The following is a 72089-nucleotide window of genomic DNA, read 5'->3' as shown; positions in this document are numbered from 1 at the left end:
ACCCATGTAAAAACGTTGAAACAACAATTCTCAAATAAATGAATACCTTAAATTTCTTGTTATACTCCTCGTTTTCTTCAACACATTTATAATGCTTAAATCTAATGAACATGAAAACCATATAAATGTGCAAAAAATACATGTGTTACAATCAATATAAAACTATTAAACGTTTGAAACACTTGTAGTACTTGTTCCCCAATGACTCAGAGAAAATCTAAAGACACATCAGGTATTCCATTGTGTAACTTTGCGTTTAACAACAACAAAATTAAAAGTGGGTAATTTATAATACACGTCGGCCAAATTTTAGATTAATCAGTAAAACTGAAACTGTAGCAGTCGATGTTACGTTTGTAGAAACGAGAACGTTAAGTTTGTTTGTTTGAGTGGTGATTACCAGCTGTCTTCCCTCTGGTTTTGCATCGCTGATTGCTTTTGTGCTAAATTTGTTTGTTTGTTTTGAATTTCACGCAAAGCTACCCCGGGGCTATCTGCGCTAGCCGTCCCTAATTTAGCAGTGTATTAATGTTTCTTTAGCTGTATGTCTACTTATTTCGATATTATACACCTATTTTAAAATTGACACTAATTTAGGAGTCTGCTTCCTCTTATCAGGCACAAATACAATAAATAAAGAACACGAAATAAAATATAAAATATGGGATTATACTTCCTTTGGTAAAGGTAAGCTTGTCGTAAGCCTAAAGTCTATTAGGGTCGTCCCTAAGACACGTGCCCGGCAATGGACAGTTGCAAACTCTCTCTTTGTTAACTTGAAGATGACCTCGAAAGGTCGAAACGTTGTTCTCTGCTTATCAGTGAAAGTGTTAATGCCCATACCAGCCGTTCTGAGATAAAAGGTTTTGTTTGTTAAAAGTTATACACAATGGTCTATCTTTGATCTGCTGCCCACGAGTATCGAAACCCGATTTCTTGCGTTGTAAATCCGCAAACATTCCGCTGTGCCATTGGAGAACCGTCACACTAAAGAAAACATAACTTCTTTTTTCATTAATATATGATGTTTAAACTTTTGTTTTTTACCTAGAACTGTAGAAATAAAAATTTTATATTCATGATTAATTTCAAGCTGTCCTAAATTTAAAATTTGGCTAGAAATGTTTTGTCATGTTTAATAAAAATATAATAGAAATACATATGTTAAAAATCTTGAAAGAATGATTTCGAAACTTGTGATTTCCGCGGATAGAGAGAAAGTTGTTAAACGGCCCCAATATCTTGGCCAAGCTTCACAATGAAGCTTAAAGAACTCATTTTAGTTTATTATATACGTAAGTTTATTATTAGCTTTTAATCAATTTACTTTTCGGAACATCGAGTAACAAAGTTATCGCGAACTCAGAGATCTAGCGATTTTTGCAGTCCTTAGTATGTTGCATCTACTATGTTCTATTTTTGAAATTAATTAATGTTTTTCAACTATTAAAATTTATTAATGAAATGCAAAATATGACCAAGTTATTTTGATTCAACAGAATTATTTTAATTATTATACTATAATAATGCATGCAGTTACTAATATGACTATCCCTTATTAAAAATGTTGTTGGACGATTTTATTCTCTCTCAATGGTGAACCCTTTGTAGGGGAAAGCATTACTGTAAAAATTCAATAACACTTTCTTAGTTTGCAACCTGATTGCTCCTAATTTCGTTTCGTAAGTGATGGTTTGGTTTGGTTTTTGGAATTTCGCACAAAGCTACTCGAGGGCTATCTGTGCTAGCCGTCCCTAATTTAGCAGTGTAAGACTAGAGAGAAGGCAGCTAGTCATCACCACCAACCGCCAACTCTTGGGCTACTCTTTTACCAACGAATAGTGGGATTGACCGCAACATTATAACGCCTCCACGGCTGGGAGGGCGAGCATGTTTGGTGCGAATCGGGCGCGAACCCGCGACCCTCAGATTACGAAGCGCACGCCTTAACGCGCTAGGCCATGCCAGGCCCCCGTAAGTGATTAAAATTCAGCAATCTTACTTGACAAATAATTATTTTATTTTTATTTTTAAATCAAAGACCCTCTGTGGTTCAGCGTTAAACCTGAAGGCTTGTAACGCTAAAAATCGGGTCGTCAACAGAACTCAGTTCACTCATTCGGTTGCTTTGAATTTTGAAAACAATCCATTTTTATCACGAATGGCGGCTTTAGTGGTTATATTTTCATAAGTCAAAGTCGGGTGTAAAATGGCGTAGAAATCTATGAAGAAGAGGGCGTTGAATCATTTTTAACTGAACAATCTTCACCATTGCCCTAGGGTAAGAGTAACCCTGAAAGCAGGTACAAATTCATAATGTATACTTTTAAACTCTCTGTCTCTCGGTATGATATGTTCGTACTCTGGAAGGTCAGGTTCTATTTGACCTCTTCCTCCTCCCCGTGCTTATGTGGTTTTGCAGTATTTGATATTGATAGTTACTTCATTTTTGGGTCACATTAAACTGAATATTTCTCCGACCCTTTTCAGGGCAATGTCCATGTATTGTGTATTGTGATACATATATGGGTATTATTTTGCCCTATCAGAAAGATGTCAGGTTTGTTGGTGGCACTTTTTATAAAGTCATTATATATATATATACATTTTTTATTATATATGTATTTTTTTATGTTTAAAATACAAATTGACTGGGGAGAGATGTTTAGGATTAACTTCATCATGTATGAGGTACCTATCTAGTTCGCATAGTAATTCGTTTTTCGTCCAATTCTTATCAAAGTACGTGATTGTACTATGTAGGAGTCTATCTGGTATGGTTGGTATGTTCGAATATTTATGTATGAATTTTGATGATGTAGTTCTTGGAACTCTGTACGCTGTTGTAAGGAGTGTGTTTTGGATTGTTTGTAGTTTAGTTTTAATGATTTTATTGCTTACAGTTATCCATGCTGGAGCTACATAATCTATTACTAGTCTGATATATGCTTTGTAGATTTTTAGTATGTTGTCTGTATATGCTCCACTGTTCTTGCCAGTTAGACTCCTAGCATAGTTGGTTCTTCGCCAGACTTTGTTTTTAATTTCGTTTACATGGTTAATCCAAGTTAATTTTGAATCATAGGTTACGCCTAAAATATTTTGCCGATGTGGCAGTCTGAAGTAACGTGCCATTCATATATAATTCTGGCTGTAGTTTTTTTTGTGTTTTGTCAATTTCATAAAGACTACGAGTTGTGTCTTTACTGTGTTTATTTTCATTATATATTTTTGACGATATTCACTTATTCTATTTAGTTGTGGTTGGATGTTTGTGGCTGCTATTGTTGGTGTTGCGGCATTTTTTCAGACTGCCACATCATCAGCGAACTGGCTAAGAAGTGGTTTGGTTTGTTTTGAATTTCACGCAAAGCTACACGAGGATTATCTGCGCTAGCCGTCCCTAACTTATCAATGCAAGACTAGAGGAAAGGCAGTTAGTCATCACCACCCACCGCCAACTCTTGGGCTACACTTTTACCAACGAATAGTTGGATTGACCGTAACATTATAATGCCCCCACGGCTGAAAGGGCGAGCATGTTTGGTGCGACAGGGATTCAAACCCGCGACCCTCGGATTACGAGTCGAGTGCCTTAACCACCTGGCCATGTCAGGCGACTAAGAAGTGTCCCTCAAACAAATTGTTCAGCGTGTCGTTTTGTAGTGTAGGTGTTATAAAGGGCAATCTTCCTGAAGATAGCATAATTTCAAAACTAGCTTTTACCCTTTGACTTGTGAATGTCACTAGATAAAATGTTTAAACCAATCTCATTAACCTTGAAGTAAATAGACTGTCATCTACAAAGTTTATAGAGTATTGAAATAATTATGATGACAAAATCCTATGTTAAACTTGTAATAAAGTTTTCTGTGTAAACATTTCAAGCCATATTCGAACTTAATTGTCTGGAAGTTGGTTGGTCTTGTCAAACTGAAGATGTAAGCAAATGCGTGGATTATTTTCGTCTGTGAGCAAGTGAACGTGGCTATTCTGACTATATCATTAAAAATAGCATGAACTATTCTAATATTATTTGATGGGAAGTTCAAAAGGAGAACACGAATGGAAGATGGAATCAAGTTAACCATGAAGGTAGGTATCTTGAGGGCAAGTAGAAGCGAGAAAGGATGTGATAAATCGGTTGGACAGCAACTTCCATAATGGAATATGTTTATGACTGACTCAGTCTAATTAACCAGGTAGGATACTAATGTTTTCCAAGGCAAATGATAAAATAATAGCGTATTTAATTTAATGCAGTCACTGCGAGTAGTGCAGTGTACTCGAAGAAAACAATGCGTAACGACATGTAACCTGTTATATTATTCTTTGAACCTTTCTGGAAAGTAAAGATAAGAAAATATTCCTTAACATGAAAAACTGTGAGATGTGTATATATATCGATTATTTATGTTAAGAATAACACTTTAATAGCAGTGAAATGGTTTGAAAAACAGTGGTTGAGGTCAGGTATTTTCTTTAATGTATTTTCACTTTTTCTTCTTGAATTCTCACAGAATTATTTTATTCTAATTATTAAATAAGTTGTACATAACTAGTAAGGAACTTACATGCTGAATTCAGTTGTGAAAATATATCATCATTATCTTTACATTTATACGGAAAACGTATCATGAAAATTTTTTTAGAATCCCATTCTCATGTAGAGGCGACCATAAATTGTAATGATCAATCTTATGGTTAACAGCCTATATATATGACCTAACACCAGTCACTAATTAGTTAATTTTCTTTTATATTACTATGTACCAAGAAGTTTATGTTCACATTTTGATTGCTAATCGACTGTCGCTTTCATGAATTTCTCAGAAGTAACTGTTTACGGGCGTGAACTCTATCCTGAGTCTTTTGGATAGAAAGACCGCTCATCTAGGATCTGCCCAGTTAGAACTGGAATCAACAACTTTCTTGAATGTTTCAGGTGGACATTCGAGTTTTCCTTGCTTACTTGTGAAGGTGAATGGATATGTTATCAGTATGGCCAAGTGGATTAAGCCATTCGACTCTTAATCTGAGGGTTGAGGGTTCGAATTTCCGTCGCGCCAAACAAGTTCGCCCTTTCAGCCGTGGGGGCGTTATAATGGTACGATCAATCCCACTATTGGTTGGTAAAAGAGTAGCTTAAGAGTTGGCGGTGGGTGATGATGACTAGCTGCCTTCCCTCTAGTCTTACACTGCTAAATTAGAGACGGCTAGCGCAGATAGCCCGTGTGTAGCTTTGTGCGAAATTCAAAAACAAACAAAACAATGGATGTAGAGTGTTTTTCTTTTTATCATGAGTGGTTCATATCCCATTATGTTATTTATTATTTTTCCAGTTCATTGTGTGGTCTTTTTCTTTGGCATTATGATATATTTCAGATAGGCGTGGGCGCCTGCAAGAAGGACAAGAGGGGGCATTTACTCCCTTACATTTCTCACGTGTTATGATGTAAACTTAACGTTGTAGTTAAACTAAATATTTTTAGTAATTTTTATTAAAACTTTAAATTTGTATTTGCATTTAAGCAAAATATTTTCATAGGTGTCCGTGCAGATAGGCCATAACTGGTGTCCGTGCAGATAGGCCATAACTATAGTCTTGTTTGGCACTTTTTCTACCGAATTCTAATTTGTGTTGATTTTTATTTCTTCGATGTATTAGAATCCGTATTAACAAGTAATGTTTGCACTGTGTTTTTGCTTTCCATTGGATTTTTAGGGTAGCTGCGATACTTACCAACTACGATCCAGTTACCATGCAAAAAAAATTACGGTAATGGTCAGCTAACTGTGGTAGGGCCCGGCATGGCCTAGCGCGTAAGGCGTGCGACTCGTAATCCGAGGGTCGCGGGTTCGCGCCCGCGTCGCGCTAAACATGCTCGCCCTCCCAGCCGTGGGGGTGTTATAATGTGACGGTCAATCCCACTATTCGTTGGTAAAGAGTAGCCCAAGAGTTGGCGGTGGGTGGTGATGACTAGCTGCCTTCCCTCTAGTCTTACACTGCTAAATTAGGGACGGCTAGCACAGATAGCCCTCGAGTAGCTTTGTGCGAAATTTCCAAACAAACAAACAAACAAACAAACAAAAAGCTAACTGTGGTTCATGGAACTTAAAGTCTATAAAACCGTGGTAATATCAGGATATTTTTTTTTTAATTTCTTTTTCCTAAAACAAAACAACCCTTGTAGACCGTCGGACGATTTTCAATTACCATACCACAACTTACTGTAATCGAACCAGAAAATATTGGGAGACGGATTCTGTACAAAACAACCCTTGTAGACCGTCGGACAATTTTCAGTTACCATACCACAACTTACTGTAATCAAACCAGAAAATTTTGGGAGACGGATTCTGTACAAAGACACATATAAATGGATTATTTGTTTTTAATAAATTGATGTACGTGCGAACTTTTGTGAGGTTCGCGTACTAGGAATGCATATTTCTACAGCATTTCTGTATTTGTAACAGAACTCTGAATATTAATAAATGTAATTAAAATATGTTTTCACCAATTTCTGAATATGTATTGTTAACAGCTATGTATTTTAATTTGTATATTAATTAGAGGGAGCTTGTCGTTAAGATCAAGTAAGTTAAGATATTTGTTCATTTGAGACAAAAGCCACATTAGGCTGTCTACTGTGTTCCCTGCGGGAAATCAAACCAAGGATTTTAGCGTTAAAATCCATAAAATTACCGCTGTCCTATCAGAGAACGAGTTTGTGGTCGTAGTCGTGAAATATTCTAGAGTTGGGCGTCAAATTTCTAATAAATTCGAGGGTTGATTATAAATGTTAGATAGTTGAGAACATTGTAGATTCATTTCAAGATGATAGAGTCGTTTGTTGTTGCTGTTATTTCAAGTATGAAGTTGTAGAACAAGTGTATTATTTACGATAGTGTAGTGCGTTGCCAAGTGGATCAACGGTAAGTTTATGCGTTTAGAACGCTGAAATCTGTAAGTTTGATTAGCCGCTGTAATAGTGTAAATAATCCATTGCGTTACTTTGTACTGAGAAAACAACACATTAATGTAGTCCAGTTAAAGCCATTTATAAACGTGACATACAAATTCCACAGTATTCAACTTTGTAAAAATGTAAAGGAAAAATCAGGTTACTTTTGAATTATTTTCACCAGAAAGTTTAAAGCAACTCGCACGTGAAATGTTAATAAGTATAACTTATTACATACTCTCAAACACATATTTCTTTGAGAAGTCAAAAATAAGAAATGTGTCTTTTAACTAGCTATACTCATAAACAGAATAATTTTTAGTTTAGTTCTACGTAGATAGTTTTCTCTGATCGGAAGTTAATATAAAAATTGTATCGACAAAGCTGATTATTCCTGGTAAAATATTAAATATGTTGCACCGTAGAGTCAAAATGCTTATTCACAATAAGTAAAAAATTTATGTAGATACTGGTAACGATTTGTTTTAATCATTTTCTAAATAGCCAATACACACAGACACACAGAAAATTTTCTTTTTTTGAAATTTGCACAAAGCTACACAAGGGCTATCTGCGCTAGCCGTCCCTAATTTAGCAGTGTAAGACTAGAGGGAAGGCAGCTAATCATCACCACCCACTCTTGGGTTACTCTTTTGCCAACGAATAGTGGGGATTGACCGTAACATTATAATGCCCCCATCGCTAAAAGGGCGAGTATGTTTGGTGCGACGGGATTTAAACCCGCGACCCTCAGATTACGAGTCGAACGCCTTAACCCACCTGGCCATGCCGGGGCCTAGAGAGAAAAAAAAAAGAGAACAAATTAAAAAAAAAGAAGTCATATCTAAACTTTGGTATGGCAGAGAACTGTATGTCCTTCCATAATTTTATTGTCACTTTATATAAATATGTCCTTAAAAATTACAGGATGCGTTTATACTTTGTATATTGAAACACTGATAGGATTTTAAATATAATTTGTTTAACTTTTTATGATAATCCACCTTACGATAAACACATAAACTAGCTGTAGATATTTTTGTATTTTTTGCGTAATGTGTGTGTGTTTTCTTACAGCAAAGCCACCTGGGGCTATCTGCTGAGTCTACCGAGGGGAATCGAACCCCCTGATTTTAGCGGTGGAAGTCCGTAGACTTACCGCTGTACCAGCGGGGAACTGTTGCATGATAAAATAATTAGTATACAAATTTGACAATTGTTTAGTGCAAAGCTTCACAACAGGATATCTGTGTCCTGTTCACCGTAAGAAATATATCATTAATTCATACTGCTGGCCAATCCAGAAACAACTGTTTATCAAAAATAATATACTTTTAACCTTTTCTGTTTTCTATCACAAAATAATACTTGAAATTCTAATAGCGTTTAAGATAACTTTTTAACAACATATTTTGTCCTATGTTATAGTGTAGGAATTTAAAATAAATGTAAATAATAATAATTATTATATGTGTCCTTACTACGTTTTTATCACAAACATTTATCTTTGTAAACACTATACCATAGTAACATATTTCATTCCTTGGGAGTTCTTTCCCTTTCTCGCTTTCTCTGCAATCTATCAGTTCAAAATTAGGATGGCTGGCGTAGAAAACCTTTAAGTCGCTTTGTACGAATATTCGAAAAGTGGTTTGATAAACAATTACTTAATAATTTACATTTAATTAAATAAGTAATCAATCAATTAATAATAGTCTGATGTAATTATATTTTAATATACTAAAGTACTTGTAGTTTCATATTTATTTGTGTATAACTGGATGAATAATATAATGTCTAGAAGCAGTAATGATGCTATACATATTGTGCCAAGTTTGACGAGAATAAATTAATTCTAATATCATACACTGCATCCAACAATATCTTTTGTGGTGTCGCTTCTCTACACGAAAGTAGGGAAGGCGGTACATTTCATTGTGCTGATAACAGTTGATTTGGTTTGAATTTTGCGTATAGCTACACAAGGGTATTTATCCTAGCTGCCCTTAATTTAACAGTTAAAAGACTAGAGGGAAGGCAGTTATTCATCACTACCCACCGTCAACTCTTGGACTACTCTTTTATCAATGAATACTGAAAAGGCGAGCATGTTTGGTAGGATGGAGCTTCGAACCCGCAACCCTCAGATTAGGAGTCAACAAGTTATGGACAACTGCCAAAAAACACCCAAAAACAGATTATATATATCAATAACTCAGACCAGTTGTTTTAGTTTTATTTTCTTTTTAAGGGGTTCATTGATACACCTTAGTTTTTGTTTTAAAGTAAAGAAACTAAAATAATAAACTGTAAGACGATTTGCGAATACTATAAACACAGTGTTCATGGGTCATTTATCGTAGAATGGTTTATTTCTTATTAGACAGCTGTTTATTAATTTTTTCGTGTTTTCTGAAAATCAGACAAACATTTTCAGTAAATGTTAAGCGGTACTTTTAAGTCGACATGGTCTAACTGCTTACTACTATAAATCACGAACATGGCGTAAATGCGATAAATCAATTATACTTCTCACCTCGTTTGGTCTTTTGCACATTAAAATATCGTTATTCGGAAAATAAGGTATTTTTAACCGTTTTAGTGATGCTAGTAAATAATATATATTTTGAAAATCTTTTTGATTACTATTTACTATTAATGTTTATTTTAAACGTATGTTTACTGATTGTGTCATAATTTTTTTAATGTTAACCTAGTGCCTGTAAAAGAAGGCACCATTTCAAACCACAATATGTTTGTTTCTTTTTGAATTTTGCACAAAACTACACGAGGACTATCTACGTTAGCCATCCATAAATTAGCAGTGTAAGACTAGAGGGAAGGTAGCTAATCATCACCACCCTCCGCCAACTCTTGGGTTATTCTTTTGCCAACGAATAGTAGGATTGCATGTAATATTATAACGCTCCCATGGCTGAAAGGGCGAGCATGTTTGGTGTGACAGGGATTTGAACTCGTGACCTTCAGATTACGTGTCGAGTGCCTTAACCATCTGGCCATACCAAGCCATCTACCCTCGTCCTGAGATACATAGATACTAAACATTCCAAATGTTTATTATATGTATATATTATATTACCTGGACTGCAGCTCGTGTATATCTAAGAGTGTATAATATGTATGTATATTTATATAATTGATAAACGATTATAATAATTATATTTTAAAGCATGTCCTTAATATTATCATACAATAACTAACACTCGGTAATTTTGTAAATACGTCAATATTAGTGTTGTTTTTTTTAGAAATGTTTCTTTCCAAGAAACGCCATGCGGCTAGATTTTTACATGATATCTCTACCGTTAATGCACACAATATTTGTATCTATTGGCATCAATTAATGTACAATACAACAAACAATGATATTAGCTATGGTCTGACATGTTTATATTTCAATATACCAATAAGGATAAACTTTAATCACTTGTAAATTTGTAAATAAATGTCATATACTAGTGTTTATTTGTTTTTTTACTTATTGCAACTTTCCTATCGAAATAAGATAGTAACTACGACAAAGTTTTTTACGCACAAATTTATTTTCGTAAAATATGATACAAATCAAAACGACTAGCACCAATAATGGGATAAATATAACGCTATGGTCTCAAATATCAAACCCTTACTGTAAGTTATTGTGGTTTTGGAGAGTCCTCAGTTCTGCACTGCTACTTATCGAAGAATATCTCTAATCAATGTCTGGCCTTCCAACATGTAAAGAAAATTAGAATATTCAATGTAGTAAGTTTAGTTAGAAAGCTGAATACCTTTAAGTTCTCTTGTGGAATAAAAGAAAAAAAGTTTGTGTGTTTATTTAAACACTATACCAAAACACAAACCCTGTTATGACTTAATATTTCAAAGGAAATGTAAGAATGCTGTATGTTAAGAATGTCGAGAACATAACTTTCAGACGAACATTTGAAATACTTTTGTGAGTTGGATGGTATTCAATAAAATGTATTGTAAAATATTTGATATGCTATTCCTTAACCTTAATATACGTGAATTATGTTAAAAATAAACTTTCCACTAGAACGATCCTAAATTGTAACTACATAGATTTATATAATGAAAATATCTTTAGAACGTTGATTGAACTGCTAAGTAGCTGCTCGCCAGGACAACGTTCATTTGTCGAAAATAATCTTCGTATGAGTATGCATAGTAGTCCATAAACAGTGCTGTTAAAAATTGTTTAATCCATCAGTAGAATAATGTATTGTCATTTAAATTAATGATTCCAAAGAAAATATAGTATTAGAATTATACATTGTTGTATTTCAATAGTTATTTTCAATTAAGTTACAGAATGGGCTATCTGTGCTCTGCCCACCACGGGTATCGAAACCCGGTTTTTAGCGCTGTAGGTCCGCAGACATACCGCTGAGCTACTGGGAGCTGTATTTTAATAGTATATTGAATAATAATAATAATGTTGTGTTTGGCAAAGTAGAGTTACAGAAAAAAGTTTTATTTATATATATTGTCGCATATAAGTAAAACAAGTTTTTATACTTTCAATAGTATTATAAATAAATATCAAGATAAAATGACATTTTTTGGTCTGTAAACTTTACCTTTTGCTGATATGTTGAATATGAAAGTTTGTATTAAAATGTTGTAATTTATACACATATTAGTTAAAAAGTATCCAAGCTGAATATCTAAGGGAAGTAGTTGAAAACTGAAGTTAATTGATTCCTGGACTTTCAAAGACCCTGAAAGCAACTACAATACGCTGCAGCAAAAGATGGCATAACCCGAGGAGTTATCTGATTTTGAGTCATCTGTTAAAATGGGAACAAAGGGAAGGTTGAAGAGTCTTCAGTAAAGGGAAGTCTCGGGAGTATCCGACTTCTTCAGGTGACTCAAAGAAGGAACACAAGTGTAGATGATAACAAGCTAAGAGGGGATGTCCTGATCAATGGATTCACTAATATTTTTTGTTGGTATCACACATTTCAGTTAACTTAATTTCGATAAGAAAGCTATAGATTGTGATAAAAGGTCATTACCATTTATTTGCGAATAGCAGAGCCCACAAGGCATACAAACACACTATCAGGTGAGATTACCATGGCAGTGAATAGAGCTTTGAGCATATTGCAAAGAAAGTTCCAAGCACTGGAGATTAAATTGAAGTTCATGATACTTTGTATACAAACTCCGGACTGGAGAAGAGTGGTGATTCACTATGATGCAGGGTGTCCAACATCTTCAGTGCATGGACCCATAGTACAGCTTTGTTGAATGAAGTCGCAATAAATTTTGAGCAAAGAACATCCATTAGCTGCCCGAGACATAGATATGATGTACAGGATATTAATTACCTTCTTACACTTGGTTTTAAGTTGCTTGATATGAAGAATGAAATTCGGTTTATTCACAAATAAAAGTCCAAATAACTTTGTTTCAGCTACCATAGGGATTCTTGTATCTTTCACGTGATACACATATCGGAGTGTAATCCTCTCGATGTAGACGATTTTAGGTGATGGAAAGTTAAAAGTGTTTACAGTGGTTAACTTGTATAATTTATTAAGAATAGTTTGGAAGTGTCATTCAGTATGCCTCACATTCATTGTCCAACAGCAAACTTGCACATCATCGACTTTTAGGCTGTGTACAACCATGCAGAAGAAAGTTGTTGAGTGATGATATCAGTTTTAGAGTTTGGCAAACAAGCAAAGTAATTAGAATAAAGGTTGGTTTCTCTATTGAACAGCCCATGGAAAAAGATAAAGTCCTTTGGGGTAAATAATGTAGGTATTTCTAATCCAATTAATGTAGGAGAACATATAGCAGAAACGACTGTACTTCAAAAGTGCTTCATTTTTTCACTTTGGACAAGGCCTGAAATAAGAAGGATGAATGTTTTGACAATTTAAAGAGCAAGGCTCATATGTAAATACAGTGTTATCATTGTTATTGTCACACACGTGTACATACAGAATAACCCAATATAAGAGGTCTTTCAATGACAAAATCGCTGATAGGTAACATTTATGAATAGACTTGTGATATATGACTGCACAAAACAATTAAAATATTAATTTTCGTGTTGACAGGGAGGCAAAGAGAAGAAAACATAAAAATAAAAAGCCTGATGAATTGATATTTCCCATTATTAAAATAAAAATCTATCTTAAAAAAAATGGCCATGAAAATCACCCTCGTGAAAAACTTCACTGTGTTCTAAGGAATCTGGGTATGAACCTTTTCCAGGAATTTTGTGTTACAAAATCACTGCCTTTTGATCTAGATGTTTCAACAAGAATATCCACCATCAAAGATTTGTAACACATTGAGGGTAACCAGCAAGCCCATCTAGCCTTTTTTTTGCAAATAAAAGATGACATTTTACACAAACTACAGCCATATAATGAATAAATGATGAAAAAAATGACGTATAGATGAAGCAAAAATCGCCAATAAAATTACCATTTTAGTGATTATGTGTGAAATTAGATATAAAATAAAAATTGGTGTCATTTCTCCCCACCCACAACGTATTCTTAGAATTGTGGGAGAGTGCAAGAAGCTCGACATGTTGAGGACAGTGCAGCAGCAACTCTAGGACTTAATATACATTATAACCGAGCTCCAGCACAAGATAAACTTTCCATAATCCTTTTTGAAGATGTCTGACACTACACTCAGTGATCATTTCTACAACTGACCAACCAAGTGACCCTGCGCGTGCCACACTAAGGCTTCCTATCTACAGGAATTTAATGTCAAAATGGCGTGTGATGTAGAGATCATGATCACACGACAAACATGTACATGGACATTTGTAATCCTGAGAAGGTAATTTGTACAGGCAGAATCTCCCTTGCAGGTTTTCTTGTCACATACAGGAATTCCCCTTGAGTGGGAACTTGAATAAGACTTCACAGGTAAAGTTTCTAGATATTTCATAACCGACCTTGCAACTTAAATTGACACAAGTTTTTGTTTTTTTTTTCAATTTCGCACAAAGCTACTCAAGGTCTATCTTCGCTAGCCGTTCCTAATTTAGGAGTATAAGACAAGAGGGAAGGCAGTTAGTCATCACCACCCACCGCCAACTCTTGGGCTACTCATTTACCAACGAATAATGGGATTGACCGTTGCATTATAACGCCCACGCGGCTGAAAGAGCGAGCATGTTTGGCGTGACAGGGATTCGAACGCCTTAACTCATCTGGCCATGCCGGACCGTTGACACAAATAATATCATGACTACTTACTTATATGGAGTTGTCTGTAAATGAAACCATTGTGTACAAAAACAGTAGCTTAAAACGTTTTCAAAGGTTGTAACTAATTTATGTAAACGTTACGAGACCATAAACGTGGTCGACACTCTTTACGCAAATTTGCAGAAGTTTCTATTAATCCAAACCAACAGATGGCGCAACATAAATATTAAATACTGGAATAAACATGGAAAATTCAGAGTTTGGTAATAATAATAATAAACAATAAAAATTTTGTTGTTATGTTTTAATTATTTATCTAGTATGCCTTTAAATAATCTGAGTTTAATAAATTTGCCGTAGTTGTTTAATATATTGTAATAAAAGCCTTTAACTGAAGAGAAAAGCGTTTAAAATGAAATAAATATATATGTTTAACATAAGTTATATGTATTAATGAATTTGTTTCATAAAATAATACTTTATTTCGGTCTTTAGTATAACTTATGTGAAGTTTTTTTTCAGAACCCTTTGTTCCTAAGTGTATAGGCCCGGCATGGCCTGGTGGGTTAAGGCGTTCGACTGGTAATCTGAGGGTCGCAGGTTCGAATCCCCGTCAGGCCAAAATGCTCACCCTTTCAGCCGTGAGAGCGTTATAATGTGACGGTTAATCCCACTATTTGTTGGTAAAAGAGTAGCCAAAGAGTTGGCGGTGGATGATGATGACCAGCTGCCTTCCCTCTAGTCTTATGCTGCTAAATTAGGACCGGCTAATGCATATAGCCCTCAAGTAGCTTAGCGCGAAATTCAAAAACAAACAAAGTGTATATGTGACACAATTATGATGTATCCTGTCTTCTATAGTCATTGCATGAATGCTGATTGAACACGACAGTAAAAAAATGTTAGTACTGTGATGACTGTGGTTTGTATCAAGTCTGAATGAATGCATGCCTTTTATACCATTTCATTATAATTAGATGAGGCCTTTGATTAACAGGATTACTACGAGACTGTGAATTTTGTGTGAAAAGAAAGATTAATGATGTCTTATTTTATGTGAATATGGTATTGTAAGCTAAAAAAAAGACATTTCAGATCAGATATATTCATCTACTTCTTTCAAACTTCCACACTTTTATTGTTCTATTAATTGCTAAGGATGTTAATCTACTAACGTTAACTCATACTGGACTTTATTTCACACCAATAAAATTTTCCCACTTTGCTTGTTGAAGATTACATATTTCGTTTTTTAACTTGAATGAATTACAATGAGATCGTTTCAGTTTGTAGTGTCCAGAAAAATCAAGAAGGTTGGTAGTGACGTCATTACATATACGTGCATGCATTATCTGCTCGCGCCACAAATTCAATTATATTAATTATCGTTCACTGTTTCCATCAATAATTATATAGCTACAATTTTAAATAGCTCTGAAAGCTATTCTGGCCAGATAGAATACCATAACTATTTCGTATAACCAACCACACTACATAACCAGATATTACAAGACTCTGTACGTTCAAATTAAATATATTTTGTAAATAATGGATTCTTTTACGTGAATATCTAGAAAACTATTTTCGATACAATTCATAACAAGCCTAATTCATATATGCTAAAAGAATTGGTAATATCTTGCCAATTGCCAAATTAGGATTAAAATTATCCCAGTTTATTGAAAATAAATTATTTACGATAAAATTTCTTTGCAATAATTTTCAACACAATATAGGTAATTAGTTAAAGAAACAGCTTATTTCGGTCCACTTGTCGAGAAATTCCAGTAAATTTCTGATCATTTAGTAAAATGTTATCCAGTAGAAAGAGCTCTCTTGTCATGACCAATGCCATTATATACACAGTGAAATAATATCTCATAGAGATTACAATCGTGAACAGTGACTCGAGAGCTCGTAGAACAGGATGTATGCATTAGCAGATACCACGCGTTTGGAAGACACCTTGGAAACCCTGTAATAAAAAGAAACATGCATGTCACTGAAAGCAGTTTACTAATTACTGATTTCTAGAGAAACGATTTATGGCACAATGCTTGAGAAAAATGACAAATACCACTAACTAATAAACAGCAATTATATCACACTGTTTGAGTTTTTGTTATAATATATTCTCATTGTGTTATACGTTATTACTTTAGTAGGACTGTCTCCACTTGTTTCTAAGTTATAAAAAAATCCTGGAAGAGTTTGTTATGTTCTTATGCATTATTTGGTTTGTAAACATACAAAAAAGTTAGAAGTTTATGGAGTTAAAAGTTGTCAACGACTCGCAACTATAATTCGATAGTGTGCGTGAAGACTAAACAGAATTCAATACAGATCTGTGAAAAAACACTTTAACGTTACGCCAAAAATATACAATAAAACAGAACATGAGCAATAACTAATGGAACAAATCATAAAAAAAATCCATTTAAATAGAACATTAAAAGCTATTTACAGCCTTCTTACTGGGTACTCAAAGGCATCAATAGACAGGGTCAGGACATTCAGCCCCAAATGCACAAACACAGATTAAAGTAATACAATAAACTGATGTTAAAACTTGGGAAGCTTACTTTGTATCATTAAACTGATGCCACTCGCCAGTACATGGGTGTCGACAGACTGCTGTGTAGTGTCCAGAGTCACCGGATCCACTGTGATTAGCCACAGCGTAAAGATTGTACATCGGGATGTGGGAAACTGCCAAGCAAGTTAAACTCAATGTGTGAGCTAGAACTTATAAATACCTGTGACTAATGGTTTCAGAATAACTTTAACCTTATACGGGATTACTGTCCCCATGACGTAGCATGTGCAATACATAACTTCAGAATAACTATAACATGTACACATTAGTGATCTTTAGGGAAACTGTAACATGTAGATTTTTTTCAGGATTATTGGACCAGGTGACGACTTTTGATTAATGGTCTAGGTAGAAGTGTAAATGATCAGTATCCATGGAATAACTGTAATGTGTACCTGGTTTCGATCCCTGTATTAACAATAAGATCACTTATAGATTCCTATAAGTGATCAATGTTATTAGAATCCCAGTGATAGGTTCCTATAAGTTATCAATGTTATTAGAATACCAGTGATAGATTCCTATAAGTTATCAATGTTATTAGAATACCAGTGATAGATTCCTATAAGTTATCAATGTTATTAGAATACCAGTGATAGATTCCTATAAGTTATCAATGTTATTAGAATACCAGTGATAGATTCCTATAAGTGATCAATGTTATTAGAATACCAGTGATAGATTCCTATAAGTTATCAATGTTATTAGAATACCAGTGATAGGTTCCTATAAGTTATCAATGTTATTAGAATCCCTGTGATAGAGTCCTATAAGTGATCAATGTTATTAGAATACCAGTGATAGATTCCTATAAGTGATCAATGTTATTAGAATCCCTGTGATAGATTCCTATAAGTTATCAATGTTATTAGAATACCAGTGATAGATTCCTATAAGTTATCAATGTTATTAGAATATCACTGATAGATTCCTATAAGTGATCAATGTTATTAGAATCCCTGTGATAGATTCCTATAAGTGATCAATGTTATTAGAATACCACTGATAGATTCCAATAAGTTATCAATGTTTGTAGAATAACCCATTATTTATACATAATGTTATGAATGTATTCACTAAGTATATCGACACTTTTGATCAGTAACTTTACGGTAACTATAAAATACATATTCTAATGAACATTATGCTAAGATACCCGTCATCCCTCTGCTCAATGTTAATCAGTTACTTTTATTAGCATAAACCACACATAAACAATGTTTGCAGTGATAAGTAAACATGTATTTAGATAGACATAGAGAGAATTCTACAATATAGCTATTAAAAGTTACATCATGTAGAATTAAATAATCACAAATAACCAAACCAGAAAATTATGAAGCAGAAAAAAAAATAAAGGTTTTGTTTGAATTTCGCGCAAAGCTACACGAGGACTATCTGCGCTAGCCGCCCCTAATTTAGCAGTGTAACACCAGAGGGGAGGCAGCTAGCTAGTCATCACCACGCACCGCCAACTCTCTTGCTACTCTTTTACCAACGAATAGTGGGATTGACCGTTACATTACAATGCCATGACGGCTGAAAAGGCGAGTATAGTTGGTGCGACGGGGATTTGACCCCACAGCCCTCAGATTACAAGTCAAGTGCCTTAACCACCTGGCCATGCACAAAATAAAAGAAAGAAATAAGTAGAAATACGAAGGTGTCTTGCAAGTAAAATATGCATAAAAAAAGAACAATGACAACCTACTAACAATAACAATGACAACCTACTGACAATAACAATGACAACATACTAACAATAACAATGACAACCTACTGACAATAACAATGACAACATACTAACAATAACAATGACAACATACTAACAATAACAATGACAACCTACTGACAATAACAATGACAACCTACTGACAATAACAATGACAACATACTAACAATAACAATGACAACCTACTGACAATAACAATGACAACATACTAACAATAACAATGACAACCTACTGACAATAACAATGACAACATACTAACAATAACAATGACAACCTACTGACAATAACAATGACAACATACTGACAATAACAATGACAACCTACTGACAATAACAATGACAACCTACTGACAATAACAATGACAACATACTAACAATAACAATGACAACCTACTGACAATAACAATGACAACATACTAACAATAACAATGACAACCTACTGACAATAACAATGATAACATACTAACAATAACAATGACAACATACTGACAATAACAATGACAACCTACTGACAATAGCAATGACAACCTACTGACAATAACAATGACAACATACTAACAATAACAATGACAACCTACTGACAATAACAATGACAACATACTAACAATAACAATGACAACATACTAACAATAACAATGACAACATACTAACAATAACAATGACAACCTACTGACAATAGCAATGACAACATACTAACAATAACAATGACAACCTACTGACAATAACAATGACAACCTACTGACAATAACAATGACAACCTACTGACAATAACAATGACAACCTACTGACAATAACAATGACAACATACTAACAATAACAATGACAACCTACTGACAATAACAATGACAACATACTAACAATAACAATGACAACCTACTGACAATAACAATGATAACATACTAACAATAACAATGACAACATACTGACAATAACAATGACAACATACTAACAATAACAATGACAACATACTAACAATAACAATGACAACCTACTGACAATAGCAATGACAACCTACTGACAATAACAATGACAACATACTAACAATAACAATGACAACCTACTGACAATAACAATGACAACATACTAACAATAACAATGACAACATACTAACAATAACAATGACAACATACTAACAATAACAATGACAACCTACTGACAATAGCAATGACAACATACTAACAATAACAATGACAACCTACTGACAATAACAATGACAACCTACTGACAATAACAATGACAACATACTAACAATAACAATGACAACCTACTGACAATAACAATGACAACCTACTGACAATAACAATGACAACATACTAACAATAACAATGACAACCTACTGACAATAACAATGACAACATACTAACAATAACAATGACGACATACTAACAATAACAATGACAACCTACTGACAATAACAATGACAACCTACTGACAATAACAATGACAACATACTAACAATAACAATGACAACCTACTGACAATAACAATGACAACCTACTGACAATAACAATGACAACATACTAACAATAACAATGACAACCTACTGACAATAACAATGACAACATACTAACAATAACAATGACAACCTACTGACAATAACAATGACAACATACTAACAATAACAATGACAACATACTAACAATAACAATGACAACATACTATCAATAACAATGACAACCTACTAACAATAACAATGACAACATACTAACAATAACAATGACAACCTACTGACAATAACAATGACAACATACTAACAATAACAATGACGACATACTAACAATAACAATGACAACCTACTGACAATAACAATGACAACCTACTGACAATAACAATGACAACATACTAACAATGACAATGACAACCTACTGACAATAACAATGACAACATACTAACAATAACAATGACAACCTACTGACAATAACAATGACAACATACTAACAATAACAATGACAACATACTAACAATAACAATGACAACCTACTGACAATAACAATGATAACATACTAACAATAACAATGACAACCTACTGACAATAACAGTGACAACATACTAACAATAACAATGACAACATACTAACAATAACAATGACAACATACTATCAATAACAATGACAACCTACTAACAATAACAATGACAACATACTAACAATAACAATGACAACCTACTGACAATAACAATGACAACATACTAACAATAAAAAAGGCACCGAAATAATACCAAAAAAAACATCAATAAATACACCGGCAAAACAGAGAAATAAATAAATGAAAGCTAGTCAGAGAAATATTTCTAAATTTGATTTGTACAGTTGCAGCTTATATAAGTAAAGGTGTTTTAATAAGTACGTTACTTTAAGGTAATAATAAGTTAGAGAATATATATACATCTGGTTACTCGTTTAATAAAAATTTTAGGATTGTTAAAAACAATTGGAATCTTTAATCCAATGCTACCATAAGCTTACTCAGATTAAACAGCCAGGTGAGAGATTTTTGTTATTCAGGTATAAATCAATGACCACAGAAAGAAGGCAACCTTCCAGGAACACCCGCTGCCACAAGGGATTTACCAAGTTCTTTGAAGCGAAGAAAGGAAGAGCCTGCCTCTTTTATAACGCACCCACATTTCACAAAGCGAAGCATGCTCTGAAGCATTAGGTCTCAAATGCTGAGCCCTTTGATACAAGGCCCAACATGTTAATCAGTATGCCACGCCTAGTCCGGATAGTTAAAATGGCTGAATAATAGGTAGATGCTTAAGTATATTAGTGTGTGAAGACAGATTTGTAATACAGAAAATGTTGGGCCCGGCAAGGTCAGGTGGGTTAAGGCGTTCGACTCATAATCTGAGGGTCGCGGGTTCGAATTCCCGACGCACCAAACATGCTCGCCCTTTCAGCCGTGTGGGTGTTATAATGGTACGATCAATCCCACTATTTGTTGGTAAAAGAGTAGCCAAAGAGTTGGCGGTGGGTGGTGATGACTAGCTGCCTTCCTTCCCTCTAGTCTTACACTGCTAAATTAGGGACGGCTAGCGCAGATAGCCCTCGAGTAGCTTTGCGCGAAATTAAAAAACAAAGCAAACAAAAACTGTTTCAACGTGTAATAAAGATATCACTGTGAAAGGTAATTTTTTTGGTTATCTTATATTCAACAAAATAAATACCGATAAATGATAGGCGCATCGAGAACGTGCAGTAAAATAACTGTCTTTAAGGGGTTAGGGGTAGTCTAATAGCGTGCACAGATTCATGGTTCACAACCCGTTACCACAAAAACAAAATCAACGATTTTGGGTTGTTGGTATGACATAAGGCAGTCAAATCCCATTATTCGATCAGGCAAGAAAATCCCCAAAGCTGACAATAGGGACTGTTAAACAGTTGCCTTCCCCCTAGTCTATCACTTAGAAATGAGAAATAGCTGCGCCCTGATAGCCCTTGTGTAGTGTCGTACAGATTCTGAAGCTACCAATCTTAGATCTTTAATAACAATAAAAGCAAACTAACCAAAATCCACTTTTCGAATGTATATAATCGATTATGTACATCTAAACTATTAGCTTATTTATTTTGCTAACAAATTTTACCATGTTCTGATGCAAAAGGTCGTAGGTTGAAGTTTTTCAATGGATACTCTACATTTGCGGTGAATTCTTTTGGTTGATTTTTCCCAGCTAAAGAAAAACGTTTTATATCTAGATAATTTATTAAGGAATTCATGTAAGTGATATTATACCTTTTATGACTGAAAAGTATGCAAGTTGCTTTCCAAAACTTTTACTAGTTGTGTTTGTCTAAATTTCTAAGTTTGGAAGTATTTTGAGATGATTTATGAGACATTAAATGATTAAATCTATGTTTAGTTTTAGTACTAAACCATTATCTTTATTTGTAACCCTTGAGTTCCCCAAGGTAAATACTATTAATGATAACTGAGCCCATTTTAAACAAAGAATATATAGTCTGTGTAAATTGTTTAGCTTGTTTTTATCTTATGTAAACCTAAAGTAAATCTGTAGCACCTTTCAAATATAACCCGAGTAATGTTATGGTACTTATATTAAGGCTTGTATTAAAAATAATTGAGCTGTTAAACTTATAAACTTTAAAAACTATATATTTTTTTCAGTTGTAACTATGCATGTGAAACTATTAATTTAGCCCCTTAATTTCTACGAGTTGACCAATAAATTAATTGGCACCAAAATAATAATAAAAATTAAAAATTGTCAATTGTTTAATTATTTCTAGATTTTGCAACATTATAGCTACATTAGATTTTTGTTTGAATAAATTCAACTAATTATTAAGTGCCATTTGTACTTGTTTTGTCATACAAAATCAATTTGCTAGTACCGCCACCTATTGAGTTCTTCGGTAACATTTATTTCATTCAGTGGAATAAGAATTTCTTAATATTTGTATTTAATACAAAATTTCATCACTGTAAACGCGTTAACAAATCTTGGAAATAATCAAACTTTACGCCATATATTATTCAATAACGACTATAAAAATATATTTTATAGCTTTAACATCAAACAATTACAGCTTTTACATTAAACAATGCAGATATTGTTAAATATTATAATATATTTACTTGTGTTTAAAAGAAATGTTACCGTTATTTAAACGTTTTATTTCAAATTAATATACAAAGCTGCAATGACCACAGTAGCAAAGGATACGAAGAACAAGAATGTGAGGAAACTTGTGGATGGAGAACCTTTTGGAACACTTCTGTCTTGTTTTACACTTGGAGCAAGTCTAGAAAATTATTTAAAAACATATTTACCTCTAAATAATATAATTCTTTTCAGTTAGTATTATCCATTCGGTTCAGGTAAATTTTTATTTATGTGAATATAAACTACTAGTTTAATATTATTTAATATTATCATGTCATATAATTTAACTTCATTTAAAACAAAAGTACCATTAGAAAATTATTCAAAACCAACCGTTCATCAAGCAATTCAAATAACATGTGTGAAATTTAACAGTACCTGTGTTGTTAAAATTTATTCAATAGTCATGAGCAAGAAACTTGTTAAAGTTCAAAAATACACAAAATTATTATTTGTAAGTGTCAATAGATGGCGGGATATACCTTACAATTACAAACGCGTAATATATTTATCTGACGAAGAAAAAGGAAAATTCAGGAAACCTGTATAATCAAGAAAAAATTATATATATTTTTTTTAAAAGCAGTTGTAACAGGAGCGTGGCAAGACTATTTTTTAATTTTAAGTTATATACCAAAAATACTTATAGTTTTCTGTAATATTTCAGAATTATCAGTATGAGACTAATTCCAGGTCTTGTTTTACTTAATAAGTGACGCGAAAAAATTAGCTCCCTGGTATTTTGCTGTCATTAGTGTTTTTTGTGTTTTTCTATGTTATTACAGTTTTTATTTTATATGTAACATTGGTGTTCATCTGTTGGAGAAAAAAACAGTAAAACTACTCACTGGTTTTTCATCTCCGTCTAAAATTTCTTCCTTCGTGAACAAATCCAAACATTGCTGTATAGAAACCTTGTTAGATCCCTACATTAAGATACCATATCCATGTTAAAAACACATATATTAAAACTAAGATAAAAATCTTCTCTTGCTTCAATTCTATTTCTATCAGATTTTTTTTTTAAATTGAAAGTTACGTACAGAACAAAAAAATCAGTAAAAACTTTTCGGAGTTAAAATTCATAGGGCATTTGTATCAGGTCTTTAGCATTTCTTATTTTGTCTACTGGTTGCATTTTGTCTAAATTGCAAAAAGTTACTCATTTATTCATAATGTTTTTAAACATTTTGAAATACTAGTTTGAAGAACAAACTTTACTTAAATATCCATTTGATCGCCAACTTCTAACGAAATATTTGAACTTACAGTTCTTACTGACTCGTTAATACATTTTAATGTGCTACTTTATACCTTTGGAATGGACACAGAGAGATCCCAGAAAGGGTCAAAGGTTACAGATGCATGTCCACACACTAAACATTGAAGTTTACTTCTCAGTTGACCAAGAAAGATGTCTATACAAATAAAAGGCAAAAATATATGTCGATGTTTTAAAGTTGATTTTAATAAACTCAATGAAAAATACATTTTAAAGTTTTTTAATGCTAAAAGTAATTTGTTTTCAGTTGATTAACCTTTTCTTTTTTCTACCATCTTTCTGAAATTCACTACTTTTTATTCAAAAATGTCAACAGTAATTTAAGTAGGAATTTCACGTTTACTTGAAATAGCAGTCGTACTTTTAATTGCTGTAAAACAGTTAACCAAAAATTTTTAAAATAGTTTAGTCTTACCATCATTCTAAAAATGTAAGCTAGTAAAGCAAATACTTGAAATAAAATTAGAAATAAATATTTGTTATATTGCTCACCTATGATTTTACTGTTGTCATTCCTTAAGTATCTTTGACATGCTTCGTTAGATTTCTGAGATTCGCTGTTAAAAACATGAGAATAAACAGGCATTATTATTTATAATAAACCTACAATTACATTTTAGAAACATGGAAACAACAATTGTTTTTATTCTACCAACATGTTTAATTACTGTTTTAGAAACACGAAATAACAGTTGTCTTTATTCTAACAAAACGTTTGATGAATGTTTTAGACACATAGAAGCCACAGTTGGCCTTATTCTATCAAGTAATCTTTAATTCTAATGTACAAAGCTCTACCCATCAAGGGTATCGAAACCCGGCTTCTAGCGTTGTAAACCTGCAGACATATCGCTATGCTACTGGGGGTAATTAGACCGTAATGAGCAAAATATAAAAGTTAAAAGTTTACTTCAGTCCATATTTTCGTCAAATATGAATGACTTAAATTTATCTTGGTTCAAAGTTTTGTAAAAAAAAGTTAACTACAGTACTTTTATAATTCTAACTTGAAATTACCTCAGGATATTAAACTGTGAATGGATACATTTCTGGAAACTATGTACAAATATATGTATTTTTGAATGGTATATAGATAAAATAACTGGAAAACATTTTCATGCAATATATGTCTATGATTAAATGTCTATGGTCTTAAATGAATGAATCAACAATCTTGCGATATAAATAATTTTAAATGTAAATTAAAAAATAATTAATTATATGTTTCCACTAAGGGTTGATTAAATAACTTAGAACTAGTCTTATGTTAAATATTTTTCGCTCGCCTATAAACGATGAATTAAGATAAGAAGTAACATTTTTACAGTATCCATGAACAGATAATGTTTAGTACAATTTAAAAACTGGAATGCAAATTATTTTCTCGTAAGTGCCTGTATTATACGAGAAACTTTAGAAGATGTTTCATTTTATGATTGAATATAGTGTTTATTTGTTATTTGTTTGTAGTTAAGCACAGAGGAAAAATGGGTTATCTATGCTGTGCTCATCATAGGTATCGAAACCTAATATTAGCGTTTAAAGGATTACGCTGTTTATAATGATCGTGGCAAAAGTTCCTCCTTTATTTATACACTAATGACCCAATATTGTTAACAAAGAGAGAGATCTCTATTTTTATATTAAGTCTTTCTTTTCAGAATGAAAAATTCAACACTGTTTTGTTTTTGTTTATTTATAAATTTCGTGCAAAGCTATACGAGGGCTATCTGCGCTAGCCGTCCCTAATCTAGCAATGTAACACTTGAGAAAAGGCAGCTAGTCATCATCACCCACCGCCAACTCTTGCATTACTCTTTTACCAACGAACAGTGGGATTGAATGAAATATTATAACGCCCTCAAGGCTGAAAGGACGAGCATATTTGATGTAAAATTAATATTTATTTCCAATATAACTTGCTTTTGATTATGACAGTGAACGTTAACCTTTAGGCCCGGCACGACCAGATGGGTTAAGGCGTTCGACTCGTAATCTGAGGGTCGCGGGTTCGAATACCTATCGCACCAAACATGCTCGCCCTTTTAGCCGTGTGAGCGCTATAATATTACGGTCAATCCCACTATTCGTTGGTAAAAGAGTAGCTCAAGAGTTGGCGGTGGGTGGTGATGACTAGCTGCCTTCCCTTAATCTTACACTGCTAAATTAGGGACGGCTAGCGCAGATAGCCATAGTGTAGCTTTGCGCGAAATTCAAAAACAAAGCAAACAAAAACTGTTTCAACGTGTAATAAAGATATCACTGTGAAAGGCAATTTTTGGTTATCTTATATCCAACAAAATAAATACCGATAAATGATAGGCGCATCGAGAACGTGCAGTAAAATAACTGTTTTTAAGGGGTTAGGGGTAGTCTAATAGCCCTTGTGTAGCTTTGCGCGAAGTTCAAGACAAACAAAGAAATGTTAACCTTATCTTTAGTCTTCTGGTCTGAATATATCCTAGGTTTAGATTACACGGACTGAGAATCCGAAGGTTAATTGTTCGCGTCCTCTTACCACGAAAAGTGAGAAGAGCCATGGGCGCGCATTAACACTGATGATGAAATTTCATTTTTAATTGGATAAAAGAATAGTTAGAATTTTGCAGGGGGCTCTTTTGTCTTCCTTCTCGTGTAACACTTCAAAATTCGATAGTTTTGTGTAACTTTAGTATTTTGTCATGATGTACATTCACTTACTTTAAACTAATGGTTTGTGACAGTGAATAAACGAATAAAGCCTCCTCAGCGGTACAGCGGACTCACAGTCTGTAAACTCACATCGGTAGATCGAATGCACAGATAGACCATTTTGTAGCTCTGTGCTTACTTCTAAACAACCAATTAAACGAACGAATCATAAGATACGTTAACGAATATCTGATTTTATTGTTGTTCAAGAAATACAAAGGTTATGTTCAAGAATGAAATAGGTTTAGTCCACCTTACCTGAGAGCTTCGTCTATGTCTTGTGTAACAGGAAGTAGTAATGTTCTAACCGTATTGACGTCTTCGTGTAGCCCTTGAAGTAAGTACCGCAGAAATTCTTGTGCGTCTTGTTGACTGTAAAGAAAGTTAAATAAATAAATGATGGTTCCGTGTTTGTGCAGTCTGTATTCTCTGTTTGTCTGAACGTTACTGAAATAAATCGAATTTTCAATAAAACAAATAATTTCGAATGATGCACTAATGACACTGCCGTTTACGTTTGTAAGGAAATATCAAATTACATCGTGACCAGTGTCTTCATTTCCATTTGGATAGTTTTAATCGAGACAAGTGTTACATCTAATACGCATTTCAAAAATCACATTTTATAGCACTATTTGCATTAGATAGATTCGTGACTTCAGATACTCACCTGTTACTTGGAAAACAGGATGTGAACGTACGGAGTTGGCCATGGAAATCTTTCAAAGAGGCTGGTACGTTGCTGTTAGTTCTGGACATGGAGTGAACCAGCTTTGCAAACGCTAGAGATAATGAAATCTTTATAACTTACATTGCTAACTACTAATTATATTTTAAAGTAGTTTACGAATCCAAATCATTAATAAAGATATGACGTTTATGAGACATAAATACTTAGGACGACATGTTTTGAACTGTCGTATCAGAAATTTTACTCATATGCAATCCAGACACATTTACGAAAAACATTGTTATATCATTGTCTTGCTGTATAACTTTATGTGTAAAGAATGGTTAAAGAGTTTAAAATTACGTCGCAAGCTTTTTATTACATTTATTTGTCAGCGAATATATTTACAAGAATCAAACATAACTTTGCAAGCAAATACATTGTAAACTTATTCGATTTGTCTGAATTTGATTAACTACTGTGCTTTTAAATACTACTTTTGATGTTTGTTTTTCTCATCTGCTCATTTCACTGCTCATGACAATTTTAAAGCTCTTGCTGAATACGTCGTTATAAGGTTTCGTCCCTCGCGAAATACACGCTGACACAATATATCACTCACAAGTAAAAAATTTTAAAAATGGCTTCGTCCTATGATGTTAAAAGCGCCCTCTTCATGAAGTGAAAACCATGTTTTTTGTTTTTAAATTTTGCACAAAGCTACTCGAGGGCTATCTGTGCTAGCCGTCCCTAATTTAGCAGTGTAAGACTAGAGGGAAGGCAGCTAGTCATCACCACCCACCGCCAATTCTTGGGCTACTCTTTTACCAACGAATAGTGGAATTGACAATCACATTATAACGCCCCCACGGCTGAAAGGGCGAGCATGTTTGGCGCGACGGGGATGCGAACCCGCGACACTCAGATTACGAGTCGCACGCCTTAACACGCTTGGCCATGCCGGGCCAAGTGAAAACCAGGACTTCTAAACAAAAATTCGAGTGCAGTCCTGCGTGACAGACCGATTATCTAAGTTATTGTACCAAGCCAGAGAACTTGTTTTATTAAACTATAAAGATGGAATTCTGAAAAGAAAAATGGAGAAGGTTTACTACTCTGCACATTAGCGTCTCATGTGACCGTAGAGAAAAATTAAATAGGGTCCTTAACCACTGTTTTGTTTGTTTGTTTTTTGAATTTCGAGCAAAGCTACACGAGGGCTATCACGCGCTAGCCGTCCCTGATTTTGCAGTGTAAGACTAGAGGGAAGGCAGTTAATCATCACCACCCATCGCCATCTCTTGGGCTACTCCATTACCAACGAATAGTGGAATAGACTGCCACATTATACTGCCACCACGTATAAAAAAGCGAGCATGTTTGGTGTGACGGAGATTCGAGCCTTCAGCCCTCAGATTACGAGTCGAGTGCCTCAACCACTGTTGTTAAAAATTGTGGAGATCTCAAGAAACTTTGGCGGGAGGTGCTCGTGTACTTGATCCATCTGGTAAGTTACGCGCATGCGCCCACGGGTATGTGAGGCAATATTACATGGCTCCGAAAATCCCCCAAAATTACGTTTTTTCCTTGGTTGAATGATAGATAATATTTCACACTAACGACATGCTTACCTTTCATGAGCTCTCCTTTCATGTTGCTAATTGTAGTGTTAATGTCATCTTCATAGTTGCCGTGGATACAGTATTCGAATAAAGGTTCCGTATGACGAAGACATTGTACTACTGCGTTAATGAAACACTGTTTAAAAGATTAAATTACCATATCAATAATGTTAGAATGAACAATAATAAATATTAATTTATTTTTTGTACTTTGTCATGGTACAAATTCACGTACATTAAACTTATGGTTTGTGATAATGGATAAACTAATGAAACATAAAATGTGGTAATAAAGCGCTACTTTTGTTGTTGTTGAAAACAAAAACTAAGAGTTGAAAAAATACTTGAATTAATTTTAATTAATAAGTGAAAATCAACAGTAGATATGGCGTAATAGTCGAATGACTTTTCTTTAAAACTGTCCATCTTTTAGATAATTTGGTTTCCAAATGTTGCTTTATTTATAATCATGTCAAGTTCATAGGAATTCCGATATAGGATCCATATTTCATTTCACTCAAATATTATCCTAAAAAAATTAGTAACAACTATCCAAGTTCATAGGAATTCTATAGTATTTTGACCTATTCACAACATATACCAACATTTTATCATCATTAGTGGTTCAGATATAAAGCACGTCCCTAGTAAATGGTGACCTACATTTATACTGCTAGTATAGTTTTAGATTACTGAAGGTCTAAGTTTAAAATATATAGAAAACGTACATGAAAATTCATGGATTTTTATTATTGAAAAGTAATCTCCAAACGTTGGCTAAATAAATTCCGAAAATGACATATGTTGAATAACATCTAAATCACTAACACGAGTTCAGTTCTATATGTTCATTCCAATAAATGCCAGTAACAAGCGAATCAATATTACAATAACCAGACATACTTTTATTGTAAAAGTTCCCAAAAATACATATATTGTCTTCCATACACTGTAGTTACACATTTACACAGCACTTGATAATAGCCTCAGCAAAAACTGATTATAACAGAATTATTAAAATTATCATTGAATTTTACTCACCGTATTTCCTAAATTATTCAGTCCTGTTAATTTCCATGTTTTAACACTGTCAGTAGAAGAGCTACTTCCATAACCACTGCTTGTTGAATCCTGTTACATCACAAAAATATTATTAAAACATCGACTCGTTTACCATGAAACGAAAATACAAGTTTGTTTTTTCAGAATTTTGCGCAAAGCTACTCGAGGGCTATCTGCGTTAGCCGTCCCTAATTTAGCAGTGTAAGACTAGAGGGAAGGCAGCTAGTCATCACCACCCACCGCCAACTCTTTTACCAACGAATAGTGGGATTGACCGTAACTTTGTAACGCCCCCACGGCTGAAAGGGCGAGCATGTTTGATGCGACTGGGATGCGAACCCGCAACCCTCAGATTACGAGTCGCACGCCTTACCCCACTTGGCCATACCGGGCCGAAGATACAAGATTAACTAAATTATACGAGTTAATTCAGTTTCAGCTCATTATAAAATAATGTTTAGAATTACGATAAATAGATTATACATTTTTACTTTTCTGTAAGTCAAAATAATAAACTTCGTAGATCCTGATTAAAATATACAACATTAGTGTCCAAAATGTTGTAAAGAATCAAAACATATTATGAAATGTAAATGTTAAATGACTGAGTCAATTTAAAGAGACTTTCTTGGAAACGAATGTAAACACAATATTTTTTATTAGAAAAATGAAATGAGTTATTATCTTTAGTAGTTTTTCTGCGCATTATAATTTTAGACAGAAGAGGTTGGAGAGTTATCTATAATAAATTTAGAATTTCGAATCGACTTCCGAACTTAGAAGTAATTTCCCAAAATATGTTTTAATCAAATAGAAATATTAGTGTCACCTACGTTTAGTTAAGGTTTTTTTTATTTCATCGTTTATTATTTTAATTTCGAAAAGTAATAAAACAAATTATATAATTGATTTTTAAATGATTTATGGCTATCCTTTACCTAAGTCTAAGTAAGTAATTTTATTTTCCTAATCATGTATTTTATCTCGAAAATTATAGTTATTTCGTAGGTTATGATTTACACCATATCACACTTCAGGCTAGACTCAAACTAATGAAGAGTTTTATAGGTTTCTGATGTATAAACGAATGAAAGTTTACGATCGTTTCTACTTTTTTATTTTTTTGTAAAATCAAGAATAGCTAAACCACTATGTAAATACGCAGCACGTTCTACGTCACTTGACAGCTTTCACCAAATCACTTAATAACAACTTTCAAATTCGTAGAGCAGACAAACTAGTAACATCAAAGTACTTAAATATAAAATTGGCTGTTAAAGGTACAGAAAAATAAATTATTAATAGCATCTACTTCAGTTAAAATATCGTAACATTCACGAGTTAAAGATGATTGCAATAATTTGAAGTGTTACATTACATTTAGCTTATTATTCAGGTTACAGTTTGTTTTTACCATCTTAAATAATAACAAACTACCTAGCAGTCTTAATAACAAACTACCTAGCAGTCTATACATAGTTTCTATTTCACTCTAACTTCTCAGAGGTACTTTTTTCATCACGTTGAGAATTAATATCCTTTTCTTTTAGAAACCGGTTCAGTGTCTTACACACGAAGCATGGAAATTTGATTCTCTACGCGTGACACGTGATCCAGATTTGATTTCACTCAAATATTATTATGTCTCCACTTTTCTTTTACAGGTATGCAGGATGGAGAAAGAGTTAGATGTCGCATCAAACAAAAAAGCATTCCACCAAATTTACATGTTAATCTGAAGCCTTTGTACTTTAGTTTTAAAACATTACAGCAGGAGAAACACGTGCACACAATTATTCGTTGAACCTAACCTAAAGTTACGTGTGTTGCACGTCCTGATTTTACATTTCAAAAGAAAGTACACACTTGTAAATAATGGTGAAAAGATATCGAAGTACTTGTTTTACTTTTACGAATCACTGTCTTTTGTCCTCCTGACGTTTAATTTTGGTCCAGGTTTATACGTATAGTACAAAGGGGTTGTTTTTACCTGTAATAAATGAAAGGTTATAAACTTGGGAGAAATTATTTTTACTTGTAAGTTTGAATACTTTAAACCCTTGTCTGTGTTGTTAATATGCTTAGGAAAAATTAATTATGCAAGATAAAAAATAAAACAAAAAAAATATTTTCTTTATATGTCATAATGAGCTCATTCGGATCTGTGAACTACAATCGCTCACTAACATGAAAGGACAAGAGAATCACAGTAGTTTGCTGACATCAGAGCGTCCAAAGTGATGTCACAAGATCATCTTGTTGGCTATGACTTAAACGGTAACTAATTATCGATTACAGTCGAATTGTTGCTTCACTCTGACAACGACAGTTACTTGGAGTATAAATAAGGTGCCAGCACTAAAACCATTATGCACGGCATGGCCAGGTGGGTTAAGGCGTTCGACTCGAAATCCGCCCAAGAGTTGGCGGTGAGATTAGGGACGGCTAGCGCAGATAGCCCTCGAGTAGTTTGTTTTGTTTTCGAATTTCGCACAAAGCTACTCGAGGGCTATCTGTGCTAGCGTCCCTAATTTAGCAGTGTAAGACTAGAGGGAAGGCAGCTAGTCATCACCACCCACCCCTAACTCTTGGGCTACTCTTTTACTAACGAATAGTGGGATTGACCGTCACATTATAACGCCCCCACGGCTGAAAGGGCGAGCATGTTTGGTGCGATAGGGATGCGAACCCGCGACCCTCAGATTACGAGTCGCACGCCTTAACACGCTTGGCCATGCCGGGCTTCCCTCGAGTAGCTTTGCGCGAAATTCAAAAACACAAAAAACACACACATACTAAAACCATCATACCATTAACACAAATAATAAATGCGATATATTGATAACAACTTTATAAGTTAACTTCGTTTCAATAAGCGTGTGTGTTTCCTTATAGCAAAGTCACATCGGACTATCTGCTGAGTCCACCGAGGGGAATCGAAGCCCTGATTTTAGCGTTGTAAATCCGTAAGTTTACTGCTGTACCAGCGGGTGACATTTAAATAAGAATTAACAACGTTAGTTGTCCCAAATTTAGCAGTGTAAGCTTAGAGGGAAGGCACCTAGTCATCACCACTTACCGTCAACTTTTGGGCTACATACAAGTTTACCAACGAATAGTAGGATTGACCGTCACTTTAAAACGTCCCCACGGCTGAAAGGGGGAGCATGTTTGGTGTGAGGGAGATTCGAACCCGCGACCCTCAAATTACGAATCGAGTGTCTTAACCACTTGGCCATGCTGAGCCCAGTATTTTTGGACCACATCTGCCGAGTGAACACAAACTTTCGATAAAAATTAAAATATGTCTTTACAAACAGTACCACACTTCTTGTAGAAGAACTCCATACACAACACACCCTTCCCAAACAGTATTAGGATAAGTTTTTAATAAGGTGATGATTCAACATCAGTATTATCATTAGTTACATCTCGTTTTACTTTGTATTGGATTTCTTGTTTTACTACAACATTTAATTCGCATCGTTTACGAGAACAAAAACGTATATTTTTTTAAAATCAAGTTTAAAGATTAGAACCAATTAATTTTAGGATTGCTACGATAACCTTAACGTCGTGAACTTCAAATTAAACCAAACAAAATTACACATTAGTGACGAGAAGTGTTTAACTAAACCTAAAGCCCTACAAGAAGATTATTCTTTCGAGACTTTAACTTCTAGACACTATCAAAGCAATAATTATGTAACGGCTGAAAACTGCTAGAATGTTTAATTCTGAAAATTTGTGAGTAAAAGTAAATGATAATATGTTACAAAACATCAAACACATTACATCATGTACCAAGGAATACTTTTGTTTAGTACCACCAGGTTTCATCAGGCTGGTTGGAATACAACACAGCCATTAATGATTCAGATGCTATTTATAAAGTTAATTTCTATGAATAAAACCTATTGTGGTGTGAAATAGATTAATTACTTATTATAAATTTTATTTCAGTCAATGACAAATCAGATGTTTAGAGTTTAAATTAGTAACACTAATTACTTATTAATTTTAACATCGATTATTTATTTATTATTATTTTGTTTGAATTAACATCACTATAATTTAGAATAAGTAGCGAATCAGTAAGCTGATATTCTTGTTCTCTGGGGTACTCTTAAAATGTAGGAAGGTATTTATGTCACTAAGGTAAGTCACTGAGATATGGGAGCTGATCTAAAGTTAGGTAATAAGTGATAGGATATTAGAAATACGTGAGTGACGCCTAAATTGGCCCGGCATAGCCAGGTGGTTGAGGCAATCGACTCTCTTTCTCACTTGTATAGGTATTTGAGTATTGATGTTTATCTACCCAGGAGGGTCAGGTTTCGTTAACCTCTTCTTCCTTCCTTGAAATTTTGGTTTTACAACTGTCAAGTGTATTTATATATGGTACACGAGGGCCAGAGTAACCCACACTTACTCTGGCTCCTTTCAGGACAATGTCCATGCACTGTCTATATATACATTTGGTGCAAAAAAAACGTTTCTCTTATAGTTCCATAGATTATTTGCACTTTCATTAGTTAGGTATTAACTATAAAACAACCTTTCAATGTTTAGTAATTAATCCCTAATATAATGTGGAGTCTAGTTAAAGATGGCCTTTTATTTATTTTTTAGAAAATATATATTCACTGGGGAAAGGTGCTTAGGTCTATCCTCATCATGTAGAGTACCTGTAAAGTTCGCTTACTAGTTCATTTTTTCTACAATTATCTGTCAAAATAATTTATTGTATTATATAGGAGTCTATCTGCAATTGTTTCCATGTGTGCGTATTTACGCATGAATTCAAGATAATGTTGTTTTGAGTACTTTATAAGCTGTTGTAAGTGGTGTATTTTTTTTGTTTGTAGTAATTTTTTGCTTACGTTTATCCATGCAGGAGGCAATCGACTCGTAATCCGAGGGTCGCGGGTTCGAATCCCCGTCACACTAAACATGCTCGCCCTTTCAGCCATGGGGGCGTTACAATGTTAGGGTCAATCTCACTATTCGTTGGTAAAAGAGTAGCCCAAGAGTTGGCGGTGGGTGGTGATGACTAGCTGCCTTCCCTCTAGTCTTACACTGCTAAATTAGGGAAGGCTAGCGCAGAAATAACAAGATTTCCAACAAAGTTAAAATATAAAGAACTAGATGTATCTAAAATAATCGAATAACTTCTGACTTTTGAAATGAAGTTTGATACATTTTTGATGACGAGAAACTTACTTGAAATAAAAACGTAGCTCAGAACGGCTGGTATGGGCATTAACACTTTTATTCATAAGGAAAGAACAACGTTTAGATCTAGATATTTTTAATACATTTTATTCTTTATGTGTTACAAACTCGACGAGCGATAGCCAGTAAAGTTTTTTTGTTTGTTTTGAATTTCGCCCAAAGCTACTCCAGGGCTATCTGTGCTAACCGTCTCTAATTTAGCAGTGTAAGACTAGAGGGAAGGCAGCTAGTCATCACCACCCACCGCCAACTCTTGGCCTACTCTTTGATTGACCGTTACATTATAACGTCCCCACGACTGAAAGGGCGAGCATGTTTGGTGCGACGGGGATTCGAACCCGCGACCCTCGAATTACGAGTCGAACGCCTTAACACACTTGGCCATGCCGGGCCAGCCAGTAAAAATATATATTTACGGTCGCTTCAAGTGAAAGTCCACTACAAAACACAACTCATCGTTATAAAGTGAAGTCAAATTATTTTGTCCATATTTTCTTCTACGATTGTAAGACTGATTAAAGTTTGTTATATAAATGTATTAGAATGCGTATTAGCATAATGTAACTACAGTATCATCAACTTTACACTTATTGAAACAAATCGGTGCAACAAATTCTCCAAAGTTTTAAAGTGTTACTGACAGAAATAGTTGGAATTATCTACGTCTACCTCAAACAAACATTTTTTTTCGGAGTAGCTTTGATAACGTTTAATCACAGAAATTACTCACAAGAGATAAAAGATTTATATATATTACCACCAGTGGCTCAGCAGTAACCGTGAAGGCTTATAAATACTAAAATGAAATTTAGGTTTCGATCCTTGTTGTTGGCACAGTGCATGTGGCCTATTACGAAGTTCTGCGCTTAAAATAAAACAATAATTATCTAACACTTCAATTATATTATATTAATTCTTCACTATACACGAGTGATTTTGGTTTCGATCCTTGCTGTTGGCACAGTGCATATGGCCTATTACGAAGTTCTCCGCTTAAACGAAAACAATAATTATCTAACACTTCAAATATATTATATTAATACTTGACTGTAGACGAGTTTTTGAATGTTTCAGTTCTGTTATTTAATCGGAAACATGGTAGCTTTTACACTCCCTGAAATTATACAAACTGCAAACATAAAAGCTTTTACACTTCCTGAAATGGAACACATGATTCGTTTTTATAACTTACATTTTAGCCTAGATATTTTTACTTTATCGTTATTTATTTAATTAACAGGATACACTGTGAAGATTAAAAATATTTAACATAACACATCATAACGCTGTAGGTTCTGCGTGGGAAGATAAGTACATACATTGTTTAACTATCTACATTGATTCATTATTACCCACGAGCTTGAGAGTGACGTCATCCATCTCACCTGCGGGCTGTAGAGTTACAGGAAATTCCATTCAACCAAGAAACATTTTAAACAGTAGTTAGTTTATTCCTTTCCAACATTACTTTTTTCTACACAAAATAAACAAGTCACTAAATGAGTATTTAAAATAAATCGTTTTCCATATGTTAATGACTTTTCTTATACCAAGTTATTTTCCACTAATCGTTTGACATGTCTGGTCAGAGGAATTTTTGTCACGTGATCAGAGCTTCAAATTCTACGAATTACGCATACCGAGAACATGTGTGAAAATCAAATCTGAAGTACTTCCAGAAAGTGGATGGATGAATGTATATACAGCTTTAGGACCTGGTACTGTAGTGTTTATTTAACTTTAATTATTTCTATAGATTCAGTCTCCCCTGAGCCACAAAAAAATGTTTGCGATGATGTGCGAATTAAAGCACGTATGCGATAACAGCCGCGTCAAGTGGCACAAACTGTGGATAGAACACTTTATCCATTAACGATCTCAAACGGTAACTATTTCTGTTAGTAATACTTTAACACTGGAGAATTTGTTCCACCGATTTGTTTCAATATGTGTAAAGTTGATGATACTGTAGTTACATTACGCTAATACGTATGCTAATACATTTACAAAGGAACACCTTTATACCTGTATTAATAAATATAACCAAACATCTAAACATTCCTATACTCAGTTACACAACCCCCTTCAAACATGTGGTCAGCTATCGGTCAGTTACCTCTTTCTTTCTTTGTGAACCTGACGATGACCGAAGAAGGTCTAAACGTTGTTCGATCCTCTACATAAAACATTTTCTCAACCCAAACCAGCCATTTTTGCATATACATATGATAAACTTACAATGTTTTCAGTGGGCCCTATGGACCCTCGTATGTCTGAGCTTTGTAGAAATTACTTCCATTATGGACTAGGCGTGGCTTAAAGTTCACATTATATTGCTATAAAAACATGCTCTGTAATTTGAAGCTGTGGGTATGTTATAAGAGAGACAGTCAAGTTCCAATATTCGATTAGAGTAGAACAAGAGTTGTCAGTGGTTGATGTTGATATTTACGTTCCTTCGGGTCCACCAATTTAAAAACAGGGACGTTTATGTGCAGATAGTCTTTGTGTGCAGTTTCGGAACAATAAACTTTTGAGAGGGTAGGAAGCACTGGTTTTATACAGAGACCAGTGTATAGAAAAGAACAGTGTGGATTGCAGCGCCCTATACACGTGGTTTAGATTTAAATTCTAGGTGTCACTTCTTAATTTATTTTACAAAATAAAATAGATTGTGTGATATTTAATATTAAAAAAACATTCTTTCACATTAAAAAAAGAAAACAAAACTGTTTGTTTTGTTGTTAAGCGGAAGGCTATACAATGGACTATCAATAAACATTTTACAGAAAATAGTTCATGGATGTTTTTAAAAACTAACTTATAATTTTCTTGCCTAAAAACATCGTTTCATAACAACGTCTAAGAAAAAAAGCGTAAAATTACTTTATCACAATTCTTACACACAAATAATGTTTCAACGAAGTAGTTCTACAGTCACGTATTTCCCTCTCAAATAGTATTCACTATCTTTTCTGAAATTGTTATATATATACGTAAACAGTAAACTAATTTATAGCTGTTTTGAGTAAATTTTTCTGCAAACTATATGATTTAACGAATATAAATAAATGTGTAAGTGAAATGTTCATAGGCATACAAAAGAAACGAGTATAATTATTCATAGAACTATAAGCCAACATATTAGTTGCTCCTGTTATAAACAGCCCACAATGCTTACATCACAGAGTTACAAGGTGTTTACCATAAATCATGAAAGGGAAAATAGAATTAGGTCGTTACTGCAGTACACAAGACACTTTAACAAAATACGTGTAGGTAGCACAAATATCAACAGGGGTTCGCCGGTGATCAAGTGGAAACCCACAGAACACCCAAATTATACTATAGGCAGAGCAGGGGATTTCTTTGTGACCCCAATTTCCAAATTCCTCTGAGTCCAGTGAACCTGGAATTTTCCAGCGAAAACATGCTCTAATTGAATCCAGAAAGAAAGTGAAACTTGCAACAGTAGGTGCTACCGGGAGTATGTCAGTAAAAAACTAAAACAGGGTTGACGTTTTGGATGCGTTTTCTCTAGTACTCTCGTTCTAAGCTTACTGTTGCGTAACACCTTATGTCGTTATTCGTTGTGTGCATTCAGTTAAATTCTGGAAGTTTCCAACTGCGATATGTTGTGCTTTACATTTATTATTATAGAAAATTTCAGATACGAAGATAACAATAGATTGAAAATAAAATGAAAAAAACGAAGTTCAAGGAAAGTGAAAGATAAAATTTACTAAAATATCTTTCATTTTATTGTAACGTGCATAATTTAAGAGCACTCATAAAAATAGGGTTATATTTTGAATTCGGCTTGGAAAAGTCTGGTGGTCAAGGGGATCGATTCGCAGTTTGAGGGTCATAGAGTAGAAACCCCTCGCCGGACATGCTCGCTTTTTGAGCTTAGATGTGATGATCAATCCAATTATTCATTAAAGTATTCCAAAAGTTGGCGGCGTGGAGTGTTGACTAGCTGTCTTTCCTCTAGCCTATAACTTTAAAACTAGGATTGGTTGGCACAGATAGCCATAAGTATATTTGTGCGAAATTAAAAAAACAAAACAAATCGACTAAACATTTAGAAGCTCTGTTATGTAATCCAGACAAAGGAAACATGGTATTAGACGCTAATATTTTCATTTTTTTACGTGACATCTTATAAGACTTCTCAGTGACATCTTTGAAGTTGAGTATATTATAAGATAACCACTACAAACGTTTTAATATGTGCTGTTCATTCAGATAACAGTTTTTGTTGTCGTCTTTGAATTAAGCACAACGCTACATAAAGGGTTATCTGTGCTCTGCCCACCACAACTATCGAACCTCATTTTTAGGGTTGTAAGTCCGTAGACACACCGCTGAGCCACTGGGGGGCATCAGATGACAAATAAACGGAGGAGTGTGCATGTGGGCGTAGTAACTTACTTAGCTGACAACTCGTGGAGTTATCAGCAACTGATAATCAAAACGTACTTCTATACAAACTACCGGATCATGTTGCTGTACTTCTATACAAACTACCGGATCATGTTGCTGATACCAGTTATATCTGGAATAAACATCATTTGAATATGATTTATTTTTGCTGATAACATGCTTAATTTATACCCACTGAGTAATGTAAGATAGTGTTTCGGGATCTCACTAATCAAGTGAATGATCGAATGATTGTTCTATAAAGTCAGTGTTAGTAGAAGCTACTCAAACCAACACAAATCCGTAATAAATTGATCACTGATTAATTATGCAACATTAAGGGTATTTAAAGTTCTATACAGTCGTATCGTAAAAAAGTTATAAAATTAAATTACTATCAAACGTACCTATGCGTTTGTGTACAAAAAAATTCATATACGTTTTATGGCAAGAGACATAAACATATTGAAATTTGTCATTTTTGAAGGATAATGCATTTTTAGATAGCACGACAAGCTCGTTTATGTATCTTGACATGAACTTGTATTTAGATACCTGTCGTTATCCAAATAAATATATATACATACATGGTAACTTAATTTCAGAATCTCGGTATTGGTGAGACAAAAAAGAATGGATATTTTAATCAAAGAATAACTATTTCGTAAAAATGATAATACTGTGGATTGCTTTTCTTACCAAGAAAAGTAAAATGAAGAATACAATCTGTGGTGTGAGGCCTAATAAGGACTAAAAAACTCCATAAACATTTAGTAAAAATATATTCTTGGATAATAAAAAAAAATGATGAATAAATTAAATTCATTGAAATAACGTGAATTCGAATTATGTAGAGAAAATTTTTATGCAGAAGAACCCAAAATACAACATTTCTAAAATGAATCAGAAAGTAAGTTAAGGACAAAAAAAAAAGCCTTTGAAATGTGACAAAATTCAGTTCAATACTACAGTTCGTAAGTATGCTATTAGACGCCGAACACTTAGTAACTGTTTCGACAGAGGCCCGCATGAGCGAAGCTCTGATAAACACACAAAAAGTGGGACATCTTTGGGTCAAGGACGAAAGGCTTTATATCACTAATAAATACAAAAGTGACCTTTTCTACCCAGCATCGTAGATAATAAAAGTGCTATTATGGTTACTAAAGAGTTACATAATAGCGCTATTACTATCTGTTTTGTAAAATCATAAATGCTATAAAGTAAAAAAAACAAACTAAATATAACATTCACATAACATATTTTATTACAACTTTAAAGAAGCCACATAACTATTACATGAAATCACCAAAACGTCATTTTGAATTAATTCAAAACACATTACAGATTTTAGCTTCAAATTTTCATAATATGTTTTTGTTAATGAAGTCTATCGAAATATCACTGAGATATATAATATACTGATTTATTCAAAAAAGTTTGGTACTTTTCAGAAATACGATATTTTTGTAGACTATATATATATATTTTAATTATTTTTTTTATTTGCTAGAGGGAGATTTTAGTGTTAGCGCGTGTCTTAATGACTAAAGAAGTGCTAGATTCGCCTGTCTTCGAAATGGTCCGGATGTTGTTGTTTTTTATTTGTTTTCTTGTAAAAGAATAAAGTGAGTTGAGGCCCGGCATGGCCAAGTGGGTTAAGGTGTTCGACTCATAATCTGAGGGTCGCAGGTTCGAATCCCCGTCGCACCAAACATGCTCGCTCTTTCAACCGTGATGCTGTTATAATATGACGGTCAATCTCACTAGTCGTTGGTAAAAGAGTTGGCGGTAGGTGGTGATGACTAGCTGCCTTTCCTCTAGTCTTACATTGCTAAATTAGGAACTGCTAGCGCAGATAGCCCTCGTGTAACTTTGTGCGAAATTCAAAAAACAAACAAACGAGTGAGTTGAAGAACGTATTAAAATCTTGCTTTTTTCTTTGTTGTTATTGTTTGAAAACAAGTTTGATGATGGTTATGATGAAACAGGTGTCTTAACGATGCTGTTTCTCTTTTAAGATTTTGTGAAGATTATTATAATTAATACGCTTCGAACACACTCGTATAACGTTGATTACATCTTTCTGCAATATTCTGAAACACTCTGATAAAATGTTGAAAGCACATGTTGGATCGGTACATTTTCTTTGCCATATTTTTGACGTTGTTGTTCTTCTCGTAAATGTTCATAAGTGTTGGCTTTCACTACTGCTGATGGCAACTCGTTGTGTAAATTAACCATCGTGATAAAAATTAAACCTGTTTCAACTGAAAGCTAGCCTTTTCCAAATCTTAACTTGTGTTTTCTTTTTCTTTATAATATAAAACAAAAAATATGGAAGGCATTTATTATGTCAATTCAACCAGATAATATTGTAGAATTTAATAAGATCTCCGAATATCCTTCCTTCTTCCAAGATAAAGTAATTTACGAGGTCCTAATTTATCCATATAAGATGATATATCCATATTATGAATCATCCTAACACTCCTTCTCTGAATACGTTTTAGCGCAGATAGCCCTCGTGTAGCTTTGCGTGAAATTTAAAACAAATCGAACAATCTGAATAAGTTTTAACAACAGTTCAAGCCTTCCAACTGAGGGATGTAATAACTATCAGGCATTGGTGGCCAACTTACCAAACAGGTTTGTAGTGTCATATCTAAAGCAAGGTTTAAAAGTAGAGTAAGGAGGAAGATACTTGTAGAATATACTGAAAAAACTTGTCTGATTATCTTATTCAGGTGTATCATGTAAAATGATGAATTAGTTGTCACTTTACCAATTAATCGATGCCCTAGTTGATGAAGATATGTGAATTAATCTAAAGCAAGCTGTCCAGTTGTCAACAGAACTTGAATCATTTAAAGTTGCAGATAAACAACTCAAGGATTGTCCAGTCAAACAGTATAGAAACATTATCTCCATCTGGTGAAAGTTTAGAGGATTTCAAAGGATCAGTTTTAAAACTGGATAATAAGAACGGAAGAAGTGAACTACAGAACAGTATGAAATTGGTATTGCTTCCAAAGGATGATAGAAAAAGGTAAATGAGTCAATTGTACAAACCAAGGGCGTTACACAAGAGACTCTGGTGACTCAACAACTGCAAAAAAATCAAGGACACGAAATTCTAAAAATGAAATACTCCATCTGACCCAAATGGGATATGGAGTGCATTAATAAAAAAAATAGTTTATAAGTCAATATATTTATTAATGGGAAGCCTTGTAACAGCTACAAATATTTAACCTGATCTGATAGTGAAGTGTGGGAAATTCTCTTTAGAGATGAAGTAAGAAGATGAATTTGTTCAAACAGGTAAAGGTCACAAAGTTCCAGTAAGTGGAAAGTTAAAAGTCATCCTCAATGTGGAAAGATTTTTTATGCGACATGTGGCAACCTAATAAAGAAAAATCATGCACATTGGCAATATACTTCATGAGAAAACAGATGTGAGGTCAAACTTGCTCTAAATACTTTCACAGTCTACGACTAGGAAACCTCTGTGCATTACGAGAGAATTACAAAGGTTACACTTACAGTGAAAACAAGGACCGAAGCGCAAGATAATGAAATCATCCATACTTTAGTGCAACAGAGTGGAATACAGGAAAACAGGTGGTTGTCTATGGAAACACGTCGAGGAGAGAGTGGTCAAATAGTCAGGTTTATAAAGTATTTCCTCAGAACTAAAAAGTTTTGTTCATATTATCAAGCCACAGAAAGAAAAACCCCCAATACATTTGTTGTCAGGACAATTTAAAGACAGTAAATAAAGAAAAAACGTCAGTATAGTGGTTAAAACTTATACATCTTAAAACAAGTAATGTTTCTGGCACTCACACATTCTACATTTTTGTTCAAAGTTCTTTTTATTAAGCAGTCATCCCTAAATAAAATAAATATTGATATATATTGAACTGGAAATGTATTGACGAATACATCAATTCCAGATTTTCCTTAATGAATTTTTAAAAGGACCCAAAACTCGAATACTTTCAGCGAAACTATTTATCCTTCATCTTCTCGAGATTTATTGCGTGTGATCACGTGCGCTATTATTAGAGGTTTCTTTAATAAAGTTACTCAGTTAACACAGTAGGTTTTCTTCATAACTTCTACAAACTTCTTGTTTTAAGAAAGTTACACTCTAATGCTTAACACGTTTTTCAGATATTTAAATATAGGATTCACTCTTATTTCTAGACAAATAACGTTATTGTGAACATGAGAGCCAAATTAATTAGTGAATATTAATATTGCTTGTATTATGTCTGATGCAGTGTAGAACACAAAACAAAATCTTACCTCGGACACGGAAGAATCTCTTCTGGAACGACCAATGGTAGGAGATGACCCAAGTATCGCGTTATTTATAGATACTGTTTCTTGAACCTGAGGTGATGCTAGCGTTTTCCACTGATAACAGCTGGTCAATAAATTTTTCTTATATTCTACATTCGGAACGGCGTCTGTATTGGTATTGTTACTAATCAGACTAGGGCTCGAGGAACCCTTTAATCGTTCAAAGGATGTTAACTGATTGGTTTGGTCAAGTTTAATGTTACAATTTTCGAATGTTTTACTCTTCAGTTCAAATTTAGAGTCACTGAGACTACGAAACCCAGTCAACACTGGCGTTGAAGATCCGCTAACCGTATCTCCATTATACCGAAATGTTAAAGAACGTAGTGAGCTTGTCCTTTGAGATGGTACTGGAATAAACGTGGCAACATCGACCTCCGAATCTTTTTCGCTCAAGTGTTTTGAGCTTCGAAGACAGCTAGATAGATCAGAGTCCGAGGGTAGACATGTTGAAGAACGTAACTGTTGTATGATGTCGCTGTCGTTACTGTTAGACTTGTAATGCCCTGGCGTGTAAAGCGATGTCACGTCTATTGTCGACACGCTACGCTTGAAACCTGTGACTGTTAAAGTCGGCATCACTGATCCTCCTACTCGATCCTGTTCAAATGGCATTGCTTTTCCACAGTCAGCCAAGTGAAAGTCTGTTCTAACGCTCACCAACTTCGAACGTAGCTAACAGTGGTAAAGTTGAACACTTTCTATAAATACAGCTGCAGCCGAAACTAAGATCACTGAATTCGTAGTTTCTTCCGAAAATCTTCATATGATGTTTATTAGTGGACAGGTTTCAGGGAGTCTTAAACAAAACTTCTGAGAGAGAACTGATAAAGGAAACCTGGAGCAGTGATTTAGATATTTTCCACTGTCAAAGTTTGACATTCGTTTCATTAAAACACAAAGCCATTCGTTTTTCTCCTGCGTAAAATATACCGCACTCTTCGAATATGCTGTCGGCTTTCTAGACTTGTAGGCCAACGACGATACAAACAGTTGGCGTTAGTTTGATTCTGATTGGTCTGATCTGAATCATTTCGCCCACTGACATACCTTCAGCAGCGTGACGTCTTTTATATGTAACTCACCTGCTCTCAACAATACGCATGCCACTAAGAATTTTTTTACACAACATATAGCGCCTGCGCAATAAAAAAATAGACGCAGGTTGTTATCCACATAAAAACTGGTATGCGTACAGAAATGTGGAAGGCTAAATTTCTTCAATGTTTTAGTAGGTTTTTTTTTTTTTACTTTTCTCAGATCAACAGAAAATTAAAGAACTATCTCGAAATATTTACCTGTATAAATATATATATATGAAACTAATAGTGTTGTCAGAATGACGTCACGGTTAAAAACACTATGTAACACAAATTTTGTTCCTGGATAGTACGTGTTATTTCTTAATTGCTTATGTTGTAAAAGTACAGAAAATGGCCATTATTCCTTTCAAACTTTGCTTTTGTGACCTGGATAATGAAATTTAGAAATTAACCTATTTTCTATGTAAAAACGGGCAAATTTACACATTTTCATTTACATAAGGTCTGAATAAAACATATGAATCAAGATTTACATGTATTTTAACTAAAGTTATACAAAAATGTTTAGAAGTGAGTAGTTTTTCGAGATTTGCGAGTGTAATGTAAATCACTTTCACATATCAGCCTCCAAATAATGTCTCCCATTATGTTTTCGTTACACGCTCACAGGTCACAAAAGCAAAATTTGAAGAGAAAAATAGGTCTTTTCCATTTACTTTAGGAATAAGCAATTGGGAAATAACACTTTCTGTCTAGGAACAAGAAAAAGTAAAACTTTTGTTACATAGTGTAATCGATGGTTACATGCACATAATTGTCAGTAAGAATTGTGATCACCATTGCCATACGTTTATGAACTTACGCGTGATTTTTAATGAAATTGATACGTGCTTTGAAACAACTGAAAAACTGTTTTATTGACTCATGATAGACTAAAAAACATAAAAACAGTTTCACAACCTATCAAATAGATTCTAAACCGGGAGGGCATGGCTAAGCGTGTTAAGGCGTTTGACTCCTAATCCGAGGGTTCGAATCCCGGTCGCACCAAACATGCTCGCCCTTTCAGCCGTGAGAGTGTTATAATGTGAGGGTCAATATCACTATTCGTTAGTAAAAGGGTAGCCCAAGAGTTGACGGTAGGTGGTGATGACTAGTTATCTTCCTTCTAGTCTTACACTGCTAAATTAGGGACGGCTAGTGCAGATAACCCTCGTGTAGCTTTGTGCGAAATTAAAACAAACAAAACAAGATTCTAAACCTGCAGTTAATTCCTTTTTTTTTTTTTTTTTTTTGCTTTACAAACATAATGTAAATGTTACCGATATAAAATAATTTTACAGGCCTTTCACTCCAGCCTTAGACATGCGGGCTTACAATACTAGAAACGGGGTTTCGATATCCGTGGTGGGTAGAGCACAGGTAGTCCATTGTGTAGCTTTATACTTAATTACAAACAACCAAATCTTTCACTTTAAAATAAGAATTTCAAACGTCACTAAAAGCTTAGAATTATCATTCAACTTCCATTAGGCGCAGATAGCCCAGTTGTTTTGCGCCAATAAACGCAAACAGCAAGCTTTCATTATTAAAGAGCGAAACTTGTTTATTGGACAGCTTTGAATCTAATAAATCCTGTTAGAAATTTTTTCTGGTTAAAATAGCGGGTAATTTATTTCAATTTTCTCAAAGTTAATTTACTATTAAGAGGATGGTTAAATACAGTTCGTATTAAAGAGATATGAAAGACTAGACATCTAGTACCTGCCTTACAGATAAATACGGGTAAACACAGAGATAAATAAATAAATGCATTTCTCTAAACATATAAAAGAACTTAGAGGATCAAGCACGACTTTCGTCAGTGATAATTCAATATTCAATGGTCGTAATCACTAGACTACAGATTAATGTTATTACATCTTTATTTCTAGACAAAAGAGAATAATTATATTAATATCCGAAATATGTATTAAATGTTATACGCACTAATCGCAGTATCATGATGCAACATTCATCGATACCTATCATGTTGCTGTTAGGCTGTCCGCAGATGTCTATGACGTCATTGATCAAAACCTACTGGAAATATTTCTTCACGTTAACTGAGAACTTCTCATGGAATTATGGTGTAAAACAAACACTGAAATTCGAGACTTTCTTAAATGGAGTGCACATTAATATTAAAGAACTGTCAACAGTTATTCTATTAATAAATGAATTTCAATTATTAGATAAACATTTACGAAATTCTTTTAAAAATTCCAATTAGAAAAATATTTTTTTCAAGCTAACATAACTTTAAATCAGGTGATCCAAGAATAGCAAAAATCTCCTGAGCAGAGGTTCACCACCGTCACACATTATTAAAACTTTAAACCATTCTGATGCACAGGAAACGAATTACCACAAACTAATTATTATGTCACGTAATTTCAGCGATGTGCTTTAACAACAACAAAAAAGTGTAGTTTGCGCATGTGCATATGCAATTTTTATTGTCACGCTCCACGCGATTAGTTTTTACTTGATGCATGAAGTCAGAAGTCTCATTACTTGCGGCATGCGAATAGAATGTTAAACACTGTCTGTTTGAGAGAATGTTCGTTATCGTTAAAAAAAAGTACTTTAATATCTAAAAATAATATATGGTAACAGTAAAAGGCTGAAATAAATTTTTGAAAAGATTTTAGTTTGTAACTAAGCACAAAGCTACACAATGGGCTACCTGTGCTCTGCCCACCACGGGAATTGAAACCCTGTTTCTAGTATTATGAGTCCATAGACATACCACTGTCGTGTCACTGAGGGTGAAGAGATGCAGAGCTTTTATAATTTAGAATGATTTTATATTCCTAGAGACAATGAATATTTTATTTTTTCATCTGCACTCGGCTCGGCATGACCAGGTGGTTAATGCACTCGACTCGTAATCTGAGGAGCGCGGGTTCGAATCCTCGTCACACTAAACATGCTCGCCCTTTCAACCAAGAGGGCGTTATAATGTGACGGCCAATCTCACTATTCGTTGGTAAAAGATTAGCCCAAGAGTTGGCGGTGGGTGGTGATGACTCTCTAGACTTATACTGCTAAATTAGGGGCGGCTAGCGCAGACAACCCTTGTGTAGCTTTGCACGAAATTCAAAACAAACTAAACCAATCATCTGTACTCTAAGGCTTCGATAATTACAAGTGAGTCATTTAATTCACATACAATCTGATGATCGCAGTAGATTCTTTTGGTATTATTGTGGAAGATTTTCCAAAGTCCAAATATCATGTAAATTTCCATGACAATGAACTACAGAAAAGTTCTTCAAAGTTATTTAAATAACTGTAGAGTTAAAGTCACTCTTAAAACTTAAGTTGTTTTTGTTGAAAGGTATTGTAACTTTATTCCCTATAACTCAAGTGTATGTTGTTTGTTTGTTAGCGTTAGGTTGAAATTATACAAATTCTAGTTATAACATAAGTATAGGTTTTTGTGACATTAAAGTACAGATATACACTCAACATCTCATATAACTAGTTTTCTTTTAAAATAAGAAATTGTAAAACCATTGGTTTTAGCTTGAGTATAAGTTATAGTGTTGAGTGGAAACACTAGTTACAAACCAAGTATAGGTTTTAGTAAAATTGGAGTATTAAGAAAATAAAACATTAACAGAAACCAAACAGTCTGAAAATTCACTGTTTGTTTTTAAATTTCGCACAAAGCTACTCGAGGGCTATCTGTGCTAGTCGTCCCTAAATTAGCAGTGGAAGACTAGAGGGAAGGCAGCGAGTCATCACCACTCACCGCCAACTCTTGGGCTACTCTTGTACCAATGAATAGTAGGATTGGCCGTAACATTATAACGCCCCCACGGCTGAAAGGGCGAGCATGTTTGGCGCGATCGGGATGCGAACCCGCGACCCTCAGATTACGAGTCGCATGCCTTAACAAGCTTGGCCATGCCGGGCCCTAAAAATTCATATATCATATACATATGTATATATATATGTGTATTGGTAGATGGAGTATTCCCCTCATGATATGACTCCTTTTTCCGCAGTTACCTCCAAATCCCAGGTCAGTTCTTATATACTACTTTGTAACCTATGCCTTGGTGCTCTGGTGTTCTTTCTTAGCAGCGTTTCAGTTAAAAGTTTCCAGTTGTGGTTGTAAGGCTTATTTTGACAATTGAAAAATTTTTTTCGTCATATGTCTGCTACTTTTAACGCAGTTATTCCTTTTGATGTTAATTCTTACTTGTGTATTTTCATATATGTATACGTATACATGGTCGTTCTATTTGTACTAGTCCGTACTGACACAGCAGCGGTTTACAGGTTTTCAGTTCTTCATATTTGTGTCAAATAACAGTTTGATTTCTGCTTTATTAGTAAAAGTGCTAACACCCATACCAGCTGTTACGGGATTAATTTTTATTTCAAGTGGGTTTCTCGTCATCAAGAAGGGCAAATAACAGTTTGTTTAGAGAAATAAAAAGATATGACTAAACGTGTATTAATCATATAATGGTGTTCGACGATAGTTAAACTGACCTTCAATGAGGACAAATACATTATTTTAAAATTCAATTAAGGTGACTTACTTGCAAAATGCTATTTTTAACAACTACAATAGCTAGAAAGTTAAATAATTTATTCGAATGATCCGAGGTCAGATATTATAAAAGAAAAGAGGTGGAAGACCTACAGAGAAAATTTAGAAATTGTTTTCATTGAGGGATACTATTTACAAAATAGTAACAATAATTTGCTATTACGCTCTTTGTCATTACGCATGTGGTAAGTATTTGCCTGTAGAACATGTCTGTTACGGTATTCATTCTTGGGACAAGAATAGGGTCATAAAATCATGACAGCAAAGCTGGTGTTCACCTTTTTTTAATTAAAAGCCACATTACAGCTTATGACTGAGTTTACTACAACAACAACAAGATGTCTAGATAGCTACTGAAGATTGTTTAAAAAGTACCACTTTCGTGGAATAGCTAGAAGTCCAATATTTACGAGAACAAATTTAGTTTGTTATGAATTTTGAGCAGAGCTATAAAAGGGCTATCTGCGCTAGCCGTCCCTAATTTAGCAATGTAAGACTAGAAGGAAGAGAGCTAGTCATCACCAACCACCGCCTATTCTTTAGCTACTCGTTTAGCAAAAAATAATGGAATTTGTGATTACGAGAAACCCACTTAAAGTAAACGTATCTCAGGATGGCTGGTGTGGGTTTTAACACTTTTACCAAGTTAAAGCAGAGAATAACATTTCGACCTTCTTAGGTCATCTTCAAGTTAACAAAGAGAGTTTGCAACTGACTGGGCACGGCATGGCCAGGTGGGTTAAGGCGTTCGACTCGTAATCTGAGGGTCGTGGGTTCGAATCTCGGTCGCATCAAACATGCTTGCCCTTTCAGGCCTGGGGGCGTTATAATGGTACGATTAATCCCACTATTCGTTGGTAAAAGAGTAGCCCAAGAGTTGGCGGTGGGTGGTGATGATTAGCTGCGTTCCCTCTAGTCTTACACTGCTAAATTAGTGACGGCTAGCGCAGATAGCCCTTGAGTAGTTTTGCGCGAAATTCAAAAAACATACAAGCAAGTGACTGTTATATAGGTAATCCGTGATGACGAAAAAGCCCACTTGTGGCAACTGACCGTTGCCGGGAACATGTCTTAGGGACGAGAGTGTAAACGGGTACGCATTGTAGGGGGCGTTGCAGTTAGATGTTAGGTTAATAATTAGCATAGGTATAAAGGGGTACCTTTATATTGATTTAATTTTGGTTTTAGTTGTTGAATGAGTAGGGGTTCTTTGATATTGCATTTGTTTGTATTTATTTCCTTACTTGGTATATGGGTGTTTTCTATGATTATGTTGTGTTTATTTGATATCCAGTGTTCAAAAACGTGTGAAGGTGTTTTTTGTGTTCTTTGAATCTGGTTTCCATTTTTCTGCTTGTTTCTCCAACATTGAAGTCGTGACAATTGTTGCATTGTATTTTATAAATTATTTTGGTGTTGTGTTTGTCAGTGTAGTTTTTACCAAGTACGCACTTTAGTTTTGTACCTGTTTTTTGAATGAATTTGGTGTTTACTGGAATGTTGTGTTTTGTTATAATTTTTTCCAAATGTTGGTTATTTTTTCGCTGATGTCGAGAATTTATGGTATGCAGCAGTGTAAAGTTTTGTAGTTTATTGTATCTTTGAATTTATTAATGTTTGTTTGTTGTTTGTCTAGGTGTGTACGTATAATTTTTTCAACGGTTTTAGAGTGAAATTTGTTGATGTTGATGAAGTGTTGTTTTATTTTGTTGATTTCATCGTTAATTTTTTCAGGTGAACATAGTTTTGTGGCTGTGTTTATTTGGTTTCTTAATATTTTGAATTTTTGTTTTGTTTAATGTGTTGAGTCCCAGGAAATGTATAGTCCAGTATGGGTGATTTTTCTGTGGATTTCTGTTTTGAATTGTATATCGGTTCTTGTGATCTTGAGGTTAAGAAATGCTAGTTGGTTAGTTTTTTCCTGTACACAGCTAAACTTAATGTTGGGGTGTAACGAGTTAATGTGATTGAAAAAACTAAGTGTGTATTCTGTTGATGTGAATCCTACAAGTGTATAATCAACATACCTGTACCAGTATAGTGGTGGGCGTAAGGCTGAATTGATCGCTTGTGATTCAATCTGTGTCATAAAAATGTTGGCTAGAACTGGTAACACGGGATACCCCATATTTAGACCATTTATTTGTAGGTAGTATTGGTCATTGAATATAAAGTTAGTTTTGGTGGTAGTGAATTCTATAAGGCCTGATAATTGATTGATGGGAATGTGTATCAATGAGTTGTGGTCTTGGATATAAAGTTCTAAAGCTATCTTGCAGGCTTTAGTGGTTGAGACTTCTGTGAAGAGGGAGATTACATCAAAACTGGCCATTAAGACTTTATGATTTAGTTGATTAAGAATATACTTAAAGTTAAAAAAGTCTTTGAAAAAGAGGCCAGCTGATGTTATATATTTAGAAAATGTCCACGCTATATATTTACCGAAGCTGTAGTTGAAGGATTCATAGGTCGATATTATGGGTCGTAGTGGACAATCGGGTTTGTAAGGTTTAGAGGTGTCGTATAGTTGTTGTGTGCGTGAGTCGGTCCTGCGTAGATAAGAAAAAAGTTTTCTGACATTGTGTTCTTTTTTTCATTTGTAGTAGTATTTTGTTTAATTAGTTTTCATGTGTCTTTGACGGATTTCTGTTTATTAGTTTAAATTTGTTTGCATCTGATGAGATTTTGTTCATTTTTTGAAAGTATTCATCTGTTTTCATTATAACTATAGCATTGCCTTTATCTGCTTTCAGAATTTTCATGTTGTTGTCTTGTTTCAGGTTATTCATAGAATTAATATCTTTTTTCGTCTGTGTTTGTTTTACTTTTCTTTTCTGTGAAATTAAGTTGATGGTTTCGCGTGAAAGTTCTTTGAAAAAGTTGATTAAGATACTGTTTTTGAGCTGTTTCGGGGAAAGATATGTTTTCAGTTATACCTGGAAAAATAGGTTGTTGGTTGTTGATGGAATTGTTGTCGAAGTTGTTTTGTTGGTGTTTTCGATTTGTGTAGAACGGATCACCAGTATTCTAGCTGAGTCTTCTAGACAGGCTTTCATTTCGACGAATGGCATATTTCTAGGTGTTACCACGAAGCTGAGGCCTTTCTTGAGCATATGTGCCTCTTCATTACTTAATTGTCGGTCTGATATGTTAATTATGAGGTTGGTTGTGGTTCATCATGTTGCAGTCTTTTTTTATTGTTGGTACCTTAGTTTACCTAGTTTTTTGTTGTGACGGATCTGCTTTTCCTTGTCGTTCTTACTGATGATTTGATTGATGTTGCGTTCTATTAGTCCAGGGCCCGGCATGGCCAAGTGTGTTATGACGTTCGACTCGCAATCCTCGAGTCGCAGGTTCGAATCTCGGTCGCACCAAACATGCCCGCCCTCCCAGAGCCGTGGGGGCGTTATTATGTGACGGTCAATCCCACTATTCGTTGGTAAAAGAATAGCCCAAGAGTTGGCGGTGAGTGGTGATGATTAGCTGCCTTCCCTCTAGTCTTATACTGCTAAATTAGGGACGGCTAGCGCAGATAGCCCTCGAGTAGCTTTGCGCGAAATTCAAAAACAAAACTATGAGTCCATAAATGTCTGGTTGAATACAGCAGGCCATTTGATAGTCTAGATTCATTTTTTTGTTTTTGCAAGTAATTTAGTTCTTTATATTTCGAGTTAAACATGACTTTTAGTTGTTTTTTTCTGTAAATTATGGATAATGTTTGTACACTGATTGAAATGTTTGGATAGTTTTATCTTCACAAAATTATGGACTAGTTTCACCTTTCGACAATATTGGAATTGACTGTAATATTATAATGTCCCCACGGCTGATAGGGCGAGAACGGTTGGTGGGACGGAAATTCGAACACGCGATCCTCAGATTTCGAATTAAACGCCCTAACCACCTGACCATTCCGGGCCTATCACTATTTGGAACTTGTCTTGCAAAGGGCAAATAGCAGTTAGAATTAGGTTTGTCCATTTGGATTAAATATAAAATATTTTGTTCGAAATATATAAAGCGGGTAAACTAATTATTAAAGAATGGTATATATATATATATATATATATATATTTTTTTTTTTTACTAATTAACTATAACTGTTTGTTTGTTTGTTTTTGGAATTTTGCGCAAAGCTACACGAGGGCTATCTGTGCTAGCCACCCCTAATTTAGCAGTGCAAGACTAGAGGGAAGGCAGCTAGTGATCACTACCAACCGCCAACTCTTGGGCTACTCTTATACTAACGAATAGTGGGATTGACCATCACCTTATAATGCCCCACGGTCGAAAGGGCGAGCATGTTTGGTGCGACGGGGATTCAAACCTGCGACCCTTTGATTACGAATTGAACGCCTTAACCCACCTGGCCGTGCCGGGCCGTATCAATTATAATTAATCAATGTTTACTTGTAACGTGAATCCATTTTAATAATTAATTGAAACATTGTATATGTCAGTTCACGAAGTAGACATGTATTTATGATATTCAGAGCATTGAATAGCTTTCGAGGGCTGATATTTAAAACAAATGCTCAAAAACAATTATAGCGACATTTTGGTGTTTACATATAGTACATAAAGTTATGATATGATAACACATTTCATAAAGTTAATCAGTTATATTCACATTCTTTGCTTGAGAATTAGAACTAAAAAACAATTGACTTTCTTTCTCTCTATTTTTTTATACCATTACACGGTGGCCTGGTTTGTTAAGGCGCACGACTCATTCTGTCACATTGAACATGTTCTCTCTTTCAGCCGTGGGGGCATTTTAACGTTTGGTCAATCTCGCTATTCGTTAATGAGAGTGTACCCAAAGAGCTGGTGGAAGCTAGTGCTTTCTAAGTGCTTTCTCTGTAGTCTAACACTGTTAATTAGGGACGACTAGAGCAGGTAGCCCTCGAACAGCTCTGTGCAAAATTCAAAACAAACTAAACCCTTACACAAACACAGATATATATGTAGTCGTGTACACGTATCTTAACTTTGGATGTCCAAGCAGAGTAAAGTGATCATGCTCTATATGACATAACTGTGAAGTAAATATGAAGATTAAGTTTGCATGTTTAATAAACAGGTTTAATTTTGAGATTTTTTTCCTTCGGCATTTTAGCCATCAATAGATTTAATGTTCATTGCTATTGAAATTTATTCTGCATGTTATGGTATAAGATATAAAAATACAGGCCCTAATGCAGATGTAAACTTTGTTTTCACGTTATGTTGAAGCAAGCGAAGCCACGCCCATGCGCAGTGTAAATAAATTAAACCACATATTCTAGTGACCGACATGGCCTGGAAATTTCGTCTTTGCCGTAAGCGTTAAGGAGTCTGCGTTTTTAGGAGCCTTTACACGCATATAGATGAATCCACATGTACAAAGTTTATTCAAAATGAAAAGGGTGAGGCTTATATATGTATATATATATACACACAACTACCTCGTTGTCAATAAACGTTAAGATTTTATTTCAATAAAATTACAATTTAGTGAAAATCCCAAAAAGCAGATTTTAAACGTCTTAATACGAATACCCAAATAGCAAAATGTTAATATTTAATGCAATATCAAAATATTTCGATTTTATATTTAAAGCTAAAAACTGGTATCTCTCTCAGGTCCTTGGTTACCTCATGGTTAACTTATCGGATTGGGAATCTCGAGTTCGAGCCTTACTGTTATTAAATATATTTCGTAAATTCAATCATGAATGTGGTTTTAAAAATGACAACTAATTCCTCTGTTCGCTTCAGGCGGAAAAAGCGACTGTCTCGTTGCCTTCCTTCTGGTCCGCACTCTCCTGTTATCTAACCGAGCTTGTTCAGTCCATGTAGTGTTTGCATAATGTGTCGCTCAGGTGAGCAAACAAACATATTTTAGTCATTATTGAAGACTAGCCAAATGGGCAAAAATATTAAAAGCAATAACATACAACGTATAACATAATTATAAGTAAGATACATTAAAACATTTGTACACGAAAAACGTTTTAGCTTAGTCTAAATTCGGTGTTCTACTTCTTTACATTTTCAGACATTTCACTAGATGTTCTCAGAGGTAAAATGTTATTTTTCATTTTATTTTCCCAATCTTCCCCGCGTTCTATGCTTTCAATAAACAAACTGCTTCCACTTTCTCTTCTTTGAAGTGTCCATTCTCTTCTTTGAAGTGTCCAAGATAGCACAGCATTATCACAATATACTTTATTACAATATCAACAACTGATTCTCTGAAGTGTCTCAACATTTTATTTGACTGCAAAGAACACACCTACCTGCCACTATAATAAAACATTTGCGTTATGGCATAAGTATTTGTGTTTACGTAATCCATAGATAAACTCAGAAGGTCAGTCACTAGACGGCGCTATGAACAAACACTACCTTTCAACTGACTATATACTATGTTATTAAGTAGACCTTAGCCGGAATGAGGAATAACTTGAAGATAAACATAGTTTACAATTCTAAGGTCGTATTGCACATTGTTCCTTTAGATAAGTACAATGAGAGTAAAACTCTCTTATTAAAGTTTAATTTAATGATGGTTAACAAACATATTGGATATTTATAAATTAACAAACAGTCCTGTGCAGGCTAAGGCTGAAAAACATAAAATTTTATCGATGTGAACGAATATTTAAGTACAATTCATATTATTCGGTAAGGGTTATGTGACAGAAACTATTAAACGTAATCTTAAAAATTGTTGTGACGCTTGACTTTTGTAACCAACAAAGGTTTGTGATTTGTGCAAAGATAGGCTGGACGTATTCTAAGTTTCAAAATATAACGTATAATACATAAACAAACTTTAACAATGATAATCTGTGATGATTAAATATCAAAATTTAAAATAAGAAAACACCTAAATAATTACCTATATATATCCACCTTATGAGGCTTTTTTAACCTTAAGAATATGCAATCTGTTCATGCAAACCACGACATTACAAATATTACAATGGATCTATCTAAAAGATGAAAAACTTCAATCCCATATTTCAAACAAGAATTCACCTTGATTTGTTGTTATAAATTCTGTGTAATTAAAATAATATTCTTGTTTTTTATTCGATTTATTTATACAATTCACAGATGTTAAGCTAATTCTCAACTAATCGACTGAAAGAAGAGTCGTTCCAACGTAGATATCTATATACAATAAATACCTCAGCCATTATCAAAATCCGTTGCTCACATCCATACAACAAACTATAATTTGACCGTGCTTTAAATCAGGCGCAAAAAATTCTAAGTTGTATAACATGTGTGATAAGGAAGAGTTATTGTGTAATAAATTAAAATATCAGGAAGACGTCGAAGTCTCCGACAGTATTTTATCAAGAGGTGAAAACAGCTGCAGTGTTTGATAGTGATTTTTTATACCTCAAGTGAAATGATAAAAAATCCGTTTCGTATACACTTAACACATACTTTCTTTCTTCATTATTTTGAAGTATGTGATTAAATAGAAATAATAAGACAGGTGTTTATGAAATATCCTTCCACTGGTATCTGTCCTGCTATATATATACAAAATTTATTTTTCAAAAACTGTTACACATAGGTTTTACTGTTCAAATATGGTCACGCTATTTACGCTAAATACACATTGTGATATTAAAATGTAATAAAATTAATTTTAAAATACAAACCCTACAACCCCCCAGTGGTATGTCTGTGGACTTACAACGCTAAAAACCGGGTTTCGATACCCGTAGTGGGCAGAGCACAGATAACCCATTGTATAGCTTTGTACTTAATTCAAAACAACAACAACAAACACAACGCCGAATAAGGTATGTCAAACTGCTAATCTCGCTCTTCTCTATTTGATCTCATATGCTCACATGAATCAAGTACATATTACCAGAACCAATATTTGGTTTCAAATTATGCACGTTTTTGTGATCGACAAAAGCTAAAAAGAAAACAACCAAATATAACCTGGGTGTCCTCATAGCTGGTTACATCCATGACTACAGGATAAAATTACCAGAATCGAAGGAAAATCATGCATAAAATAGTCAGTCAAATAAGTAACAAAAAAACCACAGGTGAAGATATATTTGAAACACTGATATTTTCTTTCCATTCATTTATGATATTATAAAAAGTGTAAACAAAAATACGACAACCCCGTATGGAGAAATTACGTAATCACAAATTGATTTATCACCATGATTTTAATGTTATTTTCAAGCTGCATAAAAAAGGATATGAATCGCGTAAAAACAAAACGGGATAGTTGGAGCTACTTTTATAGCTTACTCTCACAATTTGTACATTTCAGGCTCTGACCAAATCCTGGAAAACTGAAAATAACGATTGGCCAAACTGACGGCACCTGTACAGGTTTCTGAAGCCTGTCACATAAATCTTTTGACGCAGCACAAATGTTGTTATTATATGTGGAAAAGATGACAATGCCACTATTAGTTTAAATTTAGAATAAAAAAGACTAAACTATGTGTTTTCTCGATGTATTCTTGGCACAAAACTTACAATTAAATATCTGAATACTCTGTATTCGTTACTTCAATGAAGTTTTTAAAACAGTCAGGCCTAACGTTCTAAACAATATCGAGAAAGACTGTTTCCACACGTAGCTGTAACCGGTACGGTATAATATTAACACTCCAACTACAATTTCTTTAATAAGCGACAAATTATTTCCACTTCGTCATTCTTCATCGGAGAGTTAAAAAAAAAGCAAACCTTATTGAAGACCAAAACATCCTCTGAAAGCCAATGAGCTGTGAGTTGTTTAAGGTTGATTATCGATTTGTAACGATTTGCGTGTTATCTTACTCTAAATTGACGGGAAATGTTAAGATATGACTGAAGTCTTTGTCAGCCACTTTATCAATCATGTGCAGAGTTTAACACTACTGGTATTATTATAGCAATGCAGAGTATAATAAACCAAACCTGCTTATCTGATTGCTTTTTTTGTATGTGTATTATACAGACACACACGTGAATTAACAGAGCCTTATAAACTTTCAAAGGTGTCTTGTAAATTGAAAGAATGAATAGCGTAAGTTGAGGCTTCAAAACAAACTACGTTACATAACACTTCTAAATATTTTCTTATGAAATTAATATTAACTTCCGATTAAAGCAAACTACCCAAGTAGATCAGAACAAATATTTGTAAACCTAGTAACGAGCATACTTGGAAAAATATAATGTTTAGAATATACTAGTTATGATGATTAGAATGCAATGTTTTACAACTGATTACAAGAAATCTGCTTCCTAGTGGACTACGATACTTTAGTGAACGTCGTCCTGAAATTAAACGAAACGTTAAGAAGGTGGAACATCAAGTTCAAAGACAAAAACATTGCTGTTGTTCGCTTTTTTAAGATTTACAAACATATCTATGTTTTCTGCTATCTTTTACAAAATATACTGGAAAAAAAACCGACTAAACATAATTCTAAAATTTATAGTCCGATTTCCTCGTCCCCTCTTAGCAGGGGTTTAGTCCCATTTCTTTGTTCTTTGAAATTTCTTGGAGCAAGTTTTTATAAATCTGAAACCGCAGTCCACTGGGTTTACTTTTGATGTTAAACATACTGTTAATGTGAACATGCTTTGTGGCCACTGTAAGGAAAACCTATATAATGGTTGGGTAAAGTGGAGAAAAAGTGTCATTGGCCACTATTGAGTTCTTCACATTATACAGCCGTACAATAACAGGTCTAATAAATACACTTAGTATTCTGAAAACTGTTTAATCTCGAAATCTAAGTTCAAGGGAGGCCCAGTTCAGTTTATTCTTTGATCAATGTGTTATCGGGTTATTATGCTTCCTGATAATTTCACTTATCAATAACTCTGAATAGAATTAACCAAATAACGAAACATCAACACATTATGTTTAATACTTTTCACTACCATGTAGGTCCAGCTCATTTCTCTTTGGTTAACTTGTGGTCAGGGTTACTTGCGAGGAAGGGAATTCTCTGAAACTAGAATAAGCCAATAACACACAATTATCAAAAGTTAAAATGGATCTTCTTTGAACTTAAATCTCGAGATTAAACAATTTTTGGAATACTAAGTTTATTTATTGTTACTTTTAGTGGCAGTTATGGTTTTCATCGTGTAAAACGAAACAATGGGGTATCCGCTCTGTGTTCTCAGCAGACGCTTGAACTCCGAATTTTAGCGATGTTAGGTTCGTAAACTTACCGCTGATGCTCCAGGGACTAACATTGAGTTACTTTTGTCAGAAACATAGTCAGAATAGTTTAAGTTCTGAATGTCAGGCTTGTGACAACAAGTAGTCTTAACTAACAATATACGGAGTGGATAATAATAATAAAAGATTCCTAAAGGAACTCTTAATACTTGAATTAATATTATTTATCATGACTTATACAGTTTATACGTGTAATGTGTATTTTAAACTGGTAATTCGGTTTCTAGCTTTGAGTATCATTCAGGTTGAATGATAACCTGTTCTCATCAAACAATGAATACGGAAGAAATGTATACAAATATTAACATTATTAATCCTATTAAAACGTTAAACTTCATCCAATTAGTGTTCAGTTAATACTCACTAAGGAAGCCAACAAAAACTTGCTTGATACATTACACGTGTCTTCTAGAACGTGAGAGCACGTTCACGTGTCGAAATATCCACGAGATTTATTTGTAGATTTCGAAAATTATATACAGAATCCGTGAGGTTAAAGTTTAGGCATCATGCTAGCATTTTTACAGCCAGTCAGTTAAATCTTACGGGATTGAATGACTAAGAGCAAAGTGTGATGGCAAAACTTTGTGGATATTTCCAGTCGTCTTTAATGTCCTTTCTTCTCAAAAAAGTTTCAAAGATATTAATGTAACATAAAAAAAAACAAGAACTCATATTATCAATATTTTTATACACTTAAAAAAACCATAGTTGTGTACAAGAATGAAATTTCCACACTCGATTAAAAACATATATTTCACAAACTGTGTTAGCATGCTGTTGATGGTTTTTAGCGCAAAACTACAAAAGAGGCAATTTGCGCTCTGTGCACAGCGGGAATCAAACCCCAGATTTTAGCAGTTTAAGTTCGTAAACTAACAACTGGCCTACTAGGAACTATACTACTATAATTTTCCGATCACAATACACAATTTTTAGGATATTCACGCAATGTAAGACCTAGACAAAATACAGGAAATAAACCAAAATCTCAAGTTATTTCTACACATCCAAATGTTATAGCTGAATGTTTTTAAAAAAGGGGGGTTAATGTAAACTTTCTGTGAAAATAATAATTCAAAAATAAATCCCTAAACTTACCATTTAAAGTTATACGTAAATAATATAATAAGACGACTTTGCGTGACATGTTTCGTCCGGTTCATCACTTGCACTCTGTCTGTCATCTTTATTGGAGTTTAGATCTTATAGCTCCTTCAAACTTTATGAATTGTCACATCAAAGACTAATGTAATACGTACTATGATTTGCTTTTCTGAGTCAATCTAAAATTGACTTTTACGCAAAGATGATTTATTCGCGCCAATAGTCTTTCATTAGAGTTGTTCCATCAGATACTCATGTTCTAACGTTTATGTATAGGTGTTTACGTTATAAAGTTTATTTATACGATTCCATATGTTCTAATGTATTTGTATAGTGTTATGGTTTTATATGTGTATGTGGGCTGGGATCCTTGTACATTAGATATCTATAACAAATGACGAACAACACACAATCAGTACACTTGTTTTAAAATAATATATACATATTCAAAACAAGCCATAAGTATGTAGAAAAATTCTTCATGCTATAATATATCGCAGTTGTATCTAAAATTCAGAATAATTTTCTTTCCTCGTCAAATGTTCACACAGCCTAATTAGTTTACTTTAGAATCCAGATGGCGAAACGAATTATTTTTATCTATTCTGTTTCTTTTTATACATTCTGCGATAAATTCGCTTATATTACCTCGTGAGTTTCCACAGTTGTGGAAACTATCTCGAACGTTAAATAATTGTCTCCTTTCGTCAAAGTCCACACAGTTGAGTTCAGTTACCTTATGACACCATCCAAAAAGACAAATTCTTCTTCTTACCTCTATTAAATTATGAAACTCACTTTAAAATATCACCCGTTATGACTAATTACCTGTATATCGGCTAACTTTACGTTTTCCGACTTTTTTTATTACTGAACTTTACTTGAATTGCGCTCGCTTGATCGCCTATACTTATATATTGTTCACTGAGGCCTCGCACTTTCTATAAAATACTCGAGTGACGCTATAATATAACAATATTCACTTAGGGTGGGCCTGGCATGGCCTAGCGCGTTAAGGCGTGCACTTCGTAATCTGAGGGTCGCGGGTTCGCGCCCGAGTCGCGCCAAAACATGCTCGCCCTCCCAGCCGTGGGGGCGTTATAATGTGACGGTCAATCCCACTATTCGTTGGCAAAAGAGTAGCCCAAGAGTTGGCGGTGCGTGGTGATGACTAGCTGCCTTCTCTCTAGTCTTACACTGCTAAATTAGGGACGGCTAGCACAGATAGCCCTCGAGTAGCTTTGTGCGAAATTCCAAAACAAACACTTAGGGTGACGAGAAAAATAAATACCGGAGAGTGGAGAAACTTAGTATCAACAGTACTATTAGGTCATCTCATAAATAATGTAGTTTGTAACACTAAGATTTAAAGGAAGAAAAATAACTCAAATAACAAATTTAATCAATTATGTATTTTCCATCACTTTCAATAAGAATATGCTAACATCTTAACAACTTTTCAATACTATGATTATAAAAATCAGGTAATTTTGAGACAAAAAAGTATAAATGCTATTTTTAAACTCATCCATAGAAGGAAACTATTTTTCATTCAGATGATGTTGCAAGCTTCTGAAAGGATGGTAATCTGAAGGAGCAAGAGCAGGAGAATAAGGGGATGGGGAAGTTTCTCCCAGCCAAGCTCTTCAGTTTTTCTGGAAGTGATCCCAGCGGTGTGAGGACGTGCATTGTTATGGTGGTAAACAATTCGTTTCCGAATCACCAAAGTAGGTCGTTTTTTAGTGCAGTGCTCAGTCGATCCAGTTGATGACAATATCTCTCAGCAGCGATTGTCTGGTTTGGTTGTAAGAGCTCAAAGTGTATTACACCACTTTTATCCCACCAAATACTACGCAAAACCTTCCTAGGGTCAGGTTCCCTTTTGGCTGTGGTGTCTGGTTCTCCTGCACTAAACCACTGTCGGTGCACTTAACATTTTGATAGAGTACCCATTTCTCATCTCCAGTCACTAGACGATTCAAAATCGAAGCTTGAAGTTTACGAGAGTGAAGAAATATGCAGATATCTACCATTTCTCTCAGTTTATCAGATGACAACTCATGTGGTACCTATTTTTCCTACTTTGAAACTCCACCAAGTTCTTGCAAATGTTGATGGAAAGTGGAAGGAGATGAATAGAGTTTCTGGGCTAATTGTTCAACAGTTACAGCACAATCTTCCTCAAGAGTTGCTGGAAGCAGGACAGTGTCAAACTCAATAGGGCGCCCAGTGTGAGCTGCATCTGTCAAACTGAAGTGACCAGATATAAATTTATTGAACTATCTTTGGCTCTTCCACACATTCAGAATGTCATTGCTGTACACATCTTCAATGTTACACGTAGCTTCGTCAGCACTCTTCCCTCTTCTGGACTCATGAAACATTATATGTCTGATGTGCTCCTCTGTCATCCCATATATCATACGATTTTGAGAATAACTTCATTTAGCCAATAAATATGCATTTAAACATATCCTATACCAAAAAATGACATTACTTATGGGATGACCTGATGCAATAATTGAGCCACACACACGCATTGTACGACTGTTACCGAGTTACACAACCAAACTTGTCATAACTATCGTCTTTAAAATAATCACTTATAACTTTCTTGTTATGAAAAGTAAATACCCATTAAATACCAAATCACTAAGTAAAGTAAATAATAATTATTAAACTAAACAGTCTTGTATACCTGAGAATACGTTACTTTGTTCTTTCTATATGTACTTAAGCTCTAAAGTTATACGGGTAATTATATTCTAACTTTTATGTATATATATTCACTACGTATGTACTTATTTTCGAATGCTTCTGTACAAAAATTTATAAAGTTTCAATATAAGTTCGTGCTCCAAGTCTCTACTACTGAATAAATTTTGAAACGTAAATTTAATAGCGTATTAGTCTTAAAGTTGAATTTCCAGTTTTTATGCAGATTAAGTACATACAAGTCTTTGTCAAACAGATGTTATTTTTAATCTGTTACTATTATTCACTCATGTATTATGTATGAGAACTTACAACGCTAGAAACCGGGATTCGATATCCGTAGTGAGCAGAGCACAGACTTTGTGCTTAACTTTAAACAAATCAATCGTGTATATATGTATAAAAGTTCATAGTTTAAAGAATTAAGTAGTTGGGTGTTCATCTAAAGAACTATCTATTCTTGAACCTTTTAGTGGTTTGTTTGTAAGTACAAAGCTAGACAAAGGGCTATCTGTGCTCAGCCCACAGTATCGAAACCTGGTTTCTAGTGGTACAAGTCCGCAGACATACCGTTGTGCCATTGGGGGGACTTTAGTAGTTTGACATACAAGTTTTGAACTATCTTAAGTAGAAAACAAAAACAAAATCTTGTATCTAAGCGTACAAAATACTGTGTAAACATGCGGCAGCAAATTTGATATGACATAAAAATTTAGTTGGTTTTTTTTTTTTTTCTCCACGTGCTTGTGTTTAATCTTGATAATTCATAATGACAAAGCTTAGAACATCATTCATGACTATATGTTTTAGGGGAGTTATATAATCACTTAAAGACTGAGAGTCATTGTTGCTCTCGGAACTTCCATAAGCTTATGGTAAAAAAAAACAGCAAAAACAAATTACGTCCTCCGTATACATAAGTGGTGGGCCCGGCATGGCCAAGTGTGTTAAGGCGTTCGACTCCTAATCCGAGGGTTTCGGGTTCGAATCCCAGTCGCACCAAACATGCTCGCTCTTTCAGCCGTGGGAGCGTTATAATGTACGGCCAATCCCACTATTCATTGGTAAAAGAGTAGCCCAAGATTTGGCGGTGGGTGGTGACGACTATCTGCCTTCCCTCTAGTCTTACACTGCTAAATTAGGGACGGCTAGTACAGATAACCTTCGAGGAGCTTTGTGCGAAATTCAAAACAAACAAACATAAATGGTGGAACGGATGGCACTGGACGCACTATAGCGAAATACTTTTTAATGGGGCATAGAGATTTGTGTATAACCATCACAGAAGGTCGCTCGCCGTTTCAGTTTTGAATTCAATGGTACAATTAACATAACAAATAAGGTACCTCAATTCATCGATGACCCCTTTCCCCCTCAAAAAAAAAAAATGCGGCGCTATCTATGCTATGTTATATTGCGTTATACTAATGCTTGAAATACTTGTAATCGAGGTGAATGAATTGGCACAACTATTAATTTTTTCACAATAATAATAAGTTATATAAACCAAGTAAAATTAAAATCAAATCTCGCATTCTAATGGGGGCACTTATTTTCACCGTAATTATGAGGTCATGGTTTTAAGTAACATAAAAATAAGTAGTGATCCATGGTAGATACTGTTGATAAGGGTAAAGAGAGTGTTTGCGTAATCATAAAAAATAAATAAATAAACACAGTCTAGTCTCATAACACAATATTTTAAAACTAGGACACGGCGTTGGCATTGAAATATAATGAGTACAGTCTAGTTTAGAAATAGGATTTCCAGGACACATTAAAATACACCGTATATGATGACACCTTTTATGCCACACATAATAACACATGGAATATACAATATTGCTTCAACATAACAGCTTCTTTAAGCCGTGACGAGCTGGAACTCTTGAGGAGTTTATACTTTGAAATAAAGAGTACCCGTTACATTTTCCTGTATACAGTTTGAGCTATGCCAGATGGTGGTCATAGTACTGCTATTGACCTATATTTTGTATTTTTGTCTTACTCTTTATTTTGTTGTCCCTATGCACTTCAAACAATAAATTTATATTAAAACTATCATTTTATCGAGTGTATTGTTGTTGTTAAATAAGACAGCTACATTTAAGACGTTTTTAACTTTCTCATGTGAGCCAATTTGAAAGCCATTTTTTTATACGTGTTATGTGCAAATCACCATAACATTGAAGAAGTTAATACATTTTGGATAACAAACAGATGGTATGACTCATTCAAATCAATGTCAACAAAAAGTGTAGATGGTCAGTTCTGACTCCTAATAAAAATTGAATGAAGAAGGTAAATTCAAGTCAATGACAAACATGACGATGTGATTGTAACGCAGCAGTTTAGAGACCGGCTTTATAACAAAGAGTAAATATGTTACATTTATTCTGAGAAACATCTCTTTTCTCATAAAATGTATAGTCAAATGACTGGTGGTATAAAGATGTTATTATATATAACAAGGAAATGCTTGAGGTAAGAAAACTCGTGAATTATAAGGTAATCAGTTATATTTATTATTAACATAACATAGTCCTTCAAGGCTGTCCTTGCACACCTATCTTTAAAAAACAATAAATTTTTGTAACAATCTTTTATTTTCTAGAAATTATTGATCTTTCTCTTAAGTAATTTACTGTAAAATGTTGGTCTCCACAACAGTTTGTGAAGCGTAATTCTCCAAGTTAATAATCCTATTACAAAAATAAAGTTGTCTTTTTCATATTTAAGTTTGTATTCTTTCGTCCCACTATCTTCGCATCAATAACACAGAGGTCTGTAACTTACTGATCCATAAAATAATCTTGTAAACCTCTATGAGATAATTTCTTACCTGTACCCAGGAGGGGGAAGAGAGGGTAAGTCTGGGGAGTAACAGCGCTGAAATCAGCGGTTTGATTCCCCTTAGTAAACACAGCAGATAGCCCGATGTGGCTTCGCTATAAAGAAAGACACAAGTTTACCTTAATTCTCTCTCACGTGAGCTCTTTCCCACAAGTAAATATATTTTCTTAAATAGGGAGACCAAAACTGTACACTGTATTCCAAATAAAGCCTAACTTGTAATTTGTATAGAGAGATAATTATTGCTTTTGACTCATAATCAGTATGTGTAAAGAAACACACCTTAAAATACTATTATATTTATTACTAGTAACAGATCACCGTTACCTTGACGGCTTTTTGAAGACTTGCTGACAGCTAGGCATGTCCAACTAGTATTTAGAAGGTTATGCGCTAAGTCAATATCTATCTTTCGATTACGTTATTCAGTGGATTTTTGTCCGTATTAAAAGTGTGATCCAAAATTTAACACCCCGAGTGCATTACCTGGTTCTTAACTGTAACGAAATGCACGTTTTTTCCAACTTACCAAATGATCCAATTAATACTGTATTATCTCAACATCACAAACTTTACTTACTTAACAACTATTGTCTTATCGCAGATCTCCAGGTGAGAAACGTGGAGAATCTCACATCAATCAGTTCGTAAAACATCCCCTGAAGAAGATGTTTTGGGGCTTTTTCAGCTACTATGGCGTTGGAGACTTACATGTCGTAGGTGGTATGATGCGAGGACCACAGTGCACAGAGATTTCCAGATGGATCTGGCATTTTTCAGCAAGATCTGGCTCCGTGCCACACATAAAACTTGTGAAGAATTTTATGATTACAACGCGAATAAAGGTGCTGGACTGGCCTGAAAACTCTCCGGACTTAAATCCTATTGAAAATCTTTGGGCGATTTGTAAGGAAAGACTTCGGGGAAAAGACTGTACTACGAAAGATAAGCTAATTGAGGCCATAATTGAGGTGTGGTACCGCGAACAAAAATTAGTAAAGATTGCAGTCAACTCGTGGACTCGATGCCAAAGCGGATTAATGATCTTCTGAAAAATAAAGGCGGTCATATCATGTATTCATTTGTAATTTTTGAATTCTCAGAAATAAAACGCAAACAATTGAAAAAATCGTAATTTTCCGTTTTGTTTCAATTAATTTGCATAAGGGTGTAGTTGGTCGGAAAACGTAACCAGAAATTTCCTGTTGCTCCTTTGAAACCTATCCAAACTTTGAAAGAACCCTTCAGTCATGTAATGGTAGACTGTGTTGGGCCTTTATTAAAATATCAGGGAACCAGTATTTGTTGACTAACATATGAGCATCCATTCGTTTCTCTGAAGCCATTCCTTTGAGAATGTTTCAGCTCAAAAATTTCTAAGACTTTGATTAATTTTTTAAATTTTATATGTTTATGCAAACAACTTAATCTAATCACCTATTAAATTTTATGTCGGTGCTGTTTAAACAAGTTTATCAGCTCGGGGCTAAACAGATCAGATCTAGTGGGTATCTTACAGAATTGCAACGAGCTTTTGAGAGATTCCATTCAACTTTGAAAAATATGATGTATACTTGTTGTCTCTATAACAAATCAGGATGAAGGAGTTGATTTATTAATATTTGCTGTTTGTTAGTAAATATAGTAGTCATTAGGGCTTAGCTCATTTGATTTGTGTATGGCCATTTAGTGCATGATCTTTTGAAGTTGTCAAAAAGGTTGGAAGATGATCCAGAAGAAATGTATTTCCTGGCTTATGTTTCCATGTTTCAGTCTACTCTTAAGTGCTTGTGATTTGGCTTGGGAAAATTTGAAGTCATCCCAAGCTAAAATGAAAAATGTTTGTGACTGCAAAGCTGAAAAACGTACGTTCTGGCCTGATGAAATGGGTTTAGTGTTGTTACCAACTATGCTCAGTTGACTACATGATCTAAATCAACAACATCTTCTTCACAGCTATAAACAACCAAGACCTTAAAATTTAAGTTTCTTTTTTAACTTTCATTCATCTATGACACTGATGTAAATGAAGAATGGCAAAGGCCCCAAGACTGATCCTTGTGATAAACAGTGATGTCGAGAAAACCCACTTGTAGAGAAATATATATGCAAAAACGGCTCGTTTGGGTTGAGAAAATATTTTATGTAGAAGAGCGAACAACGTTTCGACCTTCGGTCATCGTCAGAAGAAGGTCGAAACGTTGTTCGCTCTTTTACGTAAGGGCCTGGCATGGCCAAGCGCGTAAGGCGTGCGACTCGTAGTCCGAGGGTCGCAGGTTCGCGCCCGCGTCGCGCTAAACATGCTCGCCCTCCCAGCCGTGGGGGCGTATAATGTTACGGTCAATCCCACTATTCGTTGGTAAAAGAGTAGCCCAAGAGTTGGCGGTGGGTGGTGATGACTAGCTGCCTTCCCTCTAGTCTTACACTGCAAAATTAGGGACGGCTAGCACAGATAGACCTCGAGTAGCTTTGTGCGAAATTCAAAAACAAACAAACAAACTTTTACGTAAAATATTTTCTCAACCCAAACGAGCCGTTTTTGTATATATGATCCTTGTGATGTTAATCAAATTTGTAAAATGACTTTTCTGACAATTAAAGTAATACTTATGGATCTATAATTACTGGAACAATTTTTACACCTCGCTTGAAAATAGGAGTGGCATTAGCCAACTTTCATTCCTCTGATATTTGTTCACTATTCAAGGACTAACAAGAAACACTAGCAAGGGTCGCACATATCCATTTTTCAACCTCTTTCAAAACTGTTGAGTAAATATTGAGAAATATTACCTGGCCCAGGAGCTCTCGAGTTTTTCAAACTTCCCACTTTTTACTTAACCAGCTAGGAATTAAAGCAGTCGTCTGGTTCGATCCCGTTTTCATCTATCAACTGCTCACGATGTGGAATACTGCTTAAACTTTCATTAGTAAAAACCGACAAAAAGGCAAAATTTAATAACTCAGCCATCTAATAATCATCAGATACAAGACTTCGTTTATCATTCTTCAAGGGTCCTACACTTATTCTAATATTTTGTTTGCTTTTAATGTACTTAAACAAATTCTTACAGATAATTTTTACATTTTCATCCAACTTTTTATACATTCTTTTTGGTGTCCTAATTTGTCTTTTCCTCCACTTTCTTGGTCTTAAATAACCTTCTTATTCTCCTGTTATACCAGTCAATTTAAGATTCTTAAAATGTTTATACCTTTCTTTAATTTGTCTCTTATACTACCTGTGAGCCAGCCTGGGGTTTAACTTGCAGCTACTCATTTCCTTCTCCAAGGAACATGTTTACCTCGAATATTTAAAAAATTCCACACCTTATCAGTGTCTCTGTTTGTTTGTTTTTTGAATTTCGCACAAAGTTACTCAAGGGCTATCTGGGCTAGCCGTCCCTAATTTAGCAGTGTAAAACTAGAGGGAAGGCAGCTAGTCATCTCCATCCACCGCCAACTCTTGGGCTACTCTTTTACCAACGAAAAGTGGGACTGACCTTCATATTATAACGCCCCCACGGCTGAAAGGGCATGTTTGGTGCAACTGGGATTCGAACCCACGACTCTCGGAATACGAGTCAAACGCCTTAACACGCTTGGCCATGCCGGGCATAATCAGTGTTTCCAAATAATTCAGTGGCCCATTTCACAACAGATAATTCTTGCTTGTCACATACCTTCAAAATTTGCATTAAAAAAAAAATTAAACCCAAAATATCACTATTCCTCATCTCCATATGGAAAAGAAAACCTAAGAGAACAATGATCACTTACACCCAGGTGCTCTCCAATTACCTCCCTCTCAAAAATTTCTTTATTAGAAGTTAACAATGAATCTAATATAGCACTGTTTCTAATAGGTTACTTGACAGTTTGGTAAAGAAAACCATCTTAAACAGTTTCCAAAAACATTTCTCCTTATGGTTTAACTTTAGCATTTACCAATCTATATTCCTGAAAATAAAATCACACATGATTATAACGTTATTAACAACTGAAACCTTAATTTCATTTTATTAGTATCACCTGTTGATCTGTAGCAAATTCCTACTAAAAGCCTTTTCCATTTATATCTGTAAATAAAAATTCAAATGGATTCAGTTTCTTTGCTATTATCCTTGATATCCTCAACTTCCACAGGATGTAACTACATTTTACTCTCGTCGAAACTCTACCACTATTAATAACCTATATTTCAAAGAACTTTCTGTCATCATAATCAGCCATAGTTTACCATGTGTCGATTCTTCTCATTACATCAAAATCTTTCATTCTTTCCATTACCAGTGATCTAAAGTGTAATACACTGTATTATTAGTATTACATTACCAGTGCTCTAAAGTGTAATACACTGTATTATTAGTATTACATTACCAGTGCTCTAAAGTGTAATACACTGTATTATTAGTATTACATTACCAGTGATCTAAAGTGTAATACACTGTATTATTAGTATTACATTACCAGTGATCTAAAGTGTAATACACTGTATTATTAGTATTACATTACCAGTGCTCTAAAGTGTAATACACTGTATTATTAGTATTACATTACCAGTGCTCTAAAGTGTAATACACTGTATTATTAGTATTACATTACCAGTGATCTAAAGTGTAATACACTGTATTATTAGTATTACATTACCAGTGCTCTAAAGTGTAATACACTGTATTATTAGTATTACATTACCAGTGCTCTAAAGTGTAATACACTGTATTATTAGTATTACATTACCAGTGCTCTAAAGTGTAATACACTGTATTATTAGTATTACATTACCAGTGATCTAAAGTGTAATACACTGTATTATTAGTATTACATTACCAGTGCTCTAAAGTGTAATACACTGTATTATTAGTATTACATTACCAGTGCTCTAAAGTGTAATACACTGTATTATTAGTATTACATTACCAGTGATCTAAAGTGTAATACACTGTATTATTAGTATTACATAAACGACAAATAAAGTAAAGACTGGTTAGTAGTTATTTGTCACTTTTATAACATTAAAATCAACTTAATTACATTACTGTGAACA

At 34.3% G+C, this 72089-nt stretch overlaps 1 protein-coding gene across 1 annotated transcript; it reads right to left on the bottom strand.

Annotated features, from left to right (window-relative positions):
- Positions 1–15280: 15280 nt before the first annotated feature.
- On the bottom strand, positions 15281–45541 carry LOC143230898 (ubiquitin carboxyl-terminal hydrolase 2-like). The gene is made up of 12 exons (XM_076465199.1): positions 44437–45541; positions 30442–30531; positions 29410–29536; positions 27779–27890; positions 27367–27480; positions 24910–24974; positions 24450–24553; positions 23984–24061; positions 23196–23274; positions 22095–22202; positions 16762–16888; positions 15281–16154 (listed from the first exon to the last, which is right to left on the bottom strand). Exons 1-12 carry the CDS (start codon positions 45106–45108, stop codon positions 16067–16069), a joined length of 1764 nt encoding a protein of 587 aa, XP_076321314.1. The 5' UTR covers positions 45109–45541; the 3' UTR covers positions 15281–16066.
- Between the last annotated feature and the right edge of the window lie 26548 nt (positions 45542–72089).

The sequence above is a fragment of the Tachypleus tridentatus genome, chromosome 10 (genome assembly GCF_004210375.1).
Source record: "Tachypleus tridentatus isolate NWPU-2018 chromosome 10, ASM421037v1, whole genome shotgun sequence".
In the NCBI taxonomy this organism is placed as follows: Eukaryota; Metazoa; Arthropoda; class Merostomata; order Xiphosura; family Limulidae; genus Tachypleus; species Tachypleus tridentatus.
The sequence above is the reverse complement of the archived record's forward strand: the minus strand, read 5'-3'. Positions and strand labels throughout refer to the sequence as shown.

Bases quoted from the DNA above. Each gene is read 5' to 3' on its own strand.
- LOC143230898 (XM_076465199.1), bottom strand. From the start codon at position 45,108: ATGCCATTTGAACAGGATCGAGTAGGAGGATCAGTGATGCCGACTTTA. The intron at 24,554-24,909 runs GTGAGCAATATA...TTATTTGTATAG, and splicing joins TGACAACAGTAAAATCATAG to ACATCTTTCTTGGTCAACTG. The intron at 22,203-23,195 runs GTATCCTTTGCT...TAAATTATCTAG, and splicing joins TCCTCACATTCTTGTTCTTC to ATATAAAACGTTTTTCTTTA.